Source organism: Diospyros lotus, chromosome 8, assembly GCF_014633365.1.
Source record: "Diospyros lotus cultivar Yz01 chromosome 8, ASM1463336v1, whole genome shotgun sequence".
Taxonomy (NCBI): domain Eukaryota; kingdom Viridiplantae; phylum Streptophyta; class Magnoliopsida; order Ericales; family Ebenaceae; genus Diospyros; species Diospyros lotus.
The window spans coordinates 14152631-14217313 of NC_068345.1; the positions used below are offsets into that span (position 1 = coordinate 14152631).

Here is a 64683-nt window from a genome sequence, read left to right on the forward strand (position 1 = left end):
GACTAGATAATGACTTGAGCATATTTGATAAAAATATAAGGGCCTGTTCTCTTTACTATTTTCGACCCGTTTTGAGTTTTCAATTTCTCAAAACACTGAAAACGCGTTCACTTTGCTATTTTCAAAAACGCATTTTCGAAAACGAGAAAAATTTTTGTAAAGGAAACCCAAAACAACATTTTGTAAAGGAAACCCAAAAAAAATTGTTGTTTTGGGTGTTTTAAGTGAAAACCCACCCAAAACACCAAAACGTGAAAAACGCGTCCCCCCTCCCCACTGCGCAAACCCACTTCAGAGACCAGATTTATCCTCTATCCTCTCTTCTCCCCTCTTCTCTTCCCTTTTGCTGATCGACTGCCACCGCCACTACAACCACAGTTGTCGATCGCCACCGCCACTGCAACCCCTTGCATCGCATCCCCAGTCTCATTTCTCTTCTCTTCTGGCCCGCCACTGCCATCGCCATCACCATCACCGCCGTCAACCGCTTCCGCGACCATCGCCGCAAACCCTTGCATCGCGTTCGCCGTCGACTGCCCCCATCTCTTTTCTTCTCTCTTTTTTTTTGGCCCGCCATCGCCATCACCGCCGTCGATCGCTTCCGCTTCTGCCACCACCACCGCAACCACTGCCGTCGACCGCCCCCCATCGCAAACCCTTGCAAGCCGTCCGACTTCATCGCCCCCAATCGTCCGACATCATCGCCCCCCCATCGCAGATTGTAAACCCTTCTGCGATTTGATTTTATGTGTTTTGTTTTGTTTTATTTTTTTGTTTTATTTTATTTGAATATTAAACTAAAAATGTAAAATTATTTTTTTTGTATTAATTTTTTTAAAGATATTTTTAAGATTATGGATTATACCTATGATAAATTAATATTATTTTATTTTGTAATTTTAGTCATTTATTAATAGATGTTTAAAATTTGTTATTAGATTTTAATGTTTAAAGTCTGATATTTTTAAAGATTTTAAATTTTTTTGTTATTCTGTTATTAGTTATCAATTGTATTATAGGTTAAAGTCTTTTGAATTAAATTTATAATTTATTAATAAATATTTATAATTTGCTTTGAATCAAATTTATTAAATAAAATATCATAAAATATTTTTTTTCAAAATCTCGAAGAGAACGCGTTTTCTAATTTTTAGTTTTGAGAAACATTTTTTTAGAATGACAAAAAGAATGCATTTTCAATAATCCCAAAACAGACACTCAAAACACAAAGCTGAAAATGAATTCAAAACTCAAAATTTAAAACTGAAACACAAAGAGAACATCACCTAAGCTTTGAGAGCAACTAAAGTGGCTTTTAGAAATAGCACAATTTTGGCTTGAAGCAGCACACTGGCATGACTTGGCTTTTTATAAGTGCTATGAGTCTTTTGAATTTCAATGACTTGCGCACTCAATAGCTTTTTTATTTAATTGATAAAAGTCAAATTAGCTTACAGATATGCATATATAAAGATTTAGCATTTTGCACAACATATATAATTAAATTAAACTCAATATGCATTCTATCTATGTGAAAGAACAATTAAATGACATTAAATTCAACAAGAATAGCTCAAACACGAAAAATTGGGTGCATTTAATGCTCTGTGTAACAGTTATATTTTTCAAATTCTACACATAGATACTCAAGAGAAAAGCAAGTTTACTCAATTACTTTTAGCAATCACTTGAGTGGATTTTAGTGATAGTCGATTAGGCTCAAACTTTATTCGACTACAAGATTCACTTAGTCAATTAATATTTAAAATATAGAGACCGACTATCTATTCAATCAAATTTATTCGACTAAGTCACATAGATACTTGTTTACATAATAACACCACTCAAATACTGGACAAATCTTAATCGATTAGCATAAGTGCTTTAGAAGGATTACTTGATTATCCATTTTGGTGTTCGATTGAATCATGTCATTACTTGAGTATAATATACTTGATAGTTGATTAATAAATGAGATACAAAGACTTACTCTTACTTTAGTATAATGTACTCGACTAAGGTACATGTTTACTTGACTAGGAAACAAAAATACTTGATTAAACTTATCGCTTAGTCGATTAATGTTAAAGTACAGAGACTTAACATTTCATAGCCAATTTATTACTAGAGTAAGAGAATTCATTACTCAACTAAAAAGATGATACTTAATTACGAGTTTCTTTTAATCAAATAAAGATAAAAGCATGGAGGTTTTCTATTTCAACTATATTTCTTACTTAATTATTCAACTTCTTTACTCAACTAGTATTCTAGTTAGTTGAATATAACTATGATTCTCAATTGAAGTATTTTTTAGTGCATTACACGAGTACAAAAAATATACATACTCGATTGCATATTAGAATATTTATGAGACATTTGATTGAACTAACAATTCTTCAACTACTACTCAATTAAGTTACTAAGGTAGTCAAGTTTGACAGCTTGTCACTCAACTAATCATTTTCTTAGTCGATTAACAGTAAGACCAAAAACGGATCTACTAGATTACTAAAAATAAATACTTAGGTGATGTTTTGAAAGTTAGTTAAAGCTAACTTTCCAAATCACATGCACTTAATTACTAGAAGGCTTTACTAGTGTTGTGCCATGGAAAAATAAGGGGGAAAAGTAAAAAATGATTAAAAAAATGAGATGAAAAAATGAAGAGGCTGGCGGCAAAAGAATTGCCGCCAACCTCGCGGCAGCCTATCGCGAGGGCCAACCTCGCTGCATAGGCTAGACGCAAGGCTATCCTCGTTGCCACGAGAGGCAACCTTGCGGCTGCTAACGACAAGTTGCCTCATGGTCGCATAGCCCCGAGAAGCAGGCTCACGGCTGCTTGCCGCGAGAGGTAGTCTCTGTTGAATTTATGACTAGGTATGCCACAATTATAGAATATATTTATTGCAAATAAAGCAATAACTCACCAACCCCTAAATTGCAATAATATTTAATGCAATTATTGAAAACTGCACAAGCACTCCCTCAATATTATAAACAAATATTAGCAACAACTTTAAGATCAAGGGACTACAAACCAGTGACAAGATGAGGTTGATGGCAACTGAAACAGCCGAATTGGAAGGACACAATGGACCGAGTCACGTCTTAGCGCTGTCCTGAAAGCAAGATCGCCCTGCAACTGGCAGCCGGCAAGCTATGGCGAAAGCTTCAGCAGGATAAAACGGTCTCTCTAACAGAACGGCGGCCTCAAACAGTTGGAGTTGGCAAAACTCAATAAAGGAACTTGCTCTCTAAGGTGAATGCAAATACAAGATAGAACTAGAGAATGTTGGAATGCTTGGATGATGAAGAATGAAACTTGGGCAACCTTTTATAGTTGCACCAAGGGCTCCCAAGAGCCACAAAATCAATACAACAATTAATTAAAATCATAAAACTCATTAAAAGTTGTGACTCTTGGAGCAAATGAAAAGCCTCAACTTTAATTCAAGAAATTAAGTGTGGCTGTTCAAATTTCTATAGACAACAAATAATAAATTCAACAAATACAGTTACACTCACACACATGGGCCCAACAATCCCCTACATGAGTGTAAGTGTGCCAAACCAAATAAACCGACACGACGCCACAGAGAGCAAACAACAAGTTATGCATCAGGCAAGGTGTCTTTTGGACTTGAACCTCCCTTAGTGAGTATCTGTCGAACTTACCGAAGAAGTAGTGAGCCTAGCTCTTGAACTACCCTCCTAGTGGTAAATCAAGACAACAGATACCACACATAACTCATCTTACACTTTCGAGTTCTATACGGTTGTGTCCATTTCGGTCCTGGACAGTATCTTGAATTCATGAGAGCTCTAGAGAACCCAACCCTTTAGAACAGTTCTCATAGAAGCGACCCACTTCTACTCTCACATAGGTAATCGTTGGTTAAGAGCACTCTATCACTACTCTTCTTATAACAAGATACCAATATTACCTGTACCATCGATAGAATACACACTCTTGCTATCGGGAACTGGAAAGGAACTATAAGTTCCTCAGTGTGTAGACTATGAATTATTCCAGCCAGTTTGCCTATTTAACCCAGATCTTGGGATCTCCAATCAACTGGGTTAGATTACCACCGAAAAACTCGTTTCACAGGCTTTAACCCCATTCCCTTCAATGTAGAGGTGACTTGTTTCCTTGTCACTCCTTTTGTCAAAGGATCTACCAAATTTTCCTTCGACTTCACATAATCAATGGAGATTATTCCATTGGTGAGCAACTGCCTTACAAAATTATGCTTGCGCCTTATGTGTCTTGACTTCCCATTGTAAACACTATTTTTAGCTCGCATCGAGGCAGCTAAGTTGGCACAATAGACACATATGGCATTTACAGGCTTTGGCAACAGAGGAATGTCTTCAAGGAAATTTCGAAGCCATTCAGCTTTTTCACCTGCTTTATCCAGAGCAATAAACTCTGACTCCATAGTAGACCGTGCTATGCACGTCTGTTTTGAAGACTTCCATGCCACAGTAGCTCCACCTAAGGTAAACACATACCCACTGGTTGACTTAGTCTCCATGCTATTAGTGATCCAATTAGCATCACTAAATCCTTCCAGTACATGTGGATATCTCGTGTAATGCAATCCATACTCAAATATGTACTTTAGATACCTGAGTACCCTGACCAAGGCATCCCAATGGTCACGCTTAGGATTGCTCATGTACCTCGCTAACCTACCTACCAAGTAGGCAATATCGGGTCTTGTACAATTCATGATGTACATCAAACTTTCGATGACCCTAGCATACTCCAAAGGAGATACACCTTTACCGTTGTTCTTCTTTAGTTTAGAATTTGGATCAAACGGAGTAACCGCGGGCTTACTCTCAAAATGACCAAATCTACGCAACACTTTGTCGATATAGTGTGATTGAGAAAGAACATACCCTTCAGCATTCTTTATTATGCGAATACCAAGAATGACATCAGCAAGACCCAGGTCTTTCATATCAAAGTTGAAATTTAACATCCCTTTTGTGGATTCTATGACACTTCTATTAGTGCCCATTATCAGCATATCATCCACATACAGGCACACAACGACACACTCGTGATTTATGGTTTTAACATAAACACATTTATCACACTCATTTATCTTGAACCTATTTGCAAGCATAGTGTGATCAAATTTCTCAGGCCATTGCTTTGGCGCTTGTTTCAGTCCATAAAGAGACTTTACAAGTTTACAAACTTTCTTTTCATGTCCCTTTATGACAAACCCTTTGGGTTGGTCCATATACACTTCTTCCTCTAAATCTCCATTTAAAAATGCAATCTTTACATCCATCTGATGAATTTCCAAATTGTGTAAAGTTGCAATTGTGATCAACACCCTTATCGATGTGATTCTCGTCACTGGAGAATAGGTATCAAAGAAGTCTTGCCCTTCCTTTTGGCGATAGCCTTTAGCTACTAGACGGGCCTTGTACTTATCAATAGTACCGTCGGCCTTTAGTTTCTTCTTAAATATCCATTTGCACCCAATTGGCTTACTTCCCATAGGTAAGTTAACCAACACCCATGTCTGGTTTTTCATAATGGACTCCATCTCACTATTGATGGCCTCCTTCCAATACAGAGCATCAGATGACGTCATAGCCTCATTATAAGTTTGAGGCTCATCTTCTACCATAAAGGTTAGGAAATCTTGTCCAAAAGAAGTAGCTTTCTTAGCTCTTTTTCTCCTTCCAGGTTCAACCTCGGTCTCCTGACCAACTTGACCCTCAGAAGAGCTTGCCTCGTACTTCCTCTTGGAACCACTGTCATTGTGTCTTTCTTCCTTAAAAGGGAATATGTTCTCAAAGAACTCAACTTCTATAGATTCCATTATGGTGTTATTATTAATATTAGAAATTTCTGATTTTATCACCAAGAACCTATAGGCAGCACTGTTCAGTGCATAGCCAATAAAGACACAATCTATCGTCTTTGGTCCAAGTTTGATCCTCTTTGGTAAAGGAACTTGCACCTTAGCCAAACACCCCCACACTTTGAGGATTTTATACGAGGGTTGCTTCCCATTCCACATTTCATAAGGAGAGTTGTCAGTCTTCTTATGTGGAATTCGATTTAAAACTAAGTTTGCTGTAAGGAACGCCTCCCCCCACAAGTTATGGGGTAAACCCGAACTGTTAAGCATGCAATTAATCATGTCCTTCAACGATTGGTTTTTCCTTTCAGCTACACCGTTTTGCTGTGGTGTATAAGGTGTCGTGGTTTGATGGATTTTGCCATTAACCTCACAAAACTCAGAGAGAGACGTTGATTCATATTCACTACCTCTGTTTGATCTTAGCACCTTCACCTTCTTCCCAAGTTAATTTTCAACTTCTGCCTTATATGTCTTGAAGACATCTAAGGTCTCGTCTTTACTGTGTAATAAATACACATAGCAGTATTTGCTACAATCATCTATGAATGTGACAATGTACTTCTTCCCACCTCTAGTATGAGTACTTTTCATGTCACATAGATCACTGTGAATTAAATTAAGTAACTCACTGTTTCTTTCCACAGACAGAAATGGCTTCCTCGTGAACTTTGACTGGACACAAACTTCACATTTATGTCCTTTGTCAATACTAAAGTTAGGCAATAGTCCTAAATTTACCATTCTTTGACGTGCCCTAACCTCGAGTGCCACACATCACACAACTAACAGAATAAGCGGAAGCCTTGTTCTTATTCTCTTTATTCTTGGGAACCTGGGCTAGTACATTAAGTTTGAACATACCATCAAGTAAATAACCCCGTCCCACATACATTTCCCCCTTTGTAAGAGTGAACTTGTCTGACTCAAACACTAGTTTGAACCCATTCTTATTCAGCAGGGTACCAGACACCAAGTTCTTCCAGATTTCTGGCACGTGGCACATGTCATTGAGGGTAAGTATCTTCCCAAAGGTCCACTTCAGCAGGACCTTGCCTTTTCCGATCACATGAGATGCAGAAGCATTCCCCATGTATAGCTTCTCAAAGCCGTCAGCACTTTCATATGTGGCGAACAGAGCCCTGTCACTGCAGATGTGCATAGTAGCCCCCGTGTCTATCCACCAGCCCTTGCCATTCGACACCATGCAGACATCTGTGACAACCGCTATCAGGTCGACATCTTCTTCCATTATGTTAGCCTGATTATTCTTGCGCTGGTTGTTGCTAGAGCTCTGTCCCTTCTTATGATGGTAGTCAATAGCCCTATGACCTGTCTTGCCGCACACCCAACAACTCTCTTGGATGCGCTTAGTGAGGGTCTTATTCTTGGAACCCATGTTCATGTTCTTCTTCTTGCCTTGTTGTTTCTTGGGCTGAGGTTTTGAAGCTTCAACCACGTTGGCTCTTGCTTCTAGCCTGAGAGGAGCTTTATCTCCCTTCCGATTGTCCTCTTCAATGTGGAGTCTCACAGCCAGATCCTCCATGGACAGCTCTTTTTGCTTGTGCTTGAGGTAGTTCTTGAAGTCTTTCCACAAGGGTGGTAACTTCTCAATCACAGTGGCAACTTGGAATGGTTCATTTATAACCAATCCCTTACTTAGCAAGTCACTGAAGAGCACTTGCAGTTCTTCCAACTGGTTGACCACCAACTTGGAGTCAACCATCTTATAGTCAAGAAATCTCCCCACGAGGAATTTCTTTGTTCCAGCATCTTCCAATTTGTACTTCTTATCCAGAGCATCCCACAGTTCCTTAGCTGTCGGATAGGCAGTACAATATACATTATACAGTGAGTTTGCTAAGGCACTTAGGATGTAGTTCCGGCACAGGATGTCCATATGCATCCACACTTCCTTGACAGTGATCTCCTCCGCAGTTGCATTCTCCGGGGTAACTGGGCATGCTTCATTCAGGATATGCGTTAGGTTCAGAGTGGCCAGATAAAAGACCATCTTTTGTTACCATCTCTTAAAGTCCTCACCATTAAACTGGTGGGGATTTTCCACATGGGGAGTTGCCTTAGTCACCATTGTTCCCATGACAGTTGCGGTGTTAGTCACAGTGGCGTGGGGGTTAGGGGTAGCCATACTATCTTGCTTTCAGAATGTTGAATTTATGACTAGCTATGTCACAATTATAGAATATATTTATTGCAAATAAAGCAATAACTCACCAACCCCTAAATTGCAATAATATTTAATGCAATTATTGAAAACTGCACAAGCACTCCTTCAATATTATAAACAAATATTAGCAACAACTTTAAGATCAAGGGACTACAAACCGGTGACAAGACGAGGTTGATGGCAACTGAAACAGCCGAATCGGAGGACACAATGGACCGAGTCACGTCTTAGCGCTGTCGTGAATGCAAGATCGCCCTGCAACGGGCAGCCGGAAGGCTATGGCGAAAGCTTCAGTAGGATAAAACGGTGTTTCCAACAGAACGACGACCTCGAACGGTTGGAGCTGGCAGAACTCAATAAAGGAACTTGCTCTCTGAGGTGAATGCAAATACAAAATAGAACTAGAGAATGTTGGAATGCTTAGATGATGAAGAATGAAACTTGGGCAGCCTTTTATAGTTGCACCAAGGGCTCCCAAGAGCCACAAAATCAATACAACAATTAATTAAAATCATAAAACTCATTAAAAGTTGTGACTCTTAGAGCAAATGAAAAGCCTCAACTTTAATTCAAGAAATTAAGTGTGGCTGTTCAAATTTCTATAAACAACAAATAATAAATTCAACAAATACACTTACACTCACACACATGGGCCCAACAGTCTCATGGCTGCATGCCTAGCTACCTTGCGACAGCCTTTGTTGCGAGGCCCATCTACCTCGCGATGGCTTCGTAATAACCTCCCCATTTTTTTTTTGGCTTTAATCCATTCAGTAACTGTCACGTGTCGATAGCCACCCTTGAGAATTGTGCCCTATAAATACCCAGCTACAAAGCATTAATGAGGACTTCCAACTTTGGTAAAATCTAGACACTTTGAATGCACCTTTACTATTTTCATGAATAGTCATTGGGATTCGAGACTGACTTTGGCATTGGAGGGTCTTCGTGGGGGAAGATTCTCGCGAGCCTTCTGACCCATTTTTTGAGCATCAGTAGGGCCAAATCCTTGCGGCGAACCTAGCGGCGAAGGCAAAAGCTTGCGGCGAACCTAGCGGCAAAGGCAAAAACTTGCGACAAACCTAGCGGTGAAGCTAAAAACTTGCAGCGAGACCTCGTGGCGGAGGTTAATCCTTGCGGCGAACATAGCGGCGAAGGCAAAAGTTTGCGGCAAGGCTAAAAGCTTGCATTGAGACCTAGCTGCCAAGGCAAAACCTTGTGGCGAAAGAGCTAATGGCGAGAGGTAATGGCAAAACCTTATGGCGAAAGAGCTAGTGGCGAAGATTTTGCAAAAGAGCTAGTGGCAAAATCTTGTGGCGAAATCCTTGCGGCAAGCAGCCTAGCGGTAAACTCCCTTGAAGGAAACTTTTCTTACGGCAACCTAACCTCACCCGATAACAAGCTCGAGTGGACCCCACATCACAAATTTTAATTGTTGTATTTTGGCAACAACAATTTGGCACCGTCTGTGGGAAACGTAACCAAAAGCCAATCTTAACACAAGATGCCGAGAGGGACAAGATCAGCCGATTTGGCAAACTTGCCTAACCCCACTCAAAAGAGCGCTTGTACTAGGACATGAGCCACGAAAGGCCCCCATCAGGTGCACTCTACAATACTAGAATTTCTAGTAGATCACCCTAACAACGAAATGCGTTCCAGGAACTTTCCTGTGCTCGGATGCAACCGTACCGCCGGACTGGTGGGCATGGAGCGTTCAGAGTAAGGAGAAGCACACATAGCTAGATTGAAGAGATATGCGACAGGGTGAGAAGATCAAGTCCCACATGCAACGCCGTTAGTTAGGAACAACACTCATTTGGGCAGTCTTCAATTCCAAATGGAAACCTCATTGGAATTTCAAGAATAGCTCCACCCACAGTCTTACTCTCAGATTATGAACTATTGCGGGAGAATTTTGAGGAGTTGAAACAACAAAATGATGAACTCAGGATGAACAATGAGGAGAATATGAGAAGACTACAGGAAGTCACTGCTTTGTTATATGAACTAATGCGGGACATTCACATTCCCCACATTGGACAAATCGAGGGGAGAACTTCGGAGATCCTAAGACAACCCTCCAAGGCCCCTCAGTAGGGGATAAGAATCAGAACTCTAGGGCTAAATAGCCAAGTCTTGGAAGTAACAGACTCGAGAAGGAAAAATAGCATGAGGGCTAGAAAATCTCCCACGTATAGAGAGACAGTAGAAAACACCTACTCAGGAGTCCCTCATGACCCACCTTTTTGCCAAAATGAAGCGAAACAAGAAACACTCAGCATGTCGAACATCAAACGCCTCATAGAAGAGGTGCTAGAGCAGAAACAGGTAATGATGGTGCCAAAGGTAACTCCCCCAAAAGGGTTCTCTCTATCAGAGGAACTCCAAAGGCAACCAGTGCAACACTTACAACATTTTATCGCAGTAGTCGTGTTACATGGATGAAATGAGGTCACTAGGTACAGGGCTTTTCCACTCTCTCTGGTAGGACATGCTCAATAGTGGTTCACTGAATTACTAGCGGGACATATACGGTCATTCGAACAGTTGAAGAAAGAATTCTTAAATGCATTCTTCACCTATCTCCCAAAGAAGAAGAGTGCAATATATCTAATGATCTTACAACAGAAGTCGAATGAATCCCTAAAGCAATACATCAAGCCGTTCAGGGCCGTGAAGCAAGAAGTAAGGAATCTTCTAGTCGGATTGGCGGCGTTAGCCCTGTTAAACAGAACTACATACGCCTCGCTTAGAAGATCCTTAGCTTTTTTCGAGCTAAATTCTGTGACTGACTTGTTCAACCAAGCATAGCAGTTTATCATCCAAATGGAAATTTTGGACACAGGGGAAGGTAATAGAAAAGGAAGGGAAACCTAACCAGAGATGCGCAGGACCTTACAAAATTCAGAAGATATTAGGCCCCAACATGTGTGCACTATCAACACTACAAGGCGAGGCGATAGGAAAAGCTTGGAACACCGTGCACCTCGAGAGGTACTTCCCGGCTTTAACCCCAGGGAATGGGACGAAGCGCGAGACGTAAAGTCAAGCTTGTCATCAAAAGCGTCACTTGACCCGACTAGGAGCCGGGATGTTCTTTAATTTTTCAGTGTAATAACATCCCCCGATAAATAAAATAATATATCCCATGTATTCCCATGGAGTAGGCAAAGCTATTAGCCGAACCACATAAAATCTCCATGAGCCCAGATTACTTGACTTTCAAAAGAGAGCTGTGCTTGATCCTCAAATTCCTTATGATAAGCAATTGAAACAAGTTCTTGCTAATGGTAAAAATGGGGCTTTGAATGTAGGGGCTATTCTTATTTTACCTGAAGGTTTTGAATTAGCCCCTCCTGATTGTATTTCTCCTGAGATGAAAGAAAAGATAGGCAATCTGTCTTTTCAGAGCTATCGCCCCAATAAAAAAAATATTCTTGTGATAGGCCCTGTTCCTGGTAAAAAATATAGTGAAATCGCCTTTCCTATTCTTTCCCCGGACCCTGCTACTAAGAAAGATGTTCACTTCTTAAAGTATCCTATATATGTAGGCAGAAACAGAGAAAGGGGTCAGATTTATCTCGACGAGAGCAAGAGTAACAATACAATTTATAATGCTACAGCAGCGAGTATAGTAAGCAAAATTTTACGAAAAGAAAAGGGGGGATACGAAATAATCATAATAGATGCTTTGGATGGACGTCAAGTGGTTGATATTATCCCTCCAGGACCGAAACTTCTTGTTTCAGGGGCGAATCTATCAAATTTGATCAACCATTAACCAGTAATCCTAATGTGGGCAGATTTGGTCAGGGAGATGCAGAAATAGTACTTCAAGATCCATTACGTGTTCAAGACCTTTTATTCTTCTTAGCATATGTTGTTTTGGCACAAATCTTTTTGGTTCTTAAAAAGAAACAGTTTAAGAAAGTTCAATTGTCCGAAATGAATTTCTAGACTGACGAATTTATCAACATCAAGTTTGTAAAAAGAACCAAATTCTTGTCAGTGATTATGTATAATTATAATAAAAAAAATGAAATTATGAAAAACCTTTTGCTTGTTTATATTCTTTTTCTACGAGATGCCGGGAATTCCTTGTACCGCATTCCTAGTGATAGTATGTAAAGACTGTTTGACTTTATCCCTTTTTTGTTTTTTTTAGCCAAATTGGGGTGGTGTGACTATGTTACTCTTGCCAGATTTAACTGTCATAAAATGCATGAATAGTTTTTTATTTGAATAGAATCAAATTCGACTAGATACTAGATATAAATAAGCAGGAAATAGAACGGATAAATGTGGGGAACAAATAATTCTAGGAGGGATTATTCGTCCTCCTAGTCTTCGACACAAGAAAAGGAATTTTCCACACCCCTTTCTTGTGTCGAAATAATAACTATTCTTGATCCCGTTCGTCAAAGATTCTTATTCTTAGTTTCTATGTTTCTATTTTTTCCAGATGTATTAGAATATTTTTTTTGGTTTATTTTTTAAATACGTATAATATATACAAGGTGGACAAACAAAAAAAGATTGAGTAAAGGTGGCAATCTGGTGTCGATGACCACGAGTTGACTCGGGATCACCAGAACATCCTATACCCGCAAACTCATCCAGATCCCTCGCCTAAGTTAGGTGCTATGCCTTTTTGGCTAGACCCAACTCCTTGGTCGATCTAGTGCCTAGGTCTCCTGGTAAACTCGGATGTCTAGTAGGAATCCCGCATCGGACCAAGGGAGAAAAGGAAGTGAAGTGATCACATGATAGCTCTAGCAAAGACCGTTCCTGAAGGCCAAGTCGCTTAGTGGCAATCTGGTATTGATGACCACGAGCTGGCCCGGGATCACCAAAGGATCCGATGCCTATGTTCACAGTGTTAGTGTAGGTGCTCTAGACCCAATCAGATTGGGCATGTTGTACACTGACAATTGTAATCATGTTTATTATTTGAATAAGGAGTTGTTCAAATTCACAAGAAGTCATTCTATTAGTTTCTTGTTATTATTGTAATAACCGAATGAAACTAGATAGAAGTCCATATGATGTATACTGTGATTAATCTATAAAGATGTGGGAGATGCATCACAGTTTCTAGACATCATTAAACGTCCCAAGTCGTAGCAATGTCAAGAATGGACATTGACAATTGCGGTAAGACTTGTATGTGCTATGTTTTTGCTATGTGATAGCAATGGGGTCTCACACCCATAGGCATGGGGATGCCTAGACAAGTACATAGGTGACCAATGTTGGAGAACGTGTCACTGGACATGACTCGTCATGAGAATCCATTTTTGTTATATGTTGATGGTATTTTCATACGAGATGGGTGTAACTAATCCTTGGACTTGAGGTTATCACAGTCATCTCATAAGAAGACCGATATGCTTTGACATCGTTTCGATGGGCCTAGATAAAGGCTGCACGTGGGCGATCGTTGGGCATATCGTGAGGCTTGTGGAGATGGGTGTATAACCAAGATGAGACTCGTCTATCCCTTGATAGAGGATGATGTATCTAAGGTGCATTCGGTGGATATTCACTTTAAATCCATGGTCATGGTAAAAGAGATCAATAAGGAGTTATTGATTTACTTTCTATTAAGTGAAGATATCCAGAAGACCGAAGAAAACTCATGTGATCATTATCAAGCAACACATCGTCATACTTGAGATCACATAAGATACATTGACGAGAGGATCGAATTACACGGTAACCATGCTCGTGAAAGGTTATTTGCGAATTATGAATCCTTCTGAATAATTGGGTAGGCATGATGCCTTGTTAGAGGCCAATCTTGTCTTATGTGTTTGTACCGACACATTGCCAACATATTCGGAAGCCTAATGAGTCATACGCAATAGGCATGGTCCCTGGCTTAAACCAGGAGAGTGGACGTATGGTTAAGTGGGACACTTCGGCAAGAAGTTTTGCCGTCGTAGGTTCTCACGGAAAAAGAACAAATAGACGTAATGACGTCGATATAACAAGGAGTCGTCATAATGGAAAGAATTTCCTAAAAATGATAATTAATTAAATTAGGAAGGAGTTTCTAATTTAATAATTTTCTATTTGTTGGAGTGGCAAATAGGAAATAAAATATATTTAGCTTAAATTAATATTTAGACTAAATTAGATTTGGGCCAAATATTAAATTAAATATTATATTTGGACTAAATTGGATTTGGTCCAAATATTAAAATAAATATTATATTTGGACTAAATTAGATTTGGGCCAAATATTAAATATTATATTTGGACCAAATTAGATTTGGGCCAAATATTAAATATTATATTTGGACCAAATTAGATTTGGGCCAAATATTAAATAAAATATATTTGGGTTTGAATTAATTTTGGGCCATAATATTTTATTTAACCTATAAAAGGATTGGGCCATTTAATTATATTTCTAGTTGGACTAGAATAAGCTCACTTAAGATTCTAATTAAATTAGAATTAATGGGGTAACCCAATCCATTAGGGGTTTAGAAACCCTAGGATATTTCACTATAAATATCCCTTTATGAGTTGCCCAAAATTGAAGTGATTTTTGGTGTCGTTTTTTAAGAGTTGAAAAACGTATTGCCATTCGCTCTTCCCGTTTCTTTTTGCATCGATTTGAAACATTGGCGTTCTTTTACCGTCCATACACAAGCCGCGCAAAGGAGAAGGAGCTAGCACTCTTATTCCGCTCTCCTTGCCAACGGATGTGTGCCGCGTATCACGAGTTAGAGGCCGGATGCTTGGACGGCTCGAATCCGCAAACGACTCGATAATTTAAAGGTTAGATTTATTTATTTGTTTGTGAATGATTTGATTTCGACGTTGATCCAATCGCCGGGATCGGGGTAAGGTTCAAAACTTTTAAACTACGCTGCTTGCCCTGTAGCGATCTTGCTTTACTTTCACACAGACTCACCCGGATCCCTCGTTTGAGTTTAGTGCTATGCCTTTTTGACTAGAACCAACTCCTTGGTTGATCTGGCGCCTAAGTTTCCCAGTAAACTCGGATGCCTGGTAGGAATCCCGTGCCAAACTACTGGCCAAATCTAGATCCCATGAGGTAGACTGGCTCAAGGAAGGCATGAAGAGACAACAACCCTATGACAGTTTTTCCATGATCCCGCTTATCGGAGTTGAGTCACCCAGTTGTAATTTGGTGCCTATGACCACGAGTTGACCTGGGATCACCAGAACATCCGATGCCTATGCCCGCAGACTTACCTAGATCCCTCGCTTGAGTTGGGTGCTATGCCTTTTAAGCTAGACCCAACTCCTTAGTCGATCTGGCGCTTAGGTCTCCCGGCAAACTCGGATGTTTGGTAGGAATCCCACACCAGACCACTGGTTAAACCCAGATTCCCTAAAGTAAACTAACCTCGGAAGACAGACATGGAGAGCACAATGATCCATCTTGGGATCACCAGACGCTTTGAAGATTGTGCCCACAGGCTCATCGAGAAACCTTGATTGAGTTCGGTGCTATGATCCCAAGCTAGACCCAACTCCTCAGTTGATCCGGTGCCTAGTCCTCCCGGCAAGCTCGGACATCTGGCAAGAATTTTGCAGTGGAGTCTATCTATCGAGGGCATGGTTTCCTAGAAATAATTTGGTACTCTAGCCCTTGGTCGAAGTAAGATCTTTTGGGCATTTTGGAGCCCTTGGTTTAGTCTAGGTGCTAGACCCGACTCCTTGGTTGATATTTTTTCTCTTCAATTTTATCTAAAGACAAAATAGAAGAGTAAGGGGCAATTGTTGTGCCATGGAAAAATAAGGGGAAAAAGTTAAAAATTATTAAAAAATGAGATGGAAAAATGAAGAGGTTGGCGGAAAAAGAATTGTCGCCAACTGCTGCTAACCTCGCGGCGTAGGCTAGCCACGAGGCTATCCTTGTTGCCATGAGAGGCAGCCTTGCGGTTGCTAACCGTGAGCTGCCTTGTAGCCGTGCGACCCAGAGAAGCAGCCTCGCGATTACTTATCGTGAGCTACCTCATGGACGCATGCCGCAAAGCTCGCAGCTACTTGCCACGAGAGGCAGTCTCACGGACGCATGCCGCAAAGCTCGCGGCTGCTTGCCGCAAGAGGCAATCTAGCAACTGCATGCCGCGAGCTGGCTCATGGCAGTTTGCTGCGAGGCCCAGCTACCTCGCGGTAGCCTTTGCCGCGAGGCCTACCTGCCTCGTGGCGATTTTGTTATAACCTCCCCATTTTTTTTTGGCTTTGATCCATTCAGTAGCCGCCACGTGTCGACAACCACCCTTGAGAATTGTGCCCTATAAATACACAGCTACAGAGCATTAATGAGGACTTCCAACTTTGATAAAATATAGACACTTTGAATGCACCTTTACTGTTTTTGTGAATAGTCATTGGGATTCGAGATTGACTTTGGCATCGGAGGGTCTTCACAGGGGAAGATTCCCGCAAGTCTTTTAACCCATTTTTTGAGCATCAGCAGGGTCAAATCCTTGTGGCAAACCAAGCGACGAAAGAAAAAGGTTGCGGGGAACCTAGCGGTGAAGCTAAAAGCTTGCGGCGAGACCTCGTGCTGGAGGTAAAACCTTGCGGCAAGATCTAGCTGTGAAGGAAAAACCTTGTGGCGAAAGAGCTAGTGGTAAAACCTTACAGCGAAAGAGCCAGTGGAGAAGCCTTGTGGCAAAACCTTGTGGAAAAATCCTTACGACGAGGATCCTAGCGGCAAACTCCCTCGAAGGCAACTTTTCTTACGGTAACCTAACCTCACCCGTAACAAGCTCGAGTAGACCCCACATCACAAATTTTAATTATTGTATTTTGGTAACAACAACTAGAGTAGATACAATTGGATAATTTGATACTCGATTGTTAGAGGGCTTTACTTGATTAATATTTTATCATTAGTTTATTAAATTTTTCCCTAAGATTTCATTTTCATCAACATCATCATCAAAACATAACTCAACACTCCCTTTTATACATGATCTCTCATAAAGTGATCCTAATTTCAATATGTTTAGTTCTTGAATGATGCACTAGATTTTTAGATAGGTTTATAGTACTAGAATTGTCACATTTGAATTGAATGTGATTTATTTTAATCCCTTAATTGTCCAGTTGTTGTTTGATCCATTAGATTTGAGCATAACAGCTAGCAACTGAAATATACTTAGCTTCTATGTTAGATGTGGCAACACTGTTTTGTTTCTTAGAAGACCAAAAAAATAACATGTTACCTAACATTTGGCATGTATCACTTGTGCTCTTCCTATCTATCCTTCATCTAGCAAAGTCTACATCAGCATAGGCATATAGTTAAAAGAATTTCTTGAACACCATAGCCCTAGTGTAGGTGTGCCTTTCCCACAGACAGCACCAAATTGTTGTTACCAAAATATAACAATTGAGATTTGTAGTATGGGAATGCTACAGCTATGGTAGAGCGAGGTGAACAATTGGTAGGTGTCTGCTTGTGGAAATATGCCACGAGTGGCTCCGGTCTCCAATTGTCTTATTGGAGTCTCGAATAAGCCCTCGGGTGCATTTCTAGTAGAGGATTAATCCATCTGGGAGTAACTTTGTAATACCCCAGAATTTCTTGAAGTTATAAATGACATTTAATGAAGGGTATAAATGGAATTTTCAGAAAAATGAGACTATAGGGTACATTATTGTAGTCTTAAGCGATCGAATCAACCGGAGGAAGTACCTTGGACCCTAGATGATTAAGGAAAATGGTATAGTAAGGACAAGTAATACAAGTTATGATTTTAGGAATCAAAAGAAGTGGGATCGAGAACAGTTTTCGGTGCAGCTGTCGATCGAGCTGAGAAAACTGAATTGACATAGAAGACGTTCGGAAGGTCAACGGAGCATGTTGGGGACCTATATTTTATGTGTAGAATAATTGTTAAGCGATTTCGGATTGAAATGAATGGATTTAAGGTCAAAACGATCAACCAGACCTAAGAGCAATTTTCTAAATTTACCCGAGAGAGGTTAAAACAGTTATTTTTCAAGAAATTTGAGGGTCAAAAGAAGAGTGCTAAACTTGTGGGTCTTAGTGGTATTGTTAGAAAGATCAGAGGTGTCTTTGAAAGGGGCCAAAATGACATTTAAAGAAATCAGGGGCCAAAGTGAAATAAAAGCAGAATTTCTTGGCCGCCGCCTTCCACGCATGTGGCCGCCGTTTCTGGCGATGGAACGGCTAAGGCGGACCTGGGGAAGGTCGTATACGACCAAGGGAATGCTTGGGGGCTAAGCTTGGCCGGTGATTGGCCGAGATCTGGCCGAATTTTGCTATCAAAGGAGCGAGGGTTTGGTCAAAATTTAGCAAGAAAATTGATCGCATTTTAGTGTGATTTTGAGAGATTTGGTATAGGGATTTTGGTCTCAAGGGTTCAAGGATCATTTCTGGAGCATTTGGAGGAGTTTGGGGTGCGTTTTGTGGCCATTTGAAGCTCGGTCGGAGATGGGTGGCAGACCGCCTCCGCTGACCTACAATGGCTGCTTTGGAGGCTTTTCTAGCGTCCTTTCGACTGGCAATCAGTGCCATTGCGATCGATTGGATGAGGGCTTCACGGGGGTACCCTCAGATCGGCCATCGGAGTCATCGTCGACGGCCAGAAGTTTGGGGAAGAAAGTGAACGTGCCACACTCCACGCGCAGCCACGTGCTAGGCGCGTGACAAGGGGCATTCCAATAATTTTGATTTCAGTATTTTTGTTGATTTATTTTAGGATTTACCATGTGGAAAAATTGGGGAAAATGTTTGAGGAGATAATTATTTTGGAATTATCGAGGTGAAAATTAGAAGAAAAATAGAGGAAATTAAGGAAAATTGAGGAAAAATGAATTTTTATTCTCTTTAATTAAATATGGTGTTTAGGGAATGTCGTGACTCGAGGTGGTGTATAAGTTTGGGTGTTTGCGATTTGGTATGCGAATTGAGACAATCCGAATACGTCGAGGTGAATGGTTTGATTCTAGTCTTACCTTGTTTGAAAGTGTGTTGGAGTGTGTGTAATGGGTTTAGGTGAGCGGATTTACCCTCTCGAGTTTAGGATACACGTGATAGAACCAATTCGAGTGAGCTGTTGTACCCTCCAAAACTTGGGATATTATGCATCGGTGTCTTACTTATGTACATGTGGTTTCATTTGCCTATTAAACATGTGGTATATTGTATCAACTATTTTTACTTGCAAAAGAGTCGGTGTGTGGTGTGTGATTTTCATATCATCGGGGCATTGGTTTTCGTGTCATTGTTATGTCCTTGGGGGACGAGATGGGGTCTTCTTGAGAATGGGACAAGGTTAATCCAAGTGAATGAGTGACACGGTAGGGCACTCGAGGGATTAAGTATGTCGCAGCAAGGTCAACCCCAACGGTGTGTGGAATGGATTTTTCATGAGAGGTTGAGTATGTCAGGGAGATTTCTCAAGTTATACGTGTTGCATGTTATCGTTTTGTCTGTATATGCCATGCTCGTATGTTTTCATGCATTATGTAAACTGTTTCATGCCATCACTTAGATGTTTTATCATTTAACCTGGGTTATGCCCCTGGAACATTTAACGTTCCAGCCAGGGACTGCTGCGAGGTTGAGGACATGGCTGGTGGGCCAACGGTGTTTAGCTTGCTAGTTGTTGTATTATTTTGGAAGCTTTAGTATGTAATTTGGTTGTGTATGAATGGTAGTATCATAATGTTGTTATCATTTGATAGTTTTGTAATAAGTGTTTCGCTGTAGAAACACTTTGTATGAACTCGTGGTAGGCCACGATATTTTGACGTTAATGTATCCGCTGCTTTATAATATGTCTCGTTTAGTTGTTAATATTATTGATCTTGTTAGTTAAATGAGTAAGACTGGGGTTCTCGGGATTTGTTATTTGCATGTGAAGATTGTTTTTGAAATCTTCGTGTGTGATGAACTTGGAAAAAAAAAAGATTCCTGAGAATACCCTTATAGTGACACGCCTAGCGAGGCGGGGTGTTACAAACTTCCTATATATTTGAGGCCTGGCTGTGCTCACAGGAACAAGTTAAAAGGCATGTAGGGATTCCTCACCCGCATATGCCCTCTGATGCTCAAGTTAGTATGTGAATAAAAATGGTTATTCGAGAAAATTAACAGAGGTTCCGCCAGGTGCACAATAAATAAATGATGCAATTAATGAATATAAAAGACGTACGTTTCCCGAAAAAAAGAAGGGTTGTTTATAGTGTTTTACTAAATGCTAGTGATGAGCGTGCATGCTTTGGGCATGAGGACTACGGTCCTCAGTCAAATTCGAATGGACTTAAGAGGAATCCTGACCGGAGAACTTAATGGCCTAAGGGGTCCTCCGGGAGAAGGTGAGACTTAATGGTGTGGGACTCTATATAGCCTACTTGGGTGAAATCTCGAGATGACAGGGGACGCTTCTAAGTGTTGCTTATTATTCTAAATTTGGCATGATGTTCTCAAGAAAGATTATGTCTCAAGGTCAAGCCAATACGTGGGGCCCATGGGGCACCTTCATATGGGGTTAATTATATGTATATCACATATTTAATTAATATGCTCATGTTGCATATATATGCTAAATGCGTAATATAATTGAATGTGTATATTATATATGTACATTATATGCATATTATAGTTTAATGGTACACATGGGGTTGGCCATTATATATATACACAGACAAACATTATAAGATATACCTAATAATCCTTTTAACTGTCGTTAAATGAGATTTCTTGGGGTTACTTTGATTCCTTGCACATAGACCTACACTAAATAAGATGCTAGGTTTAGAGGTTGTGAGATATAGTAATGAATTTATCATGCCTCTATACATCTTTTGATCTATAAATTTCCCATCTTCATCTTTGTCTAGCTTGATTCAAGTGCTCATGGAAGAGTCTGTTGTATTTCTTAAGGTCTTTTATGTATTTTTTTTTGTGATATAAAAATTCCTTCTTTTAATTGTTTCATTTGTAATCCTAGAAAATAATTCATTTCCCTACCATACTCATCTCAAATTTTCTTTACATAGAAACAAAAAATTCTTTACATAGATCATCATTGGTAGAACCAAATATGATGTCATCTACCTAAATTTTTACATTGAGTATGTCCTTTCAATTTTGTCTATTTGCAAGAGACAAAGTTGTAATTGAGGAGAATAAATATTAGAGCCCTACAACTACACTAGCATTGAAACCTTTGTCAAAGCCAACCAATCATTTTGCAAAGAATCAAACCACCAGAGATTTGATTACTCTAATTGATGTGGCATGTCAGAAGGCTTCTTCTTCTTCTTCTTCTTCTTCCTCTCTCTTTCTCTCTCTCTCACCTCTATTTTAGGCCCCAACAATCATTGGGGTTCAATTTCTAAACCCTAATAATTGCTTTCATCATCAACAACAATGGTCGGCGATGGCTAGTTGCTCATGCCAATGACTACTAGTTTGTTTTTATTTCCTTTTAAATCAAATAAAAAGGAGAAAGGTGGGGGGAAAGAAAGAATGATAGATAAAATGATCATTTTTTCCTTTTATTTAAGACCAATGTTATTTTTAAAACGTGAAATGTGACTTTTGAAATCATGCCCAAACCTCGAGAGTGGTTATTGGAATATACCCTTTTTTAAATGTTGTCAACACTAGTGAGAGACATTTGCAAAGAAGTAGGAGAGGAGGCAAATAATGATGGAATAGGAGAAGAGAGAAGAGGCTTTTGGAAGTTCAAAGGTAGTGAAGATTTTGTGTTATGGCAACATGGACCAAACTTGAAAGGGTTTGGGAGCCATTTTGTGGAGTGATGGGCTTAAATATATATATGGACGAACAAGCATTTGACGAGCAAAGGAAGTTGAGTTAGGAATGGTGGTGGTCAATAAGAGAGATCATTGATTGGAAAGGAGCAAACAATGGGATAGTGGAGTGAATCGGAGCTTTGTTTTTAGGGTTTATATATATTATGTTCGTTTATTTGGAGGCTTCTTGATGGCTGGTTTTCCATTGTTGGGCCTTTAGTTTTATTTGCTAGGCGAATCTATTGGCTCCCATTATTTGGTAGTTTGTACTTCGTTTTGGTGTTTCGATCTCTTGTTTGTTGTTTAGCCATTGTGATGGCCTTGTTCCTTAATAGCTAGGTTCATGGTCATGCAATGATACAACTTCAGCAAAAAAAAAAAAAAAAAGAAAGAAAGAAAGAAAAGAAAAAAGAAAACCATTTGAAATTAACAATTCTTCCAAGTAATTAAAATAATTGAAAAGGTTTGTACTAATTATTAATGTGTTAAACAAGAAAAACAAACAATCTGCAACTCCATTTGATGGTCACTTGATTGGGAAAGAGAAGAAGTTCACGCAGACTTGCGGAGTACGCAACATCATCAAGAGGAGATGTCATCTCAAATGGCCTATCTTATGTAGATAATGGTGTCTCAGATTCTCCTCCAACTTCATCATCCTTTCTTCCTTCTGCCACTTCACCTCCATCATCTCAGTCATCTCCATCCTCTCCATCTCCATATCTGCCCATATCATACATTTTCATTATAATTCATCTCCTGGCATTTTGTATGTCCCTATTTGAATGTAAGGATGTGTGTTTGAACAATGTTGATGTCTTACACATTTTGTTTACCTTCTAAATCTATTTAATGCATATTTTTCTCTTGTAGCTTGCCTTCTCTTTGAAATATTGGTGGGTGAAAAGACTGAATATCATAATTGATTCTGTATTAAGTGTTGATTAGAGAAAATTATGGTTGGTTAGAATTTTTTTCGTGAAAGTATAATTGGTTTCAATTCCTTGATGCAAAAATAATATTGTTGGTTTAAGGGGGAGTATTTTCTTAAGCATTGCTCAATTATGACTTATTTTTTTGATTTTGACAAAAAGGGGGAGAAACATGGATAAATAAGTGAGAATGATTTTTAGAATCAAAATAGGTTTTGTCATCATAAAAAATAAAGAGATTGATATTTTACTCTTGATCTTAAAGTTTTGATGATGAAAATGCTTTCAAGTATTTTTTTCTCATATTCTTAGCTTCCAATCAAAAATCAATTTCAAATAATGAAACAAGTTCTCAAAGCCCAAGTGTATGTTCTTAAGGAGATTGGAAAAACAAAGTGAAAATCATATCATATCTCTTGAAAGAAATTGGAAAAAAGTTTTTTAAGAGAATCAAGCCATTTGTCGATTACATTAATATTTTTCTTTTGATCTGTCGACTAAGCTTAAGCCATCTGTCGACTAACAGAATGGCTATGTTTCAATCTATCAACTAACCTATATGCATCTGTCCACTAATAGTAAGATTGTTTCTTTGGAAATTTTTGTGTTGTGCCACAAAAATGGAAAAAAGGGAAAAAGAAAAATCTTTTTCTTTCTGAAAATGAAGGCTGGTCGCAAGGGCTAGCCCCACTAGGCATATGCCCGCGGCAAGCTAGTCGCAAGGGACTAACCTCGTGGCACTCTGCCACGAGGTGTACGCAACAAGCTGGCCGCGAGAGCCAGCCTCGCGGCCAGCAGGCACTCACGGCAAGCTCGTCGCAAGCTGGCCTCAAGGGCCAGCCTTGCGGCACCTTGCCACTAGGCTGTCGCAGCCAGCAAGTGCCCGCGGCAAGCTAGCCACAAGGGCTAGCCTCGCGACACCTTGCCATGAGGTGCACGCGGCAAGCTGGCCACGAGAGCCAGCCTTGCGGCCAACCGGCGCTCGCAGCAGCCGCGAGCTAAGGCCACGGTTAGCCGGGCGCTCGCGGCAACCTGCCAAGAGCCGCGGTCGCGGCCAGCTTGGCCGCAAGGGTAGGCTCGCAGCAGCCTGTCGCGAGCCAAGGCTGGCCGTGAGGGCCAACCTCGTAGCCACCTCCCTCCATTCTTTTTTGGCTTGGCTTTGACCAGTTCAACAACCGCCACATGTCGACACCAGACACCCTCGAGAATCGTGCCCTATAAATACCTGGTTACAGGACATTAATGGGGACTTCCAACTTTGGTAAAATCTGGACACTTTGAATACACTTTTACTATTTTTTTGTGAATGGTCATTGGGATTCGGGACTGACTTTGGCATCGAAGGGTCTTCGTAGGGGAAGATCCCGCGAACCTTCTAACCTATTTTCTCAGCATTAACAGGGTTGAATCCTTGCGGCGAAGGCAAAGTCATGCGGTGAGCCTAGCGGCGAAGGAAAAGTCTTGCGGTGAGCCTAGCGGCGAAGGAAAAGTCTTGCGGTGAACCTAGCGGTAAAGGCCAAGTCTTGTGGCGAACCTAGCGGCGAAGGTAAAGTCTTATGGAAAGAGCTTGTGGCAAGAGCTTATGGCGATAGCTAGTGGTAAGACCTAGTGGCAAGAGCTAGTGGCAAAAGCTTGTGGCGAGAGCTTGTGGCAAGGGCTAATGGCAAGACCTAGTGGCGAGAGCTTGTGGCGAGAGCTTGTGGCAAGAGCTAGTGGCAAGAGCTAGGGGCAAAAGTTTGTGGCGAGAGCCTGTGGCAATGGCTTGTGGCGATAGATAGTGGCAAGAGCTTGTGGCAAGAGCTTGTGGCGAGAGCTTATGGAGAAAGCTAGTGGCAATAGCTAGAGGCAAGAGCTTGTGGTGGATCCTTGCGGCGAGCATCCTAAGGGCGATCTCCCTTGAGGTGACATCTCTTACAGCAACCCAACTTCACCTGACACCAAGCTCGAGTGGACCCCACCTCACAAATTTTAATTGTTGTATTTTGGAAACAACAATTTGTAAGCTTCATTCTGTCAACTAAACTATAGGATCTGTCGACTAATAGTATGTAGTTCGGAATACTTTTAATAGTTTGCCTCATTTTGTCGACTAACAGAATCAATAAAATGGTTATATCGACAGATATTATTAATCTATCGACTAGCTGATTGATTTTGTCAACTAACTCATTTCTTCTGTCGACATTTTGTATCATAGAAATTTGTAACGGCTAGTTTTTTGACACATTAAATACTACCAATGGTCTAATTTTTGGATGCATTCACCCACAACTATAAATACATGGATGGTGGCTCATTTGAAGCTCTTAGATTATTTATTGCTCATCTACCAAGTGCTCAAAGTTTTAAAGTGCTTCAATTTTCTCTTGTTCTCTCTTGTTTATTTGTAAAGGCTTTGCATTTAATTGTTTATATTCATTCAAGCCTTTTATTTCTTTGTTGAGAGAACTTGTAACTAAGAGTGTTAACTCTTAGACTCTCTATTTCAACCTATATTGTATTTTTCCTAGCAAGTGAGCTAGAGGGCATACTTGTGCATAAGTAGGAGGTTTGTACTTGCCTAGTCTTGGACTAGAGGGTTTACTTGGGTTCAAGTAGGAGGTTTTAGTGAAGTGGTTTAAAATCCTTAGTGGGAGCTAATATGGTGGATTAGGCTTAGTTTAAGACGAATCACTATAATTCATTTGTGTTCTTTACCTTTCTTGTTTCATATCCTTTATGCTTTGCATTCATGATATTATATGTTCTATGCTTTAATTCACTAAAACCATATTTGCATAAAAAAGATTTTATGTTTTAAGTTATATCATAATATATTTTTATATACTGAATTCACCCCATCTCTTAGGTGTGTACCGAAGCATTTCATATCTATCAAAAGGTAGTGAAGATTTTGTGTTGTGGAAAAATGGACCAAACTTGAAGGGGTTTGGGAGCCATTTCATGGACCAAATGAGTATGTCATTTTAATTTTGTCTATTTGCAAAAGACAAAGTTGTAATTGAGGAGAATAAATAAAGCCCTAAAACTACACTAGCATTGAAACCTTTGTCAGAGCCAACCAATCATTTTGCGAAGAATCAAACCAACAAAGATTTGATTGCTCTAATTGATGTGGCATGTGAGAAGGCTTCTTCTCCCCCCCTCCCCCCGGCGCTCTCTCTCTTTCTCCTATATTTTAGGCCCCAACAATCATTGGTGTTCAATTTCTAAACCCTAATAACTGCTTTCAGCATCAACAACAGTGGTCAGTGTTGGCTAGTTGCTCATGCCAATGACTACGAGTTGTTTTTTTTTTTTAATTTCCTTTTAAATCAAATAGAGAAGAAAGAGTAGGGGGAAAGAGAAAATGATAGATAAATAGTCATTTTTTCCTTTTATTTAATACCATTGTTATTGTGAGCAGAAGATCTACAAAAAAAAAAAATGATGGTTAGTGCAAGTATTAATTGAAATCAAAAAACTAAAACTACACAAAGTATAGAAAAAAAAAACTCCTTGACAGTCACGATAAAGGCGTTTAAGACTCGGATATGGGCAAACGAATCACCACTCAGGCAACACCGAGAATAAAATCACCAAGCCTCAACAAAGCTCAACCCAAAACGTCGCTCTCTCTCTTAGCAGAAACAAACCCCCCTCGCCAAGAACTGAATTACTCTACATGGAGTAGAGTTCACAAATGAAACAACAAGTATCACAAAGATAATGGGTCGAAGAAGACAAACTGAGAGAACTTTACCAAATGAGGAGTTGAGAATCAATTTATATAAATGAAGCACGAAGCTTCATCAGATCGACCAAAGCCATAAAGGAGATCTTAGATAATAAAGCAAAAAGGAGATGTTGCACTAAATAACAAAGAGGAGGGTTGACCGACAGCAAAGAGGAGGGTGTCGCTGATCGACCGACAACAAGGAGGAGGCGTGGACAGTTTCGATGCCAACTTGGGGGAGGGGGGAGCAAGGTTGTTAAAATCGGGATTTTAAGTGAGATCGACAAAGGGTCCATAAAATCGTATCGTAAAATCGAATCGTAAAATCGTAAGATTTTAGAGATAATTAAAAATACCCTTTAATTTTTGTAAATATATGTTTATAATAACATAATTTTGTAGAAAATGAATTAATATCATTTAATAACCTAATTATTCCTTATTATAATTCAAAAGATGATATTTCCAAAATATAGCTCAAAAACTAGCAGGTTGGTATAGGCAATTTAAAGGCAAAATATAGGTAATTTAGAGGTAAAATATAGCTTAAAATTCTTTAGAGGATGCTTCCAACGTCTTCCATTAGATTTAGATTGCAATTTTTTCTTGATTTAACATTGATTAAATCAAGTAATATCCCGATTTGGAGTTGGGTGGTCCATTAATTAATTACTTGTTTGTCTTGATTTACTTGTGCAATCAATGTTAAATCAAGTAAATTGGAACTTATGCAATTAATGTTAGATGCTATGTGACATTGGAACTTATGCAATCAATGTTAAATCAAGTTCCAATTTAGAGGCAAAATATAACAATTCATTGCATAAGTTCCAATGTCAGATGCTATGTGACATTGAGACGTTGGAAGCATCCTCTAAATTACAACTTAAATCAATGGAGGTCTTTGAATCGTAAAATCGTTTAGGGATCTCTGAAGCGTAAAATCGTAAAATCGTACATGTAAAATCGAGATTTTATAGGATTTTATCCCAAATTGGATTTTACATGGGATTTGAATCGTTTGGGGGTCTTCAAATCGTAAAATCATAAAATCGTACGCATAAAATCGGGATTTTAACAACAATGGGGGGGAGAGAGAGAGAGAGAGTATAAGAGTTTCCAAAGACCAAACGACATATATATATGTGGATAGCTAGGGCAAAGGGATGTGGGTTGGGCTTATCATTTCTTAAGCAAATGGGCTTAGGCCCATTTCTTCTCTAAAGAATTGATTAATGGGCTTATGGCTCGACGTCTATTTTGGGCTTCCAATAAATGGTGATATGGACTTGGGTTATACTTTAATCACGGGCCAAGACCTATGAAGATTAGACCCACCTTAAAAATCGTCATCGTCTTGGGCCTTATTTGAAAACACAAACCTAATAGTTATTTTTGAAACGTGAAAGGTGGCTTTTGAAATCATGCCCAAACCTCAAGAGTGGTTGCTGGAATTTACCCTTTTTTAAATGTTGTCAACATTAGTAAGAGGCATTTGCAAAGAAGTAGAGGAGAGGAGGTAAAGGATGACGACATAGAAAAGAGAGAAGAGGCTTTTGGAAGTTCAAAGGTAGTGAAGATTTTGTGTTGTGGTAACATGGACCAAACTTGAAGGGATTTGGGAGCCATTTCGTGGAGTGGTGGGCTTAAATATATATGGACGAACAAGCATTTGACGAGCAAAACAAGACGAGTTAGAAATGGTGGTGGTCAGTAAGAGAGGAAAGTCGATGGATAATTGATTGGCAGCAAGGAGCAAACCATGGGATGATGGCTGGCTTTCCATTGTTGGGCCTTCAGTTTTATTTGCTAGGTGAATCTGTTGGCTCCAATTACTTGATAGTTTGTACTTGGTTTAATTTGGTGTTTCTCTTGTTTGTTTTTCAGCCATTGTGATGGCCTTGTCCCTTTATAGCTAGGTTCATGGTCATGTAATGACATGACTTCAGCAAAAACATTAAGAAAAGAGAAAACCATTTGAAATTAACAATTCTTCCAAGTCATTAAAAAGGTTTGTACTAATTATTAATGTGTTAAACAAGAAAAACAAACAGTTGACTGCAACTCCATTTGATGGTCACTTAATTAGGAAAGCAGCTTCCAACCTTTTTTCTTCAATTTGAAAGCAACCAATCACTCTTTGAGTGTCTTGGAGGAAAGAAATAGTGAAGAGAAAGCAAGCCATGCATGTGTCACTTGTTAATTCCTTCTACGTAACGGAAGTCTTCTAACAACTCTTTGATTCACTTATAAATGATGACGGATTATAAGACTCAATCATTAATTTGTTGATTTTAAAGAATACCGAAAAATTGAAGAGAATTATGGGAAAAATTTTAACAGAAATTTTATTGAATATTCCGAAAGTAATTACAAAAACATCTTATAAATATAGTATTTATAAACAACAATTCCCATTACGATTAGAAAATTAGAAAATACCCCAAAACCCTAAAACTCGATTCTTACCAAAAAAAAAGACAAAATTGAATTTTTATTACAAGATCAAAATTATATGGAAATAAAGAAAATCTCCCATAACGACATATTAAAATTTACTTCCTAATGAAAGTTATTTTCAAATCAATTATTTTCTAAAATAGCAAAAACGCTAATTTCGAAGTCTAAACAAAGGAATTTGCTCGAAAAAACACGAACCTCGCCAGCAAAGCTCGTGATTTTGAATCCTTAGCCTGATTCTATTGAAATTAGCCTCTAAAATCACCCAAATCGAACACTTCAAACTTGCCAAAATTTACGAAACTTTTCTTACATCAATTCTCCTCCCACCTTTCATAAAATGCTAAAGCCATCTCATCCGCATCACCTTCTCTTTTGGTTTGTTTCCTTTTTATATCTCTCTTGTATCCTTCAATCGATGAATTCATTCTGACCATTAATTTCAAGATAATTAAAGAAATTATCAAAGTGATAGCGTACTTAGATGATGAAAAAAAAATAATTAATTCGTTCCCCAAGAAAATTAAGTAAAGATAATGAAGTAGTATTGTATTGAGAGACATGATGGATATCTTTAATATCTTGACAAATTTCATATTTTATTAAATGGAAAGCAAAGTGACGACTTTGTGTTATCTTTTCGATTAGTTCAATACATACTAAATGCTAACTCCAAGACATTAAAATTTATTAAATTGTAACTGAGTCTGGAAGTGGGAATGATTGACTGAGCAGCTAGCAGTTATGATGGTGCTGTTCTTGACAGCTGAGCTTCAACTAATGCTTGCTTATGTATGCATGAATCATTGGCATCCCACAAACAGCAATAATCTTGTGCGTGTGTGTGTGTGTGTATTGTTGTAAAGTTTAAATGCTTTTGCTGGTAAACAAGCATGGAGGATCCAACTGGCCATGGAAACTAAGTTCTCTTCACATATGATAATGTAGCTATATATGTATGTATATATATGATTAAAAAGTCCAACTTTGATCACAGCTGGAAGAAGATATAAGTGTGAATATGTTGAAGTTGCATAGCTAAGTGCCTTGTAAGACTTGAGAGGCCTCTTTCTTTGTTATGAGGTCTGCAGTACAAAAGAACATGCTAGCGCCAGCAAGAGCCAACTCATAAGAAGCAGCATCTCTCTCTCTCTCTCTCTCTCCGACTCTTCTTGTTGGGAATAATCAAACAAAAATTTTATATTAGTTTTGATATTGAATATCATAAAAAAAAGTACTGTCACACCAACTTTCTATATATAAATATATATATAAGCTAACAATGGATGCACGACATGCCATATTATCTGTATACATACTCATAAGCTAGCTATATGCGAGTTATATATCACTTCAATGTACTTATTGAAAATCCAAATCTTTCTGCTTTACACACGACATTTATATCATGTTTATACATCAGATATATAATTTTTTTATATGTTCCAATCAGAAGAAACAAAAATTCTGTCTTATTAACTCCACTACCAAATTAACTTAATCGCCCTTAATTTGATCATAATATTTTGTTTTCTAGATTTTAAAATAGATGTGACAGCAAGAAATTCTTGTATAGATTTATATTTTAAGTAGTTTTTATATCATTTAAAATTCATTTTTAAGTACAAGTTGAAAAATATATATATATTTCCCACGTGTCTTTGTGTATATATGATGAAAGACATGGACTTACATCCATAATAATAAAAGATGGCTGATGCCCAGACTAGGTTCTAACAAAATGGATGGCTTCTCATATATATATGCATTCCAAATAGTTTGGAACAAGGATAACGATCGAGCAATAGTCCCATTCAGCCTATAATATAAACGTACATATATATTTCGGACTCACACCAAACACAATGTATATTGAGCAGAAGAAAGGCAACAAAATATAGCGGGCGAGGGGCATTTACACTGAGAATTCAAGGTTTCATCATCACCATCATCATCATCATCATCTGTAAATATAGGAATTTGCAGAATGCAAATAGAGTAGCAATCCCAGGGCGCTAAGTGCAGCAAGTAGCCAATAGTAGTAATCAAGATGTGCCCGATTCAAGTTGTCGGAGAACCAGCCATCCCGGCCATCTACAGCCGTGATTTTGTCGATGATGGAGATGATAAAGCTGCTCAGAAAGCTCCCTATTCCCATCACACTAAGGTAGAGACCAAGACCCACACTCCTCAATTCATTTGGCACCTGATCATAGAAGAACTCCTGCATGCCAACTATGGTGAAAGCGTCAGCAATTCCCAGCAGTAAATACTGAGGAACCAACCACCAGATGCTCATCGGAACAGTTGCCTGTGGTAGATCAACCAGCCCGAATTCCAGAGCAGTTTCAAGCCTTTTCGTCTCAACCAGAGCAGCTACTACCATAGAAACCATAGAAAAGATCATTCCTACCCCGATTCTTTGAAGCATTGTGATGCCTGAGGGCTTCCCTGTAACAGCTCTTGCAAGAGGAACAAAAACACGGTCGTAGAAGGGGATGACAGATATAATGGAAATGCCAATGAACAACTGAAGCGATGCAGCTGGTATGGAGAAGCCTGACCAAATTGATCTGTCCATGGTAATTCCCTGCTCCGTAAAGAAAGTGGAAGTCTGTGCAAATACAATAGCGTATACCAAGCACGTAGACCATACTGGAACAAGCCCCAGAACTGCCTTTGCCTCCTCTACATCATTGATCGTACAACCTTCCTCTCCTTCCCTTGAACCAACCGGTACAATCAAGGCTTTGTAAAGAAACCTGCACAACCCAAAAATGCTGCATATAGTGAAACTTTGATTTACTCGAGTGCACACAAAGCAAATGCTTGCAAGCAATTTAAAGATCAGAAGAAACACACTAAGAGCTGATTCAATTAAATGCCACATGGTCCCCTAGAGTAAACAAAATCAGTAGATTCTCTTGAAATGGAGAACAATAATAATTTTCACATAATTCTATCAAAATCATACGGATAAAGGACATTATAATTCTCCAAATCTCTTCATAGGCTGAATGTTCTTCTCTTACTTGAATTGTTGAGGATCTTGGCAAGCCAGTATTCCTTCACCTTCAATATCAGTAGGTGTCTCTGAGGTACTAGTCTGCCAATTCCCAGCTGCTTTAGCAAACACCTTACCAATTCTGGAAAATGGGTTCTTCTTGTTGCATTTGTTGGTGTACCTGTAAGTTCTAGACCCCAGTAAGTATATGGCCAATGAAACTGACATTGAAATGCATGGGATTCCAAACCCAAGACCCCAGCTAATGTTGTCGTCGATGTAGCTAGAGATCACAACTGATATAGTCGCACCTGCACATAAACAAAGATACCACCAATTGAAGAACGAGCTCTTGGCTTTGCACTCTTCTGGATCTTTTCCATCAAACTGATCAGCTCCAAAAGCTTGAACACAGGGCTTGTGACCTCCTTGGGCAACAGCAATTAGATAAAGCGAGAAGAAGAGTACAACTTCAGCTAGAGGAGAACATGGCATGACTGCTCCACCATTTTGGCAGTTGGAAGGGGTGAAAGATGGAAGCACAGCCAAAAGAGTCAACAAGCCAAGTCCCTGTGGTTGAATCCGATTCAGATTAAAATATACCCATCATATAACCATGACGTAAGTATGTTCACTAAAATCATTCTAAAGTTAATAATGCTTTATAACACAAAAATTTAGGTAAAGATTTAAACAACATGATGGGATACACTTTTGTTGAGCCGAGTGGAAGACTCAAACAAACCAATATAAAGACTATCTCAGAATCCAAATGCTTCAGTGGAACAGAAAATATTAAACACACTTACGCAATCAAAAACGCAAGCAAACCAAACCAAAAAAGAAATATAGAAATCGAAAGAGGACACAACAAATTTACCGTGGTTCACCCAAATGGGCTACGTCCACGTTGAGCTCAGGAAGAAAGAGCTCACTACACTATTTCAAGTAGGGTTACAAAGATCCGAACATGCAAACTGTACATCAATGGTTCTTCTAACAAAATATCCTCACAATAATCAAATATAGATTAGAAGCAAACCTAAGAACTAGAGATTACAACGAGAACATAAGCTATACGAATGAAAAACAAAGCTCACCCAAACGAAACCCTATACCGATCGATATTCCTTCTTCCCCCTTTCTTTCTACGATTTCTTTCGTCTGATTTACCATCCCAAGGCACTGTTGAATTTATATGAGAATTGAGCGGCCAAGATTAGATTTGATAAAGGCAGCATTGACGACCAAAGAGAAATCGTATAACACGATTAACAGAAAGGCGAAAGGACAGATAAAGGCATCGGGCAGAGAGTGCACCGTCGATGGTTGCCAAGTGGCCCTCCATCAACTGTCCAAGATGGCAGCTGAGGTTGCCAACTTTGCCCTCCAATCAAGATGACACCGTTTCTTGATGCTTCACACACAACAATCTCCACCTTGAAGTATCAAGAGGAGGATGGACCTAATACTCAGAGAATAGAGCAGCATGCTTCAATTTCTTACCATCATAGCTCTTGTCAGTTGAAGGATCAACCAACTTCAATGTGCAGTAAGCCCAAGCAGTGCTTGAACTTGGCTGCAGTTAGAGCCTTGGTCCCCATATCAATTGGATTATCCTCGGTTGAAATCTTTTTAATAGTCTCAGTTCCATTTGTTACCAGTTCTCGGACAACGTGATACTTTACCTCAACGTGCTTAGTCCTCTCATGATATATTGGATTTTTGCAGAGGTGGATCGCACTTTGACTATCAGAGAATACCACCACTTTGCTTTGAAGCAAATTAATTTCCCTCAGGAGGCCTTGAAGCCATATGGATTCTTTAAAGGCATCAGTGATTGCCATGTACTTTGCCTCAGTGGAAGACAATGCAACCAGAGGCTGCAATTGTAACTTCCAACTGATGCAGTTACCTCCCAATGTAAAGAAGTAAGTTGTAATGGATTTCCTGGAGTCTTTATCACTTGCAAAATCTGAATCTACATATCCCACAAGATCAAGATTATCATATCTTCTTTTATAACACAAGCCAATGTTGACTGAACCATTAATATATCTAAACAAGTATTTCAAGGCATCCCAATGAGATTTCTCAGGGTTTGACACGTATCTACTTAATAAGAAAATTGAATGAGCAAGGTCAGGCCTGGTACTAATCATAGAATACATAATGGTACCGATTGCATTTGCATAGGGTACATTTTTCATCTTAATGATTTCAGAATTTGAAGTGGGACATTGCGCTTTAGAAAGCAGAAAATGACCAGCTAAAGGGACCGTAACAGATTTACAATTATTCATACCAAATCTTTGCACAGCTTTTGACAAGTAATCATGTTGTATTTTTAAACTAAAATTGCTTCTATTTCTTTCTATTTTCATTCCTAGAATTTTCTTAATATGCCCTAAGTCCTTCATGTCAAATTTCATGTTTAACATAGATTTTAATTCACTAATTTTGGACTTGAATTTGCTAATTAACAAAATATCATCTACATATAACAGCAAATAAATAGGAATACCTGAAAGGGTAAAATAGAAGCAATTATCATACTGACGCTTAACAAAACCAATTTCTGAAACATAATGGTCAAATTTCTTATACCATTGTCTAGGTTACTGTTTTAGGCCATACAATGATTTCTTTAATAAACAAACATGCTGAGGTTTAATTGAGTCAGTATATCCAATAGGCTAAATTATATATATTTGTTTTTCTAAGTCACCATGCAGGAAAACAGTTTTAACATCTAATTGTTCAAGTTCTAAGTCAAAATGAACAATAACAACAAGCATTAAATAGATAGTTTTAAACTTGACAACTGGAGAAAATATCTCATTATAATCTATTCTCTCTCTTCGGGTAAAACCCTTAGTAACTAACCTTGCTTTGTATTTAATAGGTTCAGAGGATGACATACCTTCCTTTAATTTGTACAGCCACTTACATTGAATTAACTTTTGGTCTTTTGGTCTAGGAACAAGTTCCTAGGTTCCATTTGCAGCAAGGGATGCTATTTATTCATCCATGGTTTGTTGCCATCAAACACTGTCTTGGGAGTTGATAGCCTCTTCAAAGGTAGAAGGCTCACTATCCCTCAATTCATAACCAACAACCAAAGCACAGAACACTAAGTCCAAATAAGCATATCTAGAGGGTGGTCTTGTTAGAATGGGAGGTGCTATGGAGCACACCAAGAGGGAGGGTGAATTGGTTATTTTAAAATTTTATTTAAACTTGAAAAACCTTTTGATACAAATTGAGGTTTTAGGACTTAAAAACGTGAAGCATATAAAATGACAGATGTAAGTTTACAAAGAAAAATATGTGAACCAAGTGAGGAAAAATGAAATGCTTGGAAAGATAAATAAATCAGGAAGCACAAGCACAAGAAACACAAGGATTTATAGTGGTTCGGCTTAACCCAAGCCTAATCCACTACCTTATCTCCTCACTAAGGATTTTGCAAACAATCCACTAAAACCCCCTACTTAAACCAAGTAGGTCCTCTAGTCCAAGACTAGGAATTACAACATCTTGCTTATACAAGCAAGCCCTCTAGCACCTAGCTAGGAATTACAGTCCCTTGCTTTAATGAGCAAGTCCTCTAGCACAAAGCTAGGAAAATAAAAGTGATACAAATGTAAACGAGATGCTAAGAGTTGGCACTCTTAGTTACAAGTTCTCTCACAAAGAAAACAAGGCTTGAATGAATTAATACAAGTTAAAATCAAAGCGTTGAAGAGAGAAAAAATTGAAGCCCAATCACTGTAAATACAAACGAGAGTAACAGTAAGCTCAAATTATTTCATTCCCGTCCATTAGCCTTCTCTTGATCATCCATGACTTGTATTTATAAGCTTCCCACAAGATTGAAGAAAAATGAAGCCGTTTGTGACCGTTGGAGAATGAGAAACTAGCCGTTGTAAGTTTCTGTGAAACACATAGTCGACAGAGAAAATAGATTAGTCGACTATTTTATCAAATAAAACTAGCCATAGTCGACAGACAGAAAAGCATAGTCGACTATTGCTCAACCAAAACTTCTCATAATCAATAGATCCTTTTACATAGTCGACAAATCAAAAATTACAAAGAAAATTTTGAATATCATGTACAAACATAGTTGACAGAATAAATAGCAAAGAAAATTTTGAATATCATGTACAAACATAGTTGACAGAATAAATAACATAGTCGACTATCCTTTCACAATAGTCGACAGAACAATAGGCAGAGTCGACTATCCTTAAGCACATAGTCGACTATTTATGGGCATAGTCGACAGATTGAATCACACAATCGATAGATGAAGAAGATTTTCAACAGAATGAAGCTTGACAACATTACAACATATTTACATTTCTTTAGTTTAAGTAAATGTCCTCATTTTATTTAATTTATATTTTATCTTCCATTTACTTTAATACATAAATGTAAATAAGAAAGTACCCCCCATTTGGATTCAATAAACATATCAAAAAAATCAAAATCCATAAGAATAAAAAAGTAGAATTTGGATTTTAGTAGGAACTTAGGATTTTGCGATTTTACCACCTCCAAGATATACACTTTCTATTTCTTGAAAAATTCGTTAAAAATCATTTTATTACCAATAATGTTAGCTATTGAATTACCGGGAGTTAGTTTTCTAAAAAGGAAACATTTTCATATATGTCTCCTTATAAGGTGCTAGTCTTCCAGACTTAGAAAAAATATTGAAATATTATCAAAACGAGTTTCAAGACATGATGCATGAACTAAAGGATTTTTCATACTATTAAGTTTCAAGCCAAAACCTTTTATGCACGTTTCAAAATATGAAAGCTTATTTTGAAGTATGAGATTAACATAAATGATTTTTCATACTTAAGATTGGATTTTCATCAAACACATTTATGTTCAAGTTGGTCTTTTGCCTTAGAACAATTTTAACTCTATGTTGACCAACAACTTCAAAGCTAATTTGAAAAACATTTTAAGAGATTCTTTTAAGACTAAATACTTGACTTTGCAAATCTCCAACTAATATAGAAAATCATAAATTTTTTTGGTTTTCATTTTAACAAAGCAGTTGAAATTAATTTTTGTTGAAAACCATAGACTTGACTCATGACTTAAGGATAAAATAAGGTATTCTTTTTCATCATCAAAACTAAACACAATGGTAGAACATCAGGTCTCACCGCCCTCCTGCTCCTATCCCTGGCTAGTTGATAGTTACTTAGATCCTGTTGGGGAACACTAGTTTGTTCCTCCTCAATCTCCGAGTCATCTGTTTGTTCCTCTTGATTAGAAATGTGATCAGAGGTATGATCAGTAGGGGATGAAACATCCCCCAAATCTGGTTCAGGTATGATTGGAGCATTAGTCATGTTAGTTCCTACAACTAGTTGCTCCACCTGAATTTGAGTATCCTCTAGAATAGTATGATCATCTAGTTTTTCCTTATCATTAGATTCTTCTTTGTTTGTTAGCTTACAAGGGAATTTAGTTTCATTGAATATGATTTCTCTACTAATGATTATCCTAACTCCACCTGAATGCCTATCCCATAGTCTATATCCCTTAGTACCTTCTTGGTAGCCTACAAACACACACTTTTTGGATCTGGGTTTTAACTTTCCTTCAAATTGATGAGCATATGCCTCACAACCAAAAACTCTTAAGTATTCAAAATTTACTTTCTTACCAGTCCAAATTTCTTCAGGGCATTTAAAGTTTAGCACTGTTGAAGGTCTTCTATTGATTAAATGAGATGCAGTTGAAAGAGCCTTATCCCAAAAAGATTTAGGCATACCTGAGGTAAATAGAAGGCACCTAACTTTTTCAAGTAGGGTCCTATTCATTCTTTCAGCCACCCCATTTTGTCAGGGTGTATTTCTAACAATCCTATGCCTAAGTATGCCTTGTGAATTACAATATGCATCAAATTCTCTATTACAGAATTCCAATCCATTATTTGTCCTTAACACTTTAATCTTTTTATCAGTTTGGTTTTCTACCAAAATCTTCCATGTTTTAATTTTTTTTAATGTTTGATCCTTGGTTTTTAGCAAGAATACCCAAACTTTTCTAGTGTAATCATCTACAATGGAAAGGAAATACCTGTTACCAGCATGGGAGGGAACCTGGGATGGTCCCCACAAATCAGCATGCAGGTATTCTAGGCAAACCTTCGCTAGGTGAGTCCCTTGATGGAAACTCAGCCTGTGTTGCTTGCCCAGAATACATGGCTCACAAAAATCCAAGGATCTGGCAAACACTAGTCCAAGGTAGCCTTGGTTTTTCAGTGCCTGCAGACCTTTCAAGCTCATGTGACCAAGTCTCAAGTGCCATAATTCTGTCTCATCAGATTTTATAATGCAAGCAGAATGTATATTAACAGAAGGATGATAGCAGTCATTTAAAATATACAAACCATGTTTCTTGGTGCCAGACAAGATTAGATTTTCACCTTTAAGAACATGCATGAAACCATTCTCTACTTTATATGAAAAACCTAACTCATCGAGAGTGCCAAGAGATATTAAGTTTCTCTTTAAACTCGGTACATACCTTACATCAGTTAGAATTCTCACTTTGTTATCATGCAATTTTAAAGATATATTACCAATTCCTTGTATACTACATGATTGATTATTACCTATATAAATTGTACCAGTTTCCTTTTGATTAAAGTTTTGAAACCATTCTTTATTAGGGCACATATGAAAAGAACAACCGGAATCCATTACCCATTCATTTTTAACAGATGAGCTAGAGACAGTAAGAACTTCAGCTAGACAGTTTGAACTACTTGCATTTACATTTGTGTTACCCCCCTATTTCTGTTTCCTAATAAAGTCATAACAATATTTTTTTATGTGTTCCTCTTTCCCACAGTGGTAGCACTTCCATTTTGTTTGTTTATGTTTTCCTTTCTTATCCTTTTTCTTTCCTTTAAACCCTGTTCCACTAGGTTGATCACTATTCCCTATGTGATTCTTTTTATCACTTTTAGCTTTCACAAACAGATTATTACCTTATTTCTTTGGTGTATTTAATTCAAGTTCTCTTACTTTAATACCTGAGATTACAAGATCTAAACTAAGAACTATACTAGTATAACATAATGCATGTCTAACAACATCATATTCATCAGGCAGAGAATTCAATAAAATCATTGCCTCACTAGTGTCTCCCAATGCTTGGTCAGTACCTCTTAACAATAGAGCTAATCTAGTAAATTCATCTACATTTTCATCAATTGATTTAGAGGTGTCCATTTTAAAGTTAAACAACATGCCTTTTAAATATATAAGATTAGAAGCAGTCATAATAGAAAATAGAGAACCAAGCTTGTTCCAGAGATCAATAGGGTTAGACATACCATCTACCTTTCATATGACACTGTCACCAAGATGAAGAAATATGAGGTTGAAAGCCTCCTCTCATATTTCTTCAGTCCAAGCAATCTGGTCTATAGACCATTTCCGATCATCTAGTTCCAGTGCTATCAACACTTTGTGATGAGAGAGTAAGACTCTCATCTTCTTTTTCCAACTACCGAAGTCTCATTTTCGGTCAAATATTCCGATTTCAAATCGGGTGAACGCCATCTTCGCTTTGCACAAAGGTAACTTAGACCTCTAGATTTAAGACTCTCTCAGCACACACCCACTGATCGAGAATCACAAAAAACCCTAGAGTTTTTGTGATGAGAGAGTAAGACTCTCATCTTCTTCTTCCAACTACCGAAGTCTCATTTTTGGTCAAATATTCCGATTTCAAATCGGGTGGACGCCATCTTCGCTTTGCACGAAGGTAACCTAGACCTCTAGATTTAAGACTCTCTCAGCACACACCCACTGACCGAGAATCACAAAAACCCTAGAGTCTCGGTTTGATTTACAGAGCAAAGAACAAAACCCGAAACCCAGAAATTGAACAACCCGGATTCTAACTCAAACCCTAAAACAGGATTTATATAACCGTGCTCTGATACCACTGTTGAGCCGAGCAGAAGACTCAAACAAACCAATATAAAGACTATCTCAGTATCCAAATGCTCTGGTGGAACAGAAAATATTAAACACACTTACGCAATCAAAAACGCAAGCAAACCAGACCAAAAAAGAAATACAGAAATAGGACACAACAAATTTACCGTGGTTCACCCAAATGGACTACGTCCACGTTGAGCTCAGGAAGAAAGAGCTTACTACACTATTTCGAGTAGGGTTACAAAGATCCGAACATGCAAACTGTACATCAATGGTTCTTCTAACAAAATAGTCTCACAATCATCAAATATAGATTAGAAGTAAACCTAAGAACTAGAGACTACAACGAGAACAGAAGCTATACAAATGAAAAACAAAGCTCACCCAAACAAAACCCTATACCGATCGATATTCCTTCTTCCCCCTTTCTTTCTGCAATTTCTTTCGTTTGATTTACCATCCCGAGGCATTGTTGAATTTATATGAGAATTGGGCGGCCAAGATTAGATCTGATAAAGGTAGCATCAACGGCCAAAGAGAAATCGTATAACACGATTAACAGAAAGGCGAAAGGACAGATAAAGGCATCGGGCAGAGAGTGCACCGTCGATGGTTGCCAAGTGGCCCTTCATTAGTCGTCCAAGATGGCAGCTGAGGTTGCCAACTTTTCCCTCCAATCAAGACGGCACCATTTCTTGATGCTTCACACACAACTTTCAAGAATGATGTACCCTACTGTCATCATGTACTCTCATTTTTGTTTTCTTGAAACTTACGTTTCTAGCATTTCCGTATTATATCATATCCTTTTCTGCATCCATTTCAAATGTCAAAAGCAATTATCTCAACTCATTCCAAAAGCTACTCTTATCTCATCTATAAACTTAATTATCCTATACCTTCCTGAACCGTGGTCTTCAGATGTAGGAGTACAATCTTAACTTCATTTTTGTCAAGCATGTCTCCTTCCAAAAACCAGCATGCTCTATGTCCACATTTATCCAACTTACCCAACAAACAGAGAACCTCAAGCAGTTAAACTCATCAAGACAGAAATTAGTTACTAGGCCCGAATTTCCATTCTTTTAGGAAAGCTACTATTCACATATAGTTATTGTTGTATCCACAACTTCAACATGGCGTTCCTCATTAATATCTTAACCACCTCTTTGTTCCTTTCTTCACAATTTCAGCAAGGGGGTTGCAAGCGGCATCACCAAAAATGAGGTACCATACAAATTTAGTTATGCATGATAAAATTACCACCTTCTGTGACTTTGAGACATGGGACATGATCAAACAAAGATTCACAATGTAAAACCTTGAAAATGAGTGCAATATTCTTTCACCAACCTACACTCTAGATTCACACGAACCAAAAAAATTAGCTCTCAGGAATTAAAGAACTAAATTAAAATCAAATAGGCTTGGAGGGTGATGCCAAAGGGCCTCAGCCATATTCATAAGGTATAGAGGTGCCTACGCAAGATTTGAAGTGAAGGACTTCTGATAAGAAATTTTGAATTATTAAATTTTAATTTCTGATATTAGAATCTTGGATTTTATATTTGAGTTATGTAATATGAATTTTATAGCTTTTTTGATAAGATTATGGACTGTAAGTAGTTATTGGTGATTAACAACAGATATGGTCAAGTTTGAAAAAAATTGATTTTTCTTCTCCCTGATTTCTTTCCCTTTCTGTTTCTTCCTCAACCTTCCCTCTTTCCAATCTCTGCTCTCCACCCATTTGTAAATCTCCTTGCTAACTCTGGAGATATATCCCTACATGTATGCTTTCCATCTTTATTACTTCCTATCCTGTCATACATAATATTTATATAAAGACCCTGCATACATTCAAATGAGATATAGAAAAGAACAGAAAATTTTCTCCTCTCCTGGCCTCTCCCTCCCTCCCCCCTTTTTCCATATGGTATTAGAGCCTATTCATTTGAACTGTCTAAATATTTCCCTGATCCAAAGGTCATCATCTCATCACTGCATGTGAAATTTGGACCATACGATTTCTTCCAAGGGTTCCCATTTCACAATAACTGCCACAATCTTCTATGACTGATGCAACCCCACTCAGCATCTGGTCCTGAAACAAAGTAGCATTGGATCATTCAAATCAAGACTTGCAGTTGAATCACCAAGATCGAGTGGGATTTGAACACCATTCATGCCTTTGTTTTGTATTTGAATTGTTAGGATTGCACCACTCACTCCAAAAGAAACCTCTTTCAGACTTGTTCCAGAAGTGTAACCCATCTAGGACTTGGGTTGTTTGGATTTCCAAGTTCAGATCCATTCAACCATCTGATTTGAACCCAATTTTGTCTCAGAACTGGGACCTTCACTACCATCGTTGCCAGCTCGGCTCCTTCTCCACCAATTGAGAAGTTCTTCTCCACAGATCCAATTTGCTTCATCTTTGCCGTTTGATTAAGGGTTCCTTCTCAACCAGCTTGGTTCTTTCTTGTTCTCTGTTGGACACCAGTTCTCATCCCACTGACACTGGTTTCCAAATCTCAAGCACTTCCAGTTGTCTTGGTCCAGACTTCAATTTATCTTCAGACTGATTTTCTGAACATACCAAGATCCGGCTCATGCCCATCTCTAATCTAGCTCATGGCTAAAAGCATATCAGAGACTTTATTTTGGTCTGGCTTGCATAATAGCATCTTCAGAAGTTATCTAATAATCTTTTGAATCTGTTCATTGCTTCTCAACATCACTGACAACCTTAATAGTGAATCCTCTTAGCCTCTGTGGCTTCACGATCAGGTTCTTCTTTCTTTGGTTGACATCCGCTCTGGGCTGGCTTGAGATCTGGGCTCTCTTCCTTCAAATATGAATCTGGGATTCCTGCATGAGGTTTGCACTACAACTGAGAATGATGTTTGTCTCAGTTTTTCTTCACAACTGTCTTGCTCTCAAATTTTTATTCTTCTGCACTTTGGACCCCAAACAAAATCTTAAGACTCTTTTCTTCTTGTTTTATCTCCACTGTTTCTAGGAGTGCTTTTTATATTCAATCAAATCCGATCAGTTCTACCAGACATTTCTTATGGAGAAACTTGAAATTTCCAAACCTATTGCCACAATCTTGGATGGAACAAATTAGAAATAAAAAATGTTTTGCAGGGCTGCAAGCTAACTAGACCAGGCTTACTTGCAAGCTTTGGACAAGACTCATACTTGGCACAACGTTGATCTACCTCCTAGCAAGTCCTTTTATTGGTTAAAAATGAGCGTATAAGATTAAGACCCACTCAAATGGGATGATATAAAGCATGACTTGTCACCAAATGTTTGGCATAAGAGTATGCCATTGAGTATGAGGAAATGTTTGCTCCACTAGCTCACATTACCTCTAGGTGGAGCCATTTGGTTGTTGTAGCCATCAAACAATGAAAGTTACTTCAAACAGATATGAAAAATGCTTCTCTCAATGACAATCTTGAGAAAGAAGTTTATACAATGCCTCTCCTAGATACTTTCATCTCCTCCCAAGTTATGCCATCTTCCCTAGGCATTTTATGGTCTTAAAAAAGCCCTAAGAGCTTGGTTTGCAAAATTTAGCACCATTGTTCATAGTTTTGGGTTTCAGTCTTACCCTTATATACTATTTTTGTTCAAAGTACATCATGTGGTCAAATCTTTCTTTTGCTTTATGTCTATGACATGATTATTATTGAGAGAGATTCTTAGGGTATTTGCAGAGTTGCAACATTTACCTCATCAATAGTTTGAGACAAAGGATTTGGGTCCTTTTGAATAGCGTGGAAGTCTCTTCAGATGATATTGCCAACTTTTTCAAGCCTAATATGTTACAGATCTTCATTCCTACACTAGCTTATCTGATAATAAAGTTACTTCTCCACCTACTGAAACTAGTGTTAAATTTACTCTTAACAGGTGGGAAGCCCCCTGATGATTGTACTTTATGCCAGTAGCTAGTGAGGAGTTTCATTTATCTTATTGTTACACAACTGATACACTCATGTTCACTTCCTTTCATCTTATTTTGCTGCCAATCTGTATTCTTCATTGTGTGAAAGGCACTCTATTTTATAGGATTCACTTTTTAGTTCACTCCTCTCTTGAGCTTTCTACTTTATTCTAATGCTCATAGGGCCAGACTCTCCTCACAATCTTCCAAGTCTTCCTTGAATCACTGCTCCCAATTTTCACAAGAAATGACTATACATGCAGATGTTCTTTGCTTGCATAACCAAGCTATTCCCTTTCTATACTCCGTACCACTTCCCAACACCAACATATTTCTATCCATGAGACGACGCTAGCTCACCTAGCAAAATAATGTCAGCACCAGCATTAAACATACCCACTTTGGAAACTTTTCTAACAGCTCCATGTGAAGTCTTATGCGGACATCTCCAACACCTTTAATCTTCTGCTTTAATTTATGTCCTAAAATGATATAACCATGAGCTCCATCAGTCTACAAAGTATCAAACATACCTTGATATTTGCAAATATGCATAGATGTACTTGAATCCATTACTAATAATCAGTGTTGTTGTGGCTGCTCCTTTTCTCCATTTCTTCTCAACCCAGTCACAATATGGCTCTCTTCTCCAGTGACGGATGGGGGTTGACGCTAAGTGGGCTGCTGTACATGGGACTCTTCTTCAAGTGGCAAATGACGGCAGCAACTTGTTCTTCAATGACAATAACAACAGAGATCTTCTACACTTGTTAGTGGCCTTTGTGATGGCCTTGGTCGGCATCTTCAAAAATGATAGCAGCAGTGGACTGTTCCAGGCTTTAATCCACACTACTAGGTCTTCTTTTTCAGGTCCGAAGGCCTTCGGTGATTTGTGGTCACATGAAGTTTTTGGCATGCAATTATGTCCAGAACATAACTCTGTCCTGCCACAGCTCCTTTTTTCATGTGCCTTCCTCCAAATTTCTATATTACAATCTTTAACAAAACAAAAATATAACATGGTTTAGTTTCAATAAACCTATGATCATGCTCCAATAATAATAGTATTAAGTTCACTAAATCAATGATAATAATGTAGTTTTGAAAACCCTTTCAATCCTCACAACCCTAGAAAATTGGTCACCCATACCTTTTTTTTTTTTTATCAGTAAATGAGTAAATATATTGATCAAAAAGAACTGAACAGTATACATTGAGCATATCCAGGCAAGATAAAAGAGGCCCAATTACGAACCCATAACACACAAGTCAAGTTGGATTACAACATGAGGATACAAAGTAAATAAAACCCTGTATACATGTGTTTTAATCCTATTGATAACATTACAAACCAATGGCTTACATCCTTCAAAAATCCCATGATTTCTAGCTGCCCATAAATAATAAATGGTGATGGCCAAAGCTGTCCGCTTAATCTTATTACGCCAAAATGTGCCCCTCGCTTCTTTTTTGATCCATTTCAGGCCACTCAAAACAGTTGACATGGCATGAGAAATACCAAGCCAATGTCTGATGTGCTTCCAAACTGTTGCACTGAAAGTGCACTGGAAAAATAGGTGGTTAACAGATTCATCCACAGTGCCACATAGGCCACATTCAAAGTTAATGTTTAAGAACAATAGTTTGTCCCTTGTTAACAGTCTGGATTTCGCCCCCAGCCACGTGATGAAAGCATGCTTCGGAGTTACTGCTTTACACCAGATGTCCTTAGCCCAGCAAATTTTAATCCCCTTTGGGCGGAAGAAATCATACGCAGCTTTAATACTGAAATGGCTGCCACTGACCCAGCTGGATAGTCTCTGTATAGCAGCCACACGGGACCCCTCCGAGAGGATTAAACTGTCCCTAATAGCGCTTAATTTCTTGATAAGAGGGGAATCCTCTTTCTTCAATGCCCTGTCCAAATTGAAGCAAACCCAAAATACTGATGGCTGACCCATTTAATCCAGAGCGAGTCCTTTTTGCAATGAATGTTCCAAAGGGTTTTGGCCAAGAGGGCTGTGTTCCAGCTCTTAAGGTCTTTAAACCCCAGGCCTCCTTCACTCTTAGGAAGGCAGATCTCTTTCCACGCGACCAAGGGATGATTCGATCGCCAAAGAAATAAACGGCATAGTTTAGTAATTCGGTCAAATACAGCAGCCGGAATAGGCAAAATTGATAACCAAAAACAATCAACACCATGAAGGACAGCCCTGATAAGTTCAACTCTACCAGCGTAAGAAAGAGAGGCACCAGTCCACACATTAATATAACCAGCCAGCTTATCGATGAATGGGGCATAGTGGGTAACCCTTAACTTCTCCGCTGCCAAAGGTATCCCCAAATATTTGAAGTAGGGGTGTCTATTATAAGCAACCCTGATGGGATCTCGTCTCCTACCTTTATCCCTATCAGGGATGTGCTCTTTTGGTAAACCAAATTTGACTTTGAAACAGAGCACATCCCTGCTTCCTTGCTGAAACTAAATTGGGTCTTCTTTGGGGATTCTTTTACTTCTTTGCATGGAAGAAGTAAACATTACTTCTAGCTCTAGCACAAAGGCTTAGTGTCATGCTATTGCTTACACTATGCTCTAGCTACTGTGGCTACTCCAAGAAATGGGGTGCTTCACAGTCTTCTACCACTATTATACATTGGGATAATAGGAGTGCCATTCAGATTACAAGCAATGCTTTTTTTCATAAATGTGATGAGCATATTAAGAATGACTATCATTTTGTTTATCTACACATTGTTTGTGGTGCCCTTTATAACGCCCCGTTTATCAAATATACAATGATGCTAAATATAAGTAAATATCTCACGTGGGTGTTATGGAAATCCTTACCAAGAGAAGAAAATGATTGAACCTAAAAGCTAACTAAAAGCTATATAACAAGGATTTTCACTATGTAGTCTTGGTACAAGTACAATTGTAACATACATCCCCAAAAATCTAGCAAATAATCCCCTATCATGGCAACTTCTTTATATAACATCCACAATACATAATAATTACAGCACACAACCCTCAATAGCATAAAGATAACCCAAGCCTTACTATAACCTCTGTTTATACAATTGTGATATACAAGTCCCAAAATAAACCCATAATAGTTGCGACGTTTATAGTGCATCATTCGAGATATTTACAAAGTGATTATGACACAAAGAATAAAGACAGACCCAAGTGTTATCGCAGCCCTTGCTAGTAGGGTGGTACAACGCTTACAAGTATGACCCATGTCCATCTAAGATTTGATGAAAATGACAGAAAAGCCCAAAGGTTACATAGATCTGTAGCACATGAATAACATAAGGTTAAACTAAACTTCGGCCACCTCTTAGCCTTTTCTCTTGCTTGTCTCCGAGGTATCTGACACATTTGAATATTCCAATATGAGATATGAAACATCTCAGTGAGTGATTCAGAAAAAGACTTTTGTGCATGCAAATGCAAAAAATGCAAGTATGGTATCTCCCCCTTGTGGAAGCCATGTCAGGATGTTGCAATCATCCCCACGCCATGTCCAACACCTTAGCCCCACCACAACGAGCACGTGATCGCTCACTGATCACACATGACGGCCCACTAGCTTGCCACAACCACAGGTATCGAAATGTGTGCAAATATAGAAAAGATATGCAAGAACAAGGGAAACATGATATGCAAACCACAAACCACACATAAATGAAACCAAAAGTGATCAAGATGAAGCAAGACACATGCAAGAACCACTCACCTTGTTGTTTTACCTTTAGAAGCATTGTTTACTGTTGTCGGGTTTGGGTTTTCTATAGTAAACACAAGTTTTTGTAAAACAAACACCAAATATTTTTACATAAACATTTTCTAATTAGTTTAAGCTATTTTTATGGAAAATTGCAAGGGAAAAAGAGGCCTCACTCATCCTCACACGCCTTGGGAAGGTGAGCCACGCGCTTGCACGTGCAGCCTTCCCTGGCGCGTGTACTGCATGCACCGCCATCTTCTCCGGCAACAATGTAACAACCTCTCAATTTTTATGCCTTTTCTCCCTTGTTTTAGCTCCGATTCGACCCCCATTTTTTCCTATGGCTTCCTCTCTCTCCCTTCTACCTGTTTATAAACCTAAACTGAACTTACCTTGCTGTTTTTCGGTAGTTTTGGCCTAGATTCTGACGAAACTTCAAATTTTTCCGACGAGGCCCATTCTACCTCGTTTTTCTATCGATTTCACTCATTCTTTTTGCAGAACATTCCCCCTTCTCTCAAGAACACAACCCTCACCTCAAATCCTCTCAAACCCACCCAATTTTGGCTTGAAACCCACTTGGAATGGCTTTGGGTTGGGTTTTGGGTCTATTTATAAATTTTCTCGGCGGCCAATTGCGTGTTGCCACCTTGGAGTCATTAATAAGGCTTTATCATGACTTCCAAGTGGCCAATAGTTTCTTGCCACATGTCTCGCCACCTATGCACCTTGATTTGTGTGCCTCATCATTACTTCCAATAGCTCATTACGCCAGTTCGTTTCTTTAATGACCCAATTACGGGTTTTCAAAAATTATACCTCGTCCCATAGCTTTGTACTATTACACTTTGGCCTGAGCCTTTGTGTTATTATACTTTGACTCGAACCTTTCAAAGATTGCACTCTTGTCCTAGACTTTTTCAAAACTGCACTTTTACCCTAGTTCAAAAATTGCACTTTTACCTCACGACTTTCATAATCCTTTGAGGAATATCCTATTTCCTCAAATATATGATTTTATGAAATTCTCAGGTATTACACCCTTCATATTCTTGTACCCTCCAAAGATTAACCTATTAATCTTTTCACTAAGGCTTTATCCACCCAAATGGTTCCATGAATTAGTCCACAAGTTTGAGTTATCTAATCTCTTAGCCACTTGAGCTTGAGGGGATATCTGAATATTCTTGTAATCCCCCTAAATCTAAGATATTCCTTCTTGTTAATCTTGGAGATATGCGTGCATATATGCTTTCCATTTTTATTACTTTTCCATCTTTTCATACATAAATCTATATACATTTAAATGAGATATAGAAAAGAATACAATTTTCTCCTTGTTAACTATCCTCTTCTCCTTCATTTTTAGCAATTACATGTTTGTTTAGCATCACCTTGTTTTCATAACCATCCTTACAAAAGTGAGATTTTCTTTTTCTTGCAATAGTGAAGGATTTCCAATTAAATTCTTCTTACCCAAACAAAAACTGAAAAATTTAGTCCATACACTACAATTTACATTATAGATTGGATGAAGGTAAGTTAACTAACCAGGATATAGAGGAGAGAAGACATGATAATAGTGCGGTATCGACCAAGAAATGAATCAGCCACAAATGCTCCCAAAAGAGGCAGAAGGGAAGCTACACCAGACCATGTGTTAACATTCTTGGCCGCAGTTGACTTGGATTGTCCTAGAGGCCCCGTTAAGTAGCTGATGAGATTGGTACTTATCCCATAATACGCAAACCTCTCTGCCACTTCCACACCTACAATATTACACACCCACTGTTTCATTCTTTTATCTTTCTCTACTTAAAGATGAGAACAAAAGCAACAGCTTCTCTACTCTGCTTCATTACATCTAATTAACATATCTTTATTGTGCACCAATCCTCAATCCAGTCAATCAAAAACATATATCTACACATACTTCTCAATCGGTATAATGTAATTACCACATGAACAATACGTTATTGCATAAATGCCTCAAAGGTCAAATAACAAGAATTATGAGAAAAAAAAAAATTAAGAGAGCAAGCAAGAAATAAATGATGCACAGTTGGAGGTGATACCTATGATGAAGAATGCCGAGCGCCAGCGGCCAGTGTTGGATTTGTTGACTGGGCGGCCTTTGTAGTCTACAACGCCGCCGTCCGCTGTGGTTTTCTTGATCAGCGGACCCGATTCGGCTTCCGACACTCCTTCTCCGATCACTGAGACGGCCATTTCGGACGCCAACGCTTTGAGAAGCAGGAGGGCTGGACTGGGTGCGTAAACCCACTTCAAGTTGCTTTATTTACTCCTCCAATTTTGGGTTTAATTGACCCTTATTATATGCTATCATCACTCTGAGCATTCTTCACGTGGTTTCTTCTTTTTTCTGCTAATCGTCTTCCTGCTGCAGATACTGTGATGCGACAGCTCAACTGAACTGCCAACCAACTGTTTATCCCCAAAAATTTTCTGCCACACGTTTCGCATGCTTGATTTACTTCGCCCTATTATTCATTCTAATCTAGCTAAACTGGACAAATCTGTTTAATAGATCTAAGATTTTGCAGAGTAAGGGTTGCAATTGAAGTTGTAAAGCCACCCCAACTTCTCAATAAAATTGATTTCTGTTCAAATAGCAGTCTCTCTCAATCCCCCTCAAATCTACAAACTCTTACATCTCTCTCTATCATGATTCTCTCCCTAAAGCCTTATCTCAACCACTCCCTCTATCCCTCAACCTCCATGCTGACTCATTTACTCTCATCTGCTCACCTATCTTCTCGGCTCTGATTTTTATGTTTTTTTTTCTCACGCAACCCAGGTACAATAAAACATATTTGAAAATTGATGGTTTGATTTTTAAAAATATTTGAATTATTTTTTATATGAGATTTTTTCCCCTAATTTTATTTATTATTTTTTGTCTTTCTTGAGGTCTTGTGAATTGGGGCCAAGATTGATATTTTGTCTTGAACGTGGTCTTCGATCCCAATGTTCCTACTTGAGTTGATGTACTACTCAATCTAAATGTTTCTTCACTATTTGCATTCTTCTTTTCAATTTCGATTTGTTGTATTTTAATTGTTGAAAACTAAAATTCTTTTCTTTTTTTTATTTTATTATTATTTTAAAATAAAACAACAATCTTTTACATCTCCTTTCAAAACTTTCCTCTCTTTCGACCAAACTCCCTACATTAAAAGGCTAAAAAACATTGCCAACTATGATTTCATTATGATTGTTAGTTATCAACATAGCACCAACATCCCCTTATTTAGGGAACTTTTCAAACCAAATTTTATGAGTTAAGGCACTTTATTTTTATCTTAGTTTGGGATCAGTTAGATTAAATGTTTAGGTATTCTTGTTCCAATTTTATAAATTTAAATTTGTTTAGCTCCAATCTTATTTTTTTTTATTGTTTGTATGTTGATGACCATTCCCTATGATCCCATTTGATAAATGGTGTTTAAAATTGTCAGGGTCCGCTCCCAAATTATCCGTTAACATAGGAAGTTCGAGAGTATGTTCATTCAAAATGGATACATATACAAATATTGCCCCGAATTAACCAAAAATTCTTTTCATTCCCATATTTTATCACTATCAATAAGAGCCAAAATCAACATTATACATCTTTATTTACATCATAAGCTCGAGTTTACAACCCATACATTTTAAAATATACAAGGGCACTAACTTTAGATACATCATGAAGCCCTTTACTCATACCCTCAAAACTACACCATGAATTTTTTAGGGCAAGACATCTCTGTACACATCTATCAGAACTCGCCCCAATTAATTATTCTCTTTTTTCCTTGGAATGACAAAAGAAGCAAGGGTGAGTCATAAGACTCAGCAAGAATATAACAAAGGGAAATTACGATAAGATCAATATACGAAGGTATGAATAACAAAGAGTCAAGGGAAACTCACTACCCGACCACTAAATCTCAATTGGGTACATGCCTTCCACACTTGACAACAACCTCCTCAGAGGCAACCATTTCTTTATATTTTAACAAAACTCATTTTTAATGTTCATAAGGTATACATACCCATGCACAACAATTGGCATACAAGGTTCCTCTAACCATATGCATCAAAACATCCATTTCACATGAGTATCAAACTCATTTTTCCCATGCCATGCGTTATTCCCATCATCATGCACATGAAACCATAACAGAGAAACCTATGTTGCCCCCAAGGCTGCCACTACCATGCATTCATGCATACATTATGAAGGATACTCATCATTTAACTGAATGTCATGCCTTTAAAGAATCATTGCATAGCTCATGCCTCAATTTACAAAGGGATGACTTTCATATGCATCACCACAGCTAAAACAACGAATCATCATACAGATGTATATATACTCAATAGCCAATACATCCACGCAGATGTATATATATACATACACAAATACCAAAATTCCAATAGCCATTCCTGGCTCGAGAAATGCCTACCAGGTTTACAGCCACCTCACCCATGTCACACTCTCAAAGGGTACCCTCTTTCACACACGTGGACTTAGCTGTCATGCCAAAATAATAATAGTAGCATAAATTATAACATCAAGCATGCATATGCGAATTCAAGTACATGCCACGTCATGAGTGACCACCATAGCACATGCAAGCCCTTTACACATAGGTAGCGTTTGTTAAAATGAGCAAGATAAGAGAGTGTCAAGATAAGCTTGGAATGATTTTCAGACCAAGATATGGAATGGTCAAGATAAAGTTGGGAAGCATTCTAATATTTTTATCAAACTGTTTGTTAAATTCTTTAGAATGCATTAAAGGATATAGACATCATTTTTTTCTTATATATAGGGACCAAAATATGCTTATCTTAAGGGGGAGGAGAGAGATGCATATCTTGAAAAATCAAGATAAGAGGTCATTTATGATTTTTTCAAGAATGATCAGATAAACTTAACAAACATGTTGGAAATGATAGAAGTCCGATATGCATCCCATATCTTGGTTTTTCCACTCCATATCTTGATTAACAAATGCCCCCATAGTGTATACCCATGGCTATATGCATAATACATGCATGCCCTTCTTTAAACTATGAGTGCCCAATGATAATTACCATGCCATGCTTAACCCACCCATCCCATACAAAGCATGACCCCCGATGGATGCAACCCACAACCCATCATCATAATGCAAGATAAAATAGCACACAATGCCATGCAACACATCCACAACAATGCTATGACAAGTGACGCTCACATATCCTCAATTTTTGCCCACTAAAGCTCTTAGCTCTTACACATAATTCACATTGATTAAGTTTCACCACAATAATTAAGGGAAATTATTCATATAATGATAGTTATGCATCACACATGAGTTACCATGGACATGCCAACCAAGAACATGAACCCACAACTGGTATTGCTTATCTAGTGAAACTGTTCAGAGGGGATGACACAGTTCTTAGTCGGTCATGGGTGATGCTCATTTTCTCAAAATAGTTCCAATACAAGAGGTTGATGGAACTTCCATTGTCTACCAAAATCCACTCGATCAGGTGCTTGGCAATTACTGCAGAGATCACCAGTGGGTCATCGTGAAGAAGGATTATAATTCCATGATCTTCTAAGGTAAAAATTCATCCTCATTTACCTAAGCCATTGAATCTATATGCAGGGCTTGACAAGCATAGGCTTTTCTAGCTGCAGATGAATCTCCTACCAAGTTTTTGCCCCTTGATATCACATCAATTCTTTCCATAATTGGCTCATTATCATTTCTTTTAAAGGCCGGAGTCGTTTCACCTTCCCTACGATTTCTTTCTTCCTCTCTATACCTAGGCTGGCGGTTATTTCTCCTTCTCTGATTATCCTATCTAAGACAAGGAGGTCGCCTTAAATTTTCCTACCTTCTACCCTACTATGGCTTGGGCTTATCGAGAAAAAATTTATCCAATTTCCCTTGTATGATCATATGTTCAATCTAGTTATGCAATTCCCAACACTATTTTGTACTATGCCTCGGACATTCATGGAACTTACAAAAGGCATCAACATTCTTCCCCAGAGGTTGACTTGAGTGTGGGGCGAAGCTGATTAGTCCTGTATGAGCTATGGACGAAAGTATGGCAACTGTTGGTTGATTGAGAGGGGTGAAATTGCAAAGCTGCATTTTTGGGGATTCTTCTCTTCTAGACATCTTACCTACTTTGATAGCCCAAACATCTCTGTCATGGAGGTTGGTTGGAAAAATGCTAAAGATTCTTTGAGCAGGACGAAAATGGTACCATGAAGCAAAGATGACGTTGCCAAGCTTATTGGAAGATCTTTCACTTTTTGCGTGACACTTTGAAAATGGGCCATGTACTGTTTCAATGGCTCATTCGGCCTTTGTTGTAGGCTCATCAAATACTTAATATTCTTTTTTTTAGGGATATGAGCAACAAATTCTTCATAAAACTCCCCCTTTAACTGCTCAAATGAACTGATGTGACTAGTGAGTAGTTTAGTGAACCATTTGTGAGCTTGTCTAACTAAGGAAAGAGGGAAGTCACGGCATCTTGTGACCCCATTCCATTCGTGTAGTACTGCTATGGCTATAAAGCATTGTACATGCTACTTCGGGTCTTCCCTTTCAAAATAAATCGGCAGCTGAGGCAATTTGAACCCTGACTGTACTGATTGTTGCAAAAGTTCGTCAGACAAAGGGAATCCCTTCGTGGGCATTTCCTTAGGGGCAATTACCATCTACTTCTATTCTAACACCTCTTCGATGATTCGTTTCACATTGACGACCTTAAGTGACTCTTGTAATGCACCTTCCTTTGAAGAATGGGGTATGTAAAGGGCTTTACATGGGGTGTTTTCGACAGTTTCCTCATACATAGGTATTTTCTCGGTCGTCAATTAGCCTCAGCCTGCGAGTTTGGCTGACTTGGAACTTGATTGTTAAGCTAAGGTATCTCTCCTTGAACACTGTGATGGGTTGTCTTTGTCGGCCAGAATGTGATAGTTGTCTCCTCATTTCCACGCCAAAAAGCTCTACATAGGGCAGGTGAATGTCGGGCATCATCTCCTATAGCAAGAAGATTATTCCTCGATTTTTCGTGCATTCTTTTCTTTACTCCTTTGAAGCTCATCATTCCTTCTTTTTAACTCCTCATAATTTCGTTTGAGCTTTTTATAATCTATCAACAAGATTGTAGGCAGTGCCACCCTTGACGGGCCAGGGTAACCTAGAATAGTCATTGGGTTTCTTTTGGGAGTTGACTATTGTCCAAGGGAATTCTGATTCTAAATTACAGGCGCCACCGGTGGAACTTGGTGGCCCTACCTTATGGTATGTCCACGAAGTTCTGCAAGGTGCACTTCACCTTGTTCAAATGGCCCTCTGCTCCCCATTCTAATGTCCGATTTTTTCCCAAGATAAGAATCATCACTTGAATGTACCTCTTCGTTCACATGAGCCACTAAAGGTTAAGGTGCCGGGGGGTGCCTGATGTGAACCCCACGAAGGAAGGTGAGACCCGACGATCAAAAATGGTTCCTTTGTCAAGGATCGTTCTAAAACAGATTCATAATAAAGAAAACAAAGGACCTTGACCCGTTCTCTATAAAGAGATAAGAACCAAAGGTATAAAAAGGTAGGGTTGACGCCATACTCAAGATAGATGAGAAGATTTGTGAGTGATAAGTCAAGGATGAACGCCACAAGATAAAATCTTGATAAGTTCAAAATAGTTCGTTGAAGAACCAAAGAGAAAACTCTCACAAAATAATATTGATCAAAAACTAAATTCCTCTCGGGTTACATTGGCTTATATAGCCAAACTCAAATTCTAAATTAGAAAGAAATAAATCAAATCCTAGGCATAGTAGGAATTGATTACAAGAAGGAAATAGGATAATCTGATAAAGAAACAAGAATTATCTAAAATAGAAAAGATTTAAAACAAAGGAGGAAATAAGGGAAGCTTGGATCAATCTTGTCAATCAATCATCCCCAAATCTTGCAATCTTGACAATCAATCAACCCAAAATCTTGCAATTTTGTCAATCAATCAACCAATCAATCAATCAACCCCAAATCTTGTAATTTTGTCAATCAATCAACCCCAAATCTTGCAATTTTGTCAATCAATCAACCAATCAACCCCAAATCTTCTCAATCAATCAATCAACCCAGATTACCTTCAGAGACTTGGATAACATTGAAAAAGCATTAACTATCTTGAACACTTAATTTGGGCATATTAGAATCTTGAACGATGCTTGAATTTGAGATGTGTTCAATTAGTCCATTTAATGCTCCCGTAATTTTCCTTGTTCGTGTCCTTGTCATTGGACCCCCATGGATGCTTAACGGGTCTTTTGGGGTTTTAGCTATGTGACTTGCATCATTCCCCCTCTCTTGAAAAGGATTTGTCCTCAAATCGTCACCTACATTAAATGGAGACAAATCAGCAACATTAAAGCTGGCACTAACATTGTACTCACCTGGGAGGTCTAACTTGTAAGCATTATCATTGATCCTTTCAAGTACTTGAAATGGTCCATCTCCCCATGGACGCAGTTTCGCACGCCTTTGAATGGGAAAACGTTCTTTCCGCATATGCAACCAAACCCAATCACCCGGCTCAAATAAAATTTTCTTACGCCCCTTATTAGCTTGGTTAGCATATTGTTCAGTCCTCCTTTCAATGTTTTGGCAAGCCTTTTCATGGATGTTCCTAACAAAGTCAGCTTTCTTCTTTCCATCAAAATTAACACGCTCAGCCATAGGTAAAGGAGTTAAATCCAAAGGAGTTAATGGATTAAAACCATAAACCACTTCAAAAGGTGAAAACTTAGTTGCTAAATGCACACTCCTATTATATGCAAACTCTACATGCGGCAAACATTCTTCCCATGTTTTCAAATTCTTTTGTATTATAGCACGCAACAAAGTAGATAAAGTTCTATTAACTACTTCAGTTTGACCATCAGTCTGTGGATGACAAGTAGTAGAAAATAAAAGTTTAGTTCCTATCTTACCCCATAAAGTCTTCCAAAAATAACTTAAGAACTTTGCATCCCTGTCTGAGACAATACTCTTTGGCATGCCATGCAATCGTACAACCTCCCTGAAAAACAAGTCAGCAATATGTGAGGCATCATCTGTTTTGTGACATGGAATGAAATGTGCCATTTTAGAAAACCTATCAACGACCACATATATGGAATCCCGACCCCTTTTTGACCTAGGTAAACCCAACACAAAATCCATAGAGATATCAATCCAGGGTTCACTAGGTATAGGCAAAGGAGTATATAAACCATGAGGCTTAACCTTAGACTTAGCTTGTCTACAAGTGACACACTTCTCACAAATTCTTTTGACATCACGTTTCATATGTGGCCAAAAGAAGTGTTCATGCAAAACATCCAAAGTCTTAGTTATACCAAAATGTCCCATCAAACCACCACCATGAGCTTCTCGAATAAGCAATTCTCGCAAAGAACATTTAGGCACACATAACTTACTTTCTCTAAATAAAAAACCATTATGCCTAAAGAACTTATCAAATGCCACTTTCTCACATGCATTGAATACATTACCAAAATCAGAGTCATCAACATACAAGTCTTTAATGTACTCAAAACCTAATATTTTTGCATTTAAGATAGAGAGTAAGGCATACCTTCGAGACAAAGCATCAGTTACAATATTTTCCTTACCTTGCTTGTATTTTATCACATAAGGAAATGTTTCAATGAACTCCACCCACTTGGCATGTCGCTTGTTTAGCTTGTGTTGCCCCTTTATATGCTTTAGAGATTCATGATCCGTATGAATCACAAACTCCTTCGGCCAAAGATAGTGCTGCCAAGTTTCCAATGCCCTAATCAATGCATACATCTCTTTATCATATGTAGGGTAATTTAAGGTTGCCCCACTTAGCTTCTCACTAAAATAAGCAATGGGACGTCCTTCCTGCATTAGAACAGCTCCAATACCTATTCCTGAAGCATCACATTCAATTTCAAAGGTTTTAGCAAAGTTAGGTAAAGCAAGCAAAGGAGCATTAGTTAGTTTTTCCTTAAGCAAGCTAAATGCCTTTTCTTGTTCATTACCCCACTTAAAACCTACATGCTTTTTAATAACTTTAGTCAAAGGTGCAGCTAGGCTACTAAAATCTTTCACAAATCTCCTATAAAAGCTAGCCAAACCATGGAAACTTCTCACATTCCCTACACTTGTAGGTGTTGGCCAATCTTGGATTGCCTTAACCTTTTCTTCATCTACCTCAATTCCTTTAGCACTAACAACAAAACCAAGGAATACAAGCCTATCTGTGCAAAAGGTGCACTTTCTGAGGTTAGCAAACAACTTTTCTTTCCTTAAAACATCTAAAACAAGTTTTAAATGTTCAACATGCTCATCTAAGGTTTTGCTATAAATCAGAATATCATCAAAGTAGACAACCACAAATTTGCCAATAAAAGCACGCAAAACATGGTTCATTAGCCTCATGAAAGTACTAGGTCCATTAGTTAATCCAAATGGCATAACTAACCACTCATATAATCCATATTTTGTTTTAAATGCAGTTTTCCATTCATCACCTTCTCTCATCCTAATTTGATGATATCCACTCTTAAGATCAATTTTGGTAAAGACACAAAAACCTTGCAATTCATCAAGCATATCATCTAATCTAGGAATGGGATGTCGATACTTTATAGTGATATTGTTGATGGCACAACAATCAACACACATCCTCCATGAACCATCTTTCTTAGGCACAAGCAATACTAGAACTGCACAAGGACTCATGCTCTCACGCACATACCCTTTTTCCATGAGCTCACTAACCTGCCTTTGAAGTTCCTTGGTCTCCTCGGGATTGCTTCTATAGGCTGGTCTATTTGGAATTGATGCTCCAGGTATGAAATCAATGTGATGCTCGATTCCCCTTATTGGTGGTAAGCCAATAGGTAGCTCTTCAGGGAATACATCATTGAATTCCTGCAAAAGAGAAACAACAACACTAGGTAGAGGGAGGTTAAGTTCATTAGAACTAAAACAAGCCTCTTTGTACAAAAGTACAATCATAGGCTGATTTAGAAACAAAGCCTTTTTAATCTCACTCTCTCTTACATAAAAGTTCATTTGTTTTCTCTCTTTTCTTTCCTCACTACCCGAAACTCCTTTTCCTTTTTTGCTCTCTTTTTTTCTCTCTGTTTGATCTCATTTTCTCTTACCTTTGAACTCTCACTCTCTTTTTTCATCATCTCAGTTTCTCTTACTTTTGAACTCTCACTCTCTTTTTTCATCATCTCAGTTTCTCTTACTTTTGAACTCTCACTCTCATTTTTCTTATCACTCTCTTTTTTTAACCTTACTTGATCTTCATACACTTGTCTTGGGGATAGGGGTACAAGAGTAATTGGTTTTTCATTATGTACAAAGGAGAATCTATTGGTATAACCATCATGAATTGCACACCTATCAAACTGCCATGGTCGCCCCAAAAGAATATGGCCGGCATGAATTGGCACCACGTCACACAAAACTTCATCTGTATACCTCCCAATTGAGAATGAAACAAACACCTGTTTGGTTACTTTAAATTCTCCACAATCATTCAACCATTGTAGCTTATACGGCCTAGGATGCTTCAAAGTCATCAAATTCAACTTTTCAACCAAGCTAGTGCTAGCTACATTAGTACAGCTGCCCCCATCAATAATCATGCTACATACCTTATCATTGACATGGCATCTAGTATGAAAAATGTTCTCACGTTGCTCTTTCGCATCAGTTTTGACTTGCACACTAAGAGCTCTCCTTGCCACCAAGAGCTCCCCATCAACCGGGTACTCAATGCCACTTGCATCCTCTAAAGGTGGCATGGATTCATTATCATACTTATTATCAAACTCATCTTCGGTCTCAATATCACCATCATCTTTCAGAATCATTACTCTCTTGTTTGGGCATTGAGATGCAATATGGCACGTCCCCAAACACTTAAAGCATTTGATATCTCTAGTTCTAGGAGGTAGAGTATCAGATTTTACCTTATGTGGTACTCCTCCATCTTTGTTGGTGTTAGAGGTTTCAACTTTAGGCTTGAAATTAGGCTTTTCATCCTTTTTGCTCCAATTCGATTTCCATGTTGAAGAGCCTGAATTTTGCCCAATTCGTGTGGACCCCTTTCTCTTCAATTGTCTCTTCACTTTAATGGCCATGTGCACCATGCCATCTAATTCAATGTAATGTTGTAATTCTACCACATCTGCAATATCACGGTTCAATCCAACTAGGAACTTGGCCATGGTAGTTTCTCGGTCCTCCTCCACATTGGCTCGAATCATGGCTATTTCCATCTCCTTGTGGTAGTCCTCAACACTTTTGGAACCTTGAGTAAGGCGTTGCAACTTCTGAAATAAGTCCCTATAGTAGTGACTTGGAATGAATCTCCTCCTTATAATAGCCTCCATTTCTTCCCATGTCTCAATGGGCCTTTCACGATTCCTTCTCCTATTCAAAATAAGTTGATCCCACCAAATAATAGCATAATCAGTAAATTCTATGGTGGCCAATTTTACCTTTTTCAATTCAGAGTAGTTGTGACAAGCAAACACCATTTCAACCTTTGTCTCCCACTCCAAATAAACTTCTGGATCGTTTTTGCCTTGGAAAGATGGAATCTGCATCTTAATGTTGTCCAAGTTGTTATCAATCCTTTCTCCATGTCTAACTCCTCTATCTCTATTCCCACGCCTAAATCGGCCTATACTGACATTAGAGGCATGATCATCATCATTTAGGTCATCCCCATAGTCATCTTCATAATCATACCTGGGTGGATGCCTCTCTCTTCGTTGCATGGTAGGAGCTCTAGGTGGTTGCCCCCTTTGTGAACTAGATTCAACTTTATCTATTCTCTCATTTATCTCATCAAACCTCATCTCCATTCGTTCAAATTTTTGCTCCAAGGACTGAAAGAAGAGTTTGAAATCTATCTTTTCCTGAGCTTCATTCTCTTGACACATGTTTAATACCCTGCAAAACAAAGTTAGGAAACCTCACAAACACTCCCTCACGTGTTTTCTCTCAAGATTGATAGCACTCACACTCGTGTATTCTCAAACTTGGCTTTTACCCTCTTATGAGCTCACACTCTCTTGCTTTTTTCCACTCTTTAGCCTTCTCTTTTAGTTCTTTATTGAACTCAAATGAATTTAATCAAAATTTTTCTTGCAACAATCCAAACTCAACCAATCAGATCACTAAGAATGAGAATGGGTTAATTTGCAAAGGACGAAAAAAATAGGCAGAATTTAAGAAGCCGAAAGGATAGAGTTATAATGAAACAATGGATAAGAAAAGACAAGAGGAAAAGGAGATACGAATTTTGATGCAACTAGGGTCAAACTGTTCTGAATAGACAGAATACACACTTTATGCTATCAAAACTTGAATGATAAGCAACACTTCAACTAATTCAGATTCAATTGATTTCTGAATTTACTTTACTTTTTTTTTTTGAATTTTCAATTTCGCACTTTCTTTTTCTTTGCGAACTTCCAACTTTCCACTCTTTGCTTTTTTTTTTTTTTTTTTGAATTTCCAACTTTCCTTTTTTTTTTGGAATTCCCAACTTCTCACTTTTTTTTTATATATATATAATGATAAATAACAAAACTTGAAGAAATCAAGATGAAAAAATAGGCAAAGTTGCAAACTTGAAGAACAAACAATGGTGCGGGAATAAAGAGAAACAATAATCAATGAAAGCAAAAATAAGGATAGTTCAAACCTGATTTAAAGCCAAAGCTCTAATACCAAATGATTTGAACCCCACGAAGGAAGGTGAGACCCGACGATCAAAAATGGTTCCTTTGCCAAGGATCGTTCTAAAACAGATTCATAATAAAGAAAACTAAGGACCTTGACCCGTTATCTATAAAGAGATAAGAACCAAAGGTATAAGAAGGTAGGGTTGACGCCACACTCAAGATAGATGAGAAGATTTGTGAGTGATAAGTCAAGGATGAACGCCACAAGATAAAATCTTGATAAGTTCAAAATAGTTCGTTGAAGAACCAAAGAGAAAACTCTCACAAAATAATATTGATCAAAAACTAAATTCCTCTCGGGTTACATTGGCTTATATAGCCAAACTCAAATTCTAAATTAGAAAGAAATAAATCAAATCCTAGGCATAGTAGGAATTGATTACAAGAAGAAAATAGGATAATCTGATAAAGAAACAAGAATTATCTAAAATAGAAAAGATTTAAAACAAATGAGGAAATAAGGGAAGCTTGGATCAATCTTGTCAATCAATCAATCATTCCCAAATCTTGCAATCTTATCAATCAATCAACCCCAAATCTTCTCAATCAATCAATCAACCCAGATTACCTTCAGAGACTTGGATAACATTGACAAAGCATTGACTATCTTGAACACTTAATTTGGGCATATTAGAATCTTGAACGATGCTTGCATTTGAGATGTGTTCAATTAGCCCATTTAATGCTCCCGTAATTTTCCTTGTTCGTGCCCTTGTCATTGGACCCCCATGGATGCTTAACGGGTCTTGTGGGGTTTTAGCTATGTGACTTGCATCAGTGCCCCCGGTTGGGATCTTCAGTAATGCCTATTCAGGTCTGACCATTTCTCCGAGCTTGATTAGTTGGGTTGCCTAGGCTAGCAAACCTTGTTACCCTCACCATCGCATCTTGGCTTCTTGTTCAGTTTCCTACAAATGGCGCCAAATTGTTATTGCTAAAAATATAACAATTAAATTTTATGATGTGGGACCAACTGTTTTAGGCATTTGAGCTTGGTGTCTAGTGAAATAAGGTTACCATAAGAAAAGTATCCGCAAGGATGTTTTCCTCAAGGATTTTCTCTACAAGGATGTTCACCTCAAGGGTCTTACCCTAAGGATATTCACCTCAAGGATCTCGCCTAGAGGATGTTTGCCTCAAGGATTTCGTCACAAGAATCTCCACTGCAAGGATGTTCACCTCAAGGGTCTTGCCTCAAGGATATTCTCCTTAAGGATCTTGCCTCAAGGATATTCACCTTAAAGATCTTGCCTTAAGGATATTCACCTTAAAGATCTTGCCGCAAGGACCTCGCCTCAAGGATTTTTCCTCAAGGATCTCACCGCAAGTATCTCGCCTCAATGACCTCACCACAAGGATCTCTCCTCAAGGATTTCGCCTTAAGGACCTTGCCTCAAGGATTTCACCTCAAAGATGTTTGCCTCAAGGACCTCGCCACAAGGATCTCTCCTCAAAGATGTTGCCCTGTTGAGACTCGAAAATGGGTTAGAAGGCTCGCGAGAATCTTTGCCCACGATGACCCTCTGATGCCTAAGTTAGTACTGAATGAAGATAATTGTTCACAAAAATAGTAAAAACGTAGTCAATGTGTCAAAATTTTATCGAATTTAGAAATCCTTTTCATTGTCCCATAGTTGGGTATTTATAAGGCACGATTCTCAAGGATGCTTGGTGTTGACACATGTTGCTTGTTGAATAGGAGTCTTGGTCTGGCTGGGAGGAGGCTCTTGCCACAAGGTTCGTGGCACTGCATGGACAATTGGTCGAGCCAAGTCCTTTGCTACTAGGACCATCATGTGTGAGGTGGATAGTTGCAAGCCCAGGATACCCAAGCTCATTAGGGAGCTCCCCCCTGTCATGAGGCCATGTTGCCATAAGGGCCTTTGCCGCGAGGGCCATTGCTACAAGGACCCTTGCTGCGAGGGCCTTTGCCTTGAGGCTCCATTGCCGAGAGACCGCTTGCCTCCAAACCTCTTGCAGCGAGGCCCCCTTACCTTAATGCCCTTTGTCTCGAGCTACCTTGCTGCAAGGCCCCACGCTGTGAGGCCCTCTTTTTGTGCAGCTTAGAGCACACTGCCAGAAGCTTTGATACTATTTTTGCTTTGAAAATTCCTTATTTTTCTTCATCCCGGCTCTTATGGTACAAGAGGTTTCAATCTAGTTGGTTGTAATTCGTGCAGTTTTCTTCATTTTTTTTTGTAAACCGAGCCTATGGTCTACATGAGGTCTTGTTTCACCTCATCTTTTCAAAGAAATGATGTTTTTATTGTTAGGGTGTAGATCAGTGCAAGAATTTTGCTATATCTTGCAAAATGGCAGTTTTCGAGTCGTACCGCAATCCTACTGCGGCATGCTTGTCACGGTGGAACCATGAGCTCCAACAAGCATTTCCTACCACGGAATGCATTTCGGGAGAGGACCGTGAGCTCTAGATTGCATATGTTGTACATTTCAAGCTATAACTTTGTGTGGTTATTGATGTAGGAATTTATTCATACATTTATTAGTCATAATTGAGTAGTGTTTTTAGTATTTTATGTTTTTTACCTAGAATTGTCTAATATTTTGAGTTTTCTTTACATATATTTAATTTCTAGTACTTCTTGTTATTTTACAGAAATACTACTTGGTGTTTGGGTTAAAAAAAAAAAAGATACTATAAAGTTTATTTTAAAATTAATATTACAATATAAATAAAAAATAAACATTAAAAATAAATAATATTATAATATAATTAAAGTTAATATAATTAATAGTATATTAAATATTATATTTTATATTACATTATATTATTTATATATATATTATAAAGTGAAGTGAATGTGTGGATTAAGGTGGAGCTTGGACATGCATATATATATATATAATAATGTGAAGGATTTAGTAGGGAGACTTCAAGAAGGTAGAATTGGAGCGGCATAGTGAAAGCAACGGAATTAATTAGAGAATCTTGGTGTGGCGCACAACAACAAGCCACAGAGCCAAGGCGGGCGCAAGGCAACGTGGGCAACGGACTGAAGTGGTTAAGGCAGATCTGTTGGAGCAGCAAGCACCCAAATTTGTTCTAGGTTTGGGCAGGAACATTTGTCTTCTTCTTTTTCTTCCTTGTTTAATTAATTTTCTTATGTTTTCACTGTCACTTTGGGTTTGGGTTTTAATTAATTCTATCATGAACTAAT

The 64683-nt window shown here is 38.4% G+C and overlaps 2 protein-coding genes across 2 annotated transcripts; both read right to left on the bottom strand.

The window, feature by feature from the left end:
- Positions 1-30713: 30713 nt before the first annotated feature.
- Positions 30714-50439, bottom strand: LOC127807425 (protein NRT1/ PTR FAMILY 5.10-like). Its single transcript, XM_052345264.1, has 4 exons — positions 49740-50439; positions 49216-49433; positions 32013-32554; positions 30714-31742 (listed from the first exon to the last, which is right to left on the bottom strand). The coding sequence occupies exons 1-4, from the start codon at positions 49891-49893 to the stop codon at positions 30941-30943; spliced, it is 1716 nt and encodes a 571-aa protein (XP_052201224.1). The 5' UTR covers positions 49894-50439; the 3' UTR covers positions 30714-30940.
- A 5438-nt stretch (positions 50440-55877) lies between these two features.
- On the bottom strand, positions 55878-60697 carry LOC127808535 (uncharacterized). The gene is made up of 6 exons (XM_052347109.1): positions 59141-60697; positions 58414-58664; positions 57337-57984; positions 56424-57204; positions 56153-56291; positions 55878-56095 (listed from the first exon to the last, which is right to left on the bottom strand). The coding sequence occupies exons 1-6, from the start codon at positions 60695-60697 to the stop codon at positions 55878-55880; spliced, it is 3594 nt and encodes a 1197-aa protein (XP_052203069.1).
- Between the last annotated feature and the right edge of the window lie 3986 nt (positions 60698-64683).

Excerpts from the sequence above, each read along its gene's own strand:
- LOC127807425 (XM_052345264.1), bottom strand. The coding sequence starts at position 49,893 with ATGGCCGTCTCAGTGATCGGAGAAGGAGTGTCGGAAGCCGAATCGGGT. Across the intron at positions 49,434-49,739 it reads CTCGGCATTCTTCATCATAG|GTGTGGAAGTGGCAGAGAGG; the intron begins GTATCACCTCCA and ends GTAATATTGTAG. Across the intron at positions 32,555-49,215 it reads CTTCTCTCCTCTATATCCTG|GGACTTGGCTTGTTGACTCT; the intron begins GTTAGTTAACTT and ends ATTCAACCACAG.
- LOC127808535 (XM_052347109.1), bottom strand. The coding sequence starts at position 60,697 with ATGTGTCAAGAGAATGAAGCTCAGGAAAAGATAGATTTCAAACTCTTC. Across the intron at positions 58,665-59,140 it reads CATGGCAGTTTGATAGGTGT|GAATTCAATGATGTATTCCC; the intron begins GCAATTCATGAT and ends TCTCTTTTGCAG. Across the intron at positions 57,985-58,413 it reads AAAGATGGTTCATGGAGGAT|GCTTGTATTCCTTGGTTTTG; the intron begins GTGTGTTGATTG and ends TTGCACAGATAG.